General features: G+C 46.1%; 1 protein-coding gene across 2 annotated transcripts; it reads left to right on the forward strand.

The window, feature by feature from the left end:
• Positions 1–14,838: 14,838 nt before the first annotated feature.
• On the forward strand, positions 14,839–46,504 carry LOC132396285 (sialic acid-binding Ig-like lectin 10). 2 transcript variants are annotated; one of them, XM_059973812.1, is made up of 5 exons: positions 14,839–14,943; positions 24,499–24,882; positions 38,221–38,616; positions 42,866–42,968; positions 44,777–46,504. In XM_059973812.1, exons 1-5 carry the CDS (start codon positions 14,883–14,885, stop codon positions 44,790–44,792), a joined length of 960 nt encoding a protein of 319 aa, XP_059829795.1. In that variant the 5' UTR covers positions 14,839–14,882; the 3' UTR covers positions 44,793–46,504. The 2 variants fall into 2 exon arrangements, with proteins under 2 accessions (XP_059829795.1, XP_059829794.1); XM_059973811.1 differs by lacking the exon at positions 14,839–14,943 and adding an exon at positions 15,157–15,275.
• Positions 46,505–72,089: the final 25,585 nt, after the last annotated feature.

The raw sequence follows: 72,089 nt of genomic DNA on the forward strand, positions 1-72,089 counted from the left end.
GTGTTGAATCATTGTGGATAGAACTAAGGAACTGCAAGGTTCAAAACGGCCTGATGGCAGTTGTATACAGACGCCCAAACAAAGGTAAGGACATGGCCTACAAATTACACTGGGAGTTAGAAAATGAATGCCAAAAGGGCAATGTTACAATAGTTATGAGGGAGTTTAATACGCTAATAGAGTGAGAAAATCAGGTTGGTGCTGGATTCCAGGAGGAGGGATTTCCAGGGTGCCTACGAGATGGCTTTTTACATCAGCTTGTCGCTGAGCCCACCAGAGGATCATCTATTCTGGATTAGGTATTGTGCAATGAACCAGAATTGATTGAGAGCTTAAGGTAGAAGAACCCTAAGGTACAAGTGATCATAATATAATCAAATTCACCCTGAAATTTGAGAAGAGGTGGAAGCCAGATGTATCAGTATTCCAGTGGAGCAAAGGGGATTACAGAGTAAAGAGATGGTCAGATTTGATCGGAAGGAGCTTAAGAAGGAAATTAGGAGAGCCAGAAGGGGCCATCAGAAGGCCTTAGCGGGAAGGATTAAGGAAAACCCCAAGGCATTCTACAAGTATGTGGAGAGCAAGAGGATAAGACGTGAAAGAAAAGGACCTATCAAGTGTGACAGTGGGGAATTGTGTATGGATCCAGAGGAAATAGCAGAAATACTTAATGAATACTTCAGTGTTTACTATGGAAAAGGATCTTAGTGATTGTAGTGGTGACATGCAGCAGACTGAAAAGCTTGAGCATGTAGATATTAAGAAAGAGGATGTGCTGGAGCTTTTGGAAAGCATCAAGTTGGATAAGTCGCTGGGACCAGACAAAATGTACCCCAGGCTACTGTGGGAGGCAAGGGAAGTGATTGCTGAGCCTCTGGCGATGATCTTTCAATCATAAATGAGGATGGGAGAGCTTCTAGAGGATTGGAGGGTTGCAGATGTAGTTCCTTTATTCAAGAAAGCGAGCAGAGATACCACAGGAAATTATAGACCAGTGAGTCTTGGATCAGTGGTTGGTAAGCTGATGGAGAAGATCCTGAGAGGCAGTATTTATGAACATTTTTATAAGTGACCTGGATGAGGAAGTGGAGGGGAGGGTTAGTAAATTTGCTGATGACTCAAAGGTTGGGGGTGTTGTGGATAGTATGGAGGGCTGTCAGATGTTACAGTGGGACATTGATAGGATGCAAAACTGGGCTGAAAATGGCAGATGGAATTCAACCCAGATAAGTGTGAGGTGGTTCATTTTGGTAGGTCAAACATGATTGCAGAATTTAGTATTAATGGTAAGACTCTTGGCAGTGTGGAGGATCAGAGGGATCTTGGGGTCCGAGTCCATAGGAAGCTCAAAGCAGCTGCGCAGGCCGACTCTGTTGTTAAGAAGGCGTATGGTGTATTGGCCTTCATCAGTCATGGAAGTGAATTTAGGAGCCGAGAGGTAATTTTGCAGCTATATAGGACCCTGGTCAGACCCCACTTGGAGTACTGTGCTCAGTTCTGGCCGCCTCACTACAGGAAGGATGTGTGTACCATAGAAATGCTGCAGAGGAGATTTACAAGATTCTAACCTGGATTGGGGAGCATGCCTTATGAGAATAGGTTGAGTGAACTCAGCCTTTTCTCCTTGGAGCAACGGAGGATGAGAGGTGACCTGATAGAGGTGTACAAGATGATGAGAGGCATTGATCATGTGGATAGTCAGAGGCTGTTTCCCAGGGCTGAAATGGTCGCCACAAGAGGACACAGGTTTAAGGTGCTGGGGAGTAGGTACCACGGAGATGTCAGGGGTAAGTTTTTTGCTCAGAGAGTGGTGAGTGTGTGGAATGGGCTGCCAGCAACTGTGGTGGAGGCTGATAGGATAGGGTATTTGAAGAGGCTTTTAGATAGGTACAAGGAGCTTAGTAAAATAGAGGGCTATAGGTAAGCCTAGTCATTTCTAAGGTAGGGATATGTTCGGCACAACTTTGTGGGCTGAAGGGCCTGTATTGTGCTGTAGGTTTTCTATGTTTCTATGTTTCTACAATTAGAAAATAAGACCATAAGACATCGGAACAGAATTAGGCCATTCTGCCCATTGCGTCTGCTCCATCATTCAATCATGGTTGATACTTCTTGTTCCCTCTTCAGCACTTCTACCCAGCCTTCACCCAGTAATCTTTCATGTCAAGGCGAATGAAGAACCCACCAATCACCGCCTTAAATACATCCAACATCCTGGTCAGCACAGCTATCTGTGGTTATAAATAACACAAATTCATGATCCTCTGGCTGAAGAAATTTCTCTGCACATCTGCTTTAGATGGACACACATCTATCCTGAGGCTGTGCCCTCTTGTCCTAGACTCCCCCACCATGGGAAACATCCTTTCCACATCTACTCTGTCTAGGGCTTTCAACATTTTAAAGGTTTCGGTGAGATTCCCCTCATCCTTTTTAAATTCCAGCGAATACAAGCCCAGAGTCATCAAATGTTCCTCATATGATAACCACTTCATTCCAAGAATCATCCTTGTGAACCTCCTCTGATGAGTCTCCAATGCCTGCACATCTTTTCTTAGATAGGGAGCCCAGAACTATTCATAATACTCAAGGAGAGGCCTCACCAGTGCCTTATAAAGCCTCAGCATCACATCCCTGCTCTTGTATTTTAGACCTTTTGAAATGAATGCTAACATTGCATTTGCCTTCCTCACCACTGTCTCTACCTGCAGGTTAACCTTTAGGGTGTTCTGCACAATGACTCCCAAGTCTCTTTGCATCTCAGATTTTTGAATTTTCTCTCTGTTTAGAAAATAGTCTGCACATTTATTTCTTTTACCATGCCCATACATTTACCAACATTGTATTTCATTTGCCAATTTCTTGCCAGTTTTCCTAACCTGTCTAAATCCTTCTGCAGCCTTCCTGTTTCCTCAGCACTATCTGTCCCTACACCAATCTTCATATCATCTGCAAATTTGGCAACACAGCTACTATTCCATCATCTAAATCATTTATATACAGCATAAAAGGAAGCAGTCCCAAATCCGACCCCTGTGGAACACCACTAGTCACTGGTAGCCAACAAATAAAGAATCTTTAATTTCCACTCTCTTCCTCCTACCAATCAGCCAATGCTCTAAACATGTCAATAGCTTCCCTGTAATACCATGGCTCTTAACCTGGTAAGCAGTCTCACGAGTGACACCTTGTCAAAGGCCTTCTGAAAACCCAAATATACAACATCTACTGCATCCACTTTATCTATCCTACATCTAATCTCCTCAAAGAATTCCAAAAGATTTGTCAGGCAAGATTTTCCCTGAAGGAAACCATGCTGACTTTGTCCTATCTTGTCCTGTGTCACCAAGTACTCCATAAACTCATCCATAACAATTGACTCCAACATCTTCCCAACCACTGAGGTGACGATAAATTGTCTATTGTTTCCTTTCTGCTGACTCCCTCCTTTCTTAAAGAGTGGAGTGACATTTGCAATTTTACAGTCTTCCAGAAGCATGCCAGAAATATCATTACAAATGCCTCTGCAATCTTTACCATTACCTTTCAGAACCCTTGAGTGCAGTTCATCTGGTCCACGTGACTTATGTATCTTTAGGTCTCTCAGCTTTTTGAGCATCTTCTCCCTGATAATAGTAATTGCACTCACTTCTCTTCCCTCACACTATCCAACACCTGGCTCAATGCTAGTGTCTTCCAAAATACTCATTTAGTTCACCTGCCATCTCCTTACTATCTCTCTGGCCTCATTTTCTAGTGGTCCTGTATCTACTCTCATCTCTCTTTTATGTTTTGTGTACTTGAAAACAGCTTTTTCTATCCACCTTGATACTGTTTGCTAGCTTGCTTTATATTTCATCTTTAACCCCTGATGACTTTTTTAGGTATTTAAAAGCTTCCCAATCCTCTATCTTCCTGCTCATTTTTGCTTTCTTGTATAAGATAACACTTAATTTATCCCAAAGGAAATTATTGTTGCAAGGTTGCTCAGTCAGAAATATAATCTTAAAATACAAAATGTAAGCATTGGGATATTAAAAAATACAAAATGTGCATTAAAAATTAACAGCGGAAAATACAGATGAACAATGCAACCATATACTAATATAGTTAAGGAGCTGGATTTGTAGAGACTTAGAGCCAGAGGGAGAAAGGATCTCCTGTGGCATTCAGTGATTCACCTCGGTGGAATCACTCTGTTACTAAAGGACCTCCTTTCTTTGTCCCATATGTCATGGAGGGGTGAGAGGGATTGTCCATAATGCTCCGTAGCTTCAGCATAATCATCGTCTCAGACAGCCACCAGGGGATCCAGTTCCACCCCCAGAACAGAACCAGCCTTCCTGGCAAGCTTATCAATCTTCTAAGCATCAGCTGCTCTCACCCTGCTGCCCCAGCGACCACAATGCAGAGTAGAATGCTGGCCACCACTGAGTTCTAGAAGATCTGCAGCAGAGTACTGTAGATGTTGAATGACTGGAGCCTCCTCGGGAAGTATAGTCGGCTCTGTCCCTTCTTGTACTGAGCTACTGTAGTTTTAGTCCAGTCCAGTTTATTGTCCATGTGAGTTCCCAGGAATCTGTAGTCTTGGACGACCTCCACACCTGTTCCCCTGATGGAGATGGGAATGCAGGGTGCTTTCACCTTCCTAAACTCCACCACCAACTCGTTTGTCTTGGTGATGTTGAGCTGCAGGTGATCCAGCCCACACCACTCAACAAAGTTGTCCACCATTCCTCTGTACTCAGCCTCTTGCCCTCTCTTTTGCTTTTACATTCGCTTTGACTTCCCTGGTCAACCACAATTGTATATTTTGCCATTTGAGATTTGCTTTGTTTTTGGAATGCATCTACCCTGCACCTTCCTCACTTTGCACTGAAACTCATGTCATTGTTGCTCTGCTGTCATCCCTGCCAGCTTCTCCTTCCAATTTACTTTGGCTAACTTCTCTCTCATACCACAATAATTTCCTTTACACCACTGAAATACTGCTACATCAGACTTTACTTTCTCCCTCTCAGATTTCAAGATGAACTCTCAATCATATTGTGATCACTGTTTCCTCAGGGTTCTTTTACCTTAAGCTCCCTAATCACCTCCAGTTCATTAAATAACACCCAATCCAGTAGAGCTGATTCTCTAGTCGGCTCAATGACAAACTGCTCTAAAAAGCCATCACTCAGGTATTCAACAAACTCACTCTCTTGAGATCCATTACCAAACAGATTTTCCCGATTGACCTGCATGTTAAAATCTCCCATGACTATCATAAAATGGCCTTTTGACATGCTTTTTCTTTCTTCTTTTGTAATCTGTATTCCAAATTCCAACTACTGTTTGGAGGCCTGTATTTAACTGCCATCAGGGTCCTTTTACCTTTGCAGTTTCATAACTAAAGCCACAAGGACTCAATGTCTTCTGAACCAATGTCACATCTTACAACCATATAACCATATAACAATTACAGCATAGAAACAGGCCATCTCAGCCTGTCTAGTCCTTGCTGAATGTTACTCTCACCTTGTCCCATTGACCTGCACTCAGCCCATAACCCTCCATTCCTTTCCTGTCCATATACCTGTCCCATTGTACTTTAAATGACAATATTGAACCTGCCTCTACCTCTTCTACTGGAAGCTCACACAGCTACCACTCAATGAATAAAGAAGTTCCTCCTCGTGTTACCCCTAAACGTTTGCCCACTAACTCTCAGCTCATGTCCTCTTGTTTGAGTCTCCCCTACTCTCAATGGAAAAAGCCTATCCACGTCAACTCTATCTATCCCTCTCATAATTTTAAATACCTCTGTCAAGACCCCCCTCAATCTTCTATGCTCCAAAGAATAAAGACCTAACTTGTTCAACCTTTCTCTGTATCTTAGGTGCTGAAACCCAGGCAACATTCTAGTAAATCTTCTTTGTACTTTCTCTATTTTGTTGACATCTTTCCTATAATTTGGTGACCAGAACTGTACACAGTACTCCAAATTTGGCCTTACCAATGCCTTGTACAATTTTAACATTACATCCCAACTCCTATACTCAATGCTCTGATTTATAAAGGCCAGCATATCAAAAGCTTTCTTCACCACCCTATCCACATGAGATTCCACCTTCAGGGAACTATGCACCATTATTCCTGGATCACTCTATTCTACTGCATTCTTCAATGCCCTACCATTTACCATGTATGTCCTATTTTGACCTGTCCTACAAAAATGTAGAACCTCACACTTATCAGCATTAAACACCATCTGCCATCTTTCAGCCTTCTCTTCTAATTAGCCTAAATCTATCTGCAAGCTTTGAAAACCTACTTCATTATCCACAACACCACCTATCTTAGTATCATCTGCATACTTACTAATCCAATTTACCACCCCATCATCCAGATCATTAATGTAGATGACAAACAACATTGGACCCTGTACAGATCGCTGAGGCACACCACTAGTCACCGGCCTCCAACCTGACAAACAGTTATCCACCACTACTCTCTGGCATCTCCCATCCAGCCACTGTTGAATCCACTTTACTACTTCAATATTAATACCGACTGATTGAACCTTCCTAACTAACTTTCCGTGTGGAATCTTGTCAAAGGCCTTACTGAAGTCCATATAGACAACATCCACTGCTTTACCCTCGTCAACTTTCTTAGTAACCTCTTCAAAAAATTCAATAAGATTTGTCAAACATGACCTTCCACGCACAAATCCATGTTGACTGTTCCTAATCAGACCCTGTCTATCCAGAAAATTATATATACCATCTCTAAGAATATTTTCCATTAATTTACCCACCACTGACATCAAACTTACAGGCCTATAATTGCTAGGTTTACTCTTAGAATCCTTTTGAAACAATGGAACAACATGAGCAATACACCATTCCTCCAGCGCCAAACCCATTTCTAAAGACATGTGAAATATTTCTGTCAGAGCCACTGCAATTTCTACACGAACCTCCCTGAAGGTCCTAGGGAAACATCCTGTCAGGACCTGGAGATTTATCCAATTTTATATTCCTTAAAAACACCAGTACTTCCTCCTCTTTAATCATCATTGTTTCCATAACTCCCCTACTTGTTTCCCTTACCTTACACAATTCAATATCCTTCTCCTTAGTGAATACCGATGAAAAGAAATTGTTCAATTTCGCACACTAGCTGTCCACTGATTCTCTAAGGGACCAATTTTATCCCTCACTATCCTTTTGCTATTAATATAAGTGTAGAAACTTTTTGGATTTATTTTCACCTTATTGTCAAAGCAACCTCGTACCTTCTTTTAGCTGTTCTGATTTGTTTCTTCAGATTCTTTTTACATTCTTTATATTCCTCAAGCACCTCATTTACTCCATGCTGCCTATATTTATTGTAGATATCTCTCTTTTTCCAAAGTTTTCAATATCCCTTAAAAACCATGGCTCTCTCAAACTTTTAACCTAACAAGAACATAAAGATTCTGTACCCTCAGAATTTCACCTTAAATAACCTCCATTTCTCTATTACATCCTTCCCATAAAAATTGTCCCAATCCACTCTTTCTAAATCCTTTTGCATCTCCTCAAAGTTAGCCTTTCTCCAATCAAAAATCTCAACCCTGGGTCCAGTCCTAACCTTCTCCATAATTATATTGAAACTAATGGCATTTTGATCACTGGACCTGAAGTGCTCCCCTACACATACCTCCATCACCTGACCTATCTCATTCCCGAACAGGAGATCCAACACTGCCCCTTCTCTAGTTGGTACTGCTAGGACTAAACTGTCCTGCACACATTTTACAAACTCCAAACCATCCAGCCCTTTTACAGAATGGGCTTCCCAGTCTATGTGTGGAAAATCAAAAGCTCCCACAATCACAACCTCATGCTTACTATAAATATCTGCTATCTCCATACAAATTTGCTCCTCCAATTCTTGCTCCCCATTAGGTGGTCTATAATACACCCCTATGAGTGTTACTACACCTTTCCCATTCCTCAATTCCACCTAAATAGTCTCCTGAGATGAGCCCTCTAATCCATCCTGCCAGAGCACTGCTGTAATATTTTCTCTGACATGCAATGCAACACCTCCCCCTCTTGTCCCTCCGATTCTATCACACCTGAAGCATGAAATTCAGGAATATTTAGTTGCCAATCACACTCCTACTGCAACCATGTTTCACTAATATGTACAACATCATATTTCCAGGTATCAATCCATGCTCTAAGCTCATCCAACTTTCTTACAATGCTCCTAGCATTAAAATAAATACATTTAAGAAATTGTCCACCTCCTCCTCTCTGTTTATCTCTTAAAGTACAATGAACTTTACTGTCTCCTTTTTCTTGCTCTCCCATACATCTGTTCCTACACTTTGGTTCCCCTCCCGCCTCATATCTAGTTTTAATCCACTGGAGCCTCTCTAACAAACCTACCTGCAAGAATATTTGTTACCCTCCAGTTCAGATGTAAACCATCCTGCTGGATCAGTTTCCACCTTCTCTGGAAGACTTCCCAATATCTATAAATCTGAAGCCCTCCCTCTTGCACCATGTCTTCAGCCACGTGTTGATCTGTGCTATCTTACTATTTCTAAACCCGCCTGCACGTGGCACTGGTAGGAATCCTGAGATTGCTATCCTGGAGGTCCTGTCCTTTAACTTGGTGCCTAACTCCCTTGTCACGTAGCCCGTGATGGGTTAAAGAACCAGCAGAAATAGGAAACACTGTGGAGTCTGGTACTGCTACAAACCAATGCTATTTATTAGTAACTACACAATACAGAGATATAAATGCAGATATATCAAACGGGTTAACAATGATTATATATTTTATATTATATTTATATTATATTATATTTTTATCACAGCTTTTCTGCACTGCGAGAGTCACTGATCAATTTCCCCGAATTGACCCTCCAGAAACCCACCTTCCTGTAGGCACAACAAGCTCATCCAGTGTCCAAAACCGTGTGTGTCCGACACCAGCAGCTGACCTGGTATTTATTTCAGCATGCTGAACACCAGCTGTCCATCAAACTGCTCTGCCCTTCTCTCTCTGTCAGAACGTACAAGCAGCCACTGTCCTTGTGGAAATGAAAACAAACTGCCGAGAAACCATAACATCAATCTTCCGAGCACTCTTCACTTCTCTCTCTCTTAATAACAAGGTCTCTGTGTTGGACACCTCTCTCTATCTCTTTCTTTTTAAGAGCATAGTTCATAGGGTCAATTCAGGACCCAGTCACACCCTAAAGTCACCTTTCAGGACTTCCTCACTCTTCCTATCCACATCATTGGTCCCTACATGGACCACAACATCCAGCTGCTCACCCTCCCTCTTGAGAATACTGAGAACTCATTCCGAGATATCGCGGACCATGGCACTCGGGAGGCAACAGACCATCCAGGATTCTCAATCTCTCCCACAGAACCTCTTATCTGTCCCCCTAATTATCATATCCCCTATCACTGCAGCTCTCCTCTTTTCTCTCCTTGCCTTCTGAGCTGAGGGTCCAGTCTCGGTGCCAGAGATGCAACCACTGCAACTTGTCCCTGGTCGGTCATCTCCACCATTTGTATCCAAAATGGTACACTTATTATTGAGGGGAACAGCCACAGGGGTGCTCTACTCATTCTGTCTAACCTTCCCTCTCCTGACAGTTACCCAGCTTCCTGTCTCCTGACTCGGAGGAGTGACGATCTCCCTGTAACTCCTGTTTACTTCTGCCTCTGCCTCCCAAATGATCCGAAGTTCATTCAGCTCCAGCTCCAGTTCCCTAATCTTTCTACTGATTTGATGCCATTCTTTACCAGTAGAGTCACACCACCCCCTCTGCCTACCTTCATATCCCTCTGACACAACATGTAACTTTGGACATTCAGCTTCCAACTGCAATCATCATTCAGTCATGATTCAGTGATGGACACAACATCATACCTGACAATCTGTAATTGTGCAACAAGATCATCCACCTCATTTCTTATTCTCAGTACATTGTGATATAACACTTTGAGTACTGTATTTGCTTTTCAGACAGGTGGGGCTCATCAGCCTTGGACGGCAGCCTGCCGAGGACAAGGAAAACTCTGATTTTAGGCCTTCATTACTTGTGGCCGTACCCATCTATGGGAAAGGCTTCGGGAGTAAACCCTGAGGAAGAAATCCGTAGCCAGGGTCCTTAAAGCAGTTTGATGTTGTTTACAACTTCACTCTGGCAACCCCAGGGATGACACTGGTGCCAGGCTGTATCGGTGTTTGCCCTTCCCTTGGACTCCATCAGTGACGTGGAGATGGGGAACCCGCTGCATGGGAAACAGCTGATTCTTCAAATCTTCCCACCCAGGCTTACACCCCGGAGAAGACACAGTCCACCAGAGGCACAAACCCATCATCCCCTGGGATTGACGGCTGCCTATTGTATTTGCTACCCTTTTTGATTCTGCACCCCTAATGCACTGACACTCACCCTGATGGCTGCCTGCCCTTCCTGACAGTCTGACTGCATGCAATCTTTGCTTTTTTACCATTGTGGTAAACTATGTTATACCTGTCTGGACACGCCCCTCTGCTGACTGCTCCTGTGGCTCCTCCCACAGACCCTTGTATAAAGGATATTGGAGGCACTGCTCCTCCCTCAGTCTCCGAGATGTCGTGGTCATGTTTTCAGCTAATAAAAGCCTATCTTTTGCCTCCCGTCTCCGAGAGTTATTGATGTTGCATCAACCATCCATCCTATCCTGAGTCCCTGAACTCCAGTTCCTATCCCCCTGCCAAATTAGTTTAAACTCTCCCCTACAGCTCTAACAAACATGCCCGTGAGAATATTGATTTCCCTTGAGTTCAGGTGAAACCCGTCACTTTTGAAGTGTCATACCTCCCCCAGAAGAGATCCCAATAACCCAAAACCAAAGCCCTGCCCCCTGCCCCAGCTTCTCAGCCACACATTGATCTACCAAATCATCCTGTTTCTACCATCACTGCCGCGTGGCACAGGCAGCAATCCAGAGATTACTACCCTGGAGGTCCCGCTTCTCAGCTTTCTACCGAGCTGTCTAAATTTTCTCTTTGCTTTTCTTTCCGATGTCATTGGTACCAATATGTATCAAAATGTCTGGCTGCTCTCCCTCCCTCTACATAAAGCTGTGGACGCAATCCGTGATGCCCCTGACTCTGGCATCTGGGAGGCAACATAGCATCTGGGTGTCCTGTTCACATCCACAGAATCTTCTGTTTGTTCCTCTGAATATCGGAAGCAGTTTTGGGCCCCTGATCTAAGAAAGGATGTGCTGAAACTGGAGAGGGTTCAAAGGAGGTTCATGAAAATGATTCCAGGATTAAATGGCTTGTCACATTCAGAGTGTTTAATGTCTCTGGGCCTGTATTCACCAGATTTCATTAGAATGAGGAGTGACCTCATTGAAACCTATCGAATGGTGAAAGGCCTCGGTAGAGTAGATGTGGAGAGGATGTTTCCTATGGTGGAGAGTCTAAGACCAGAGGACACAGCCTCAGAATAGAGGGGCATCCTTTTAGAACAGAGATGAGGAGGAAATTCTTTAGCCAGAGAGTGGTGAATCTGTAGAGTTTGTTGCCGTAGGCAGCTATGGAGGCTGAGTCATTATGTATATTTAAGAGGGGTGTTGTTCCCCCTCTCCAAGCATCTGATGAACCCAAAGGAATGGCAGAGACTGGTACAGTTTGGCACCAGTTGCATCGAGGAGTTGCCAGTCAGTGTTGAACTTAATGTAGATCTGCCTGATGGACTCCAGCTCCAGAATTTCATCTTGGGGGTTTACTCCCGAAGCCTTCCTCATGAGTGAGTACAGTCACAAAGGGTGTGATGCACCATCAATAACTCACACTGAGATGAAAGGCGAGATATCGGCTTTTATTGACTGGAAGAAGGAACCAGGAGTGAGTGTCCATCATACCATGTCCTGGAGACTGAGGCCGAGTGTCAGGCTGCAGATCGCCTTTATACAGGGGCCTGTGGGAGGAGCCACAGGAGCAGTCAGCAGGGGGCGTGTCCAGACAGGCACATAGTTCACCACAGGGTGGAGATTTGAGATCAGAGTTTTCCCTCTCCTAGATGAGCTGCCAACCACGGCTGACAAGCCCCATCTGCCCAAAGCAACTGGTTTTAAAGTGTCTGTAACCCACATATGCCCCTTCACCTGTCATTAGAAACGGTTCCTCTGGGTTTAGTAGCTGAGCCACACGTGAAGGGCAGGAGCTGGAGTTCGTTGTCAGAGGCCATTTGAGGCAGACGCCATTGGGAGCATTTAATAGGTAGTGGGAGCTTGTCCGTATTACCACTCTCAGCTATAACAACAGTAACCCTTTACAACGGGTAGTCAAAACTGCCTTACGCATTGCTGGCAGCAGCCTACCCAGCATCAAACTCATATATACACAGAAATGTGCCAATAAAGACCAGGTAACACCATGAATGATCTCACACCCACCCACCCCTCGCTCATGGACTGTTTGTCCCACTCCCATCAGCACCACACTGGGAAAACCAGACTCTAAAACAGTTACTTTCCCCAAGCAGCAAGTCTGATCAACCCCTCCCCTCTCCACACCCCCACCACCACCTCTTCATTATTTCCTGACATCTCCTTATGTACACACACTCCTATGCCTCGTGTCACTTTATGGACACACAACCGATCTGTGTATAGAAACTATCTTATGCGTTTATACTTATTTTGTGTATTTTTTGTATTATTGTGTTCTTTATCTCAGTGTTTTTTCGTGTTGCTTTGAACCCAGTGTGACAGTTATTTCATTCTCCTTTACACTTGTCTACTGGAAATGATATGAAACAATTTGAATGTTGAATGTTGAATCCGGGGTTCCTGCGGTGCATTTTGTTTCCAGCATCTGCAGTCTCCTGTGCCCCCGTGATGATGGTCACACTGCCTTCGGTGAAACCCTGGACACTAACTCCGCCTGTGTCCAGTTATCTGCAGGACCTCTTCCTCCTGGTCAGTTCTCCCCCTCCAGTCCTTTGCTTTATGGTTTCTTTCCCATTGACCTCACCCACTAATTTCAATTGCCAGATCCATGTATCTTATCCCTGTTCACTCTAGGAATTGGACTGTAAGGTCAGAAGATATAGGAGCAGAATTAGGTCATTCGGTCCATTGAGTCTGTTCCCCCATTCCATTATGTCTGATTTAGTTTCCCCCTCAACCCCATGTTCCTGCCCTCTCTCTGTAACCTTTGATACACTTCCTAATGAAGAAACTATCAGACTCCGTTTCAAATATACGCAGTGACTTGGCTTCCCACAGTCGTCTGTGGCAATGAATTTCACAGAATCACGACTGTCTGGCTGAAGAATGTCTGATACCAGAGGGTGTGTGATTCAGCTGGGAGGGGGTAAGTTCAAAGGGGGTGTGGGGACAAATGTATCTTTACAGAGAGAGTGGTGGGTGTGCAGAACGCACTGCCGGGGTTGGGGGGGCGGGGGGGAGACAGATTCTGTAGAGGCGTTTAAGAGACTCTTGGACTGATGCATGAATTGTGGTTTGGGATATAGACTTGGTGTAGCAGAAGCAGTTAGTTTAGTTAAGCATTCAATTACGAGTTTAAGTAGTTTGTGGACCAAAATGTCTTTTCCCGTGCTATCCTGTTCTATGACTTTCTATCCAGCCTCCTGCAGAATTCTCTGGAAATTCTACAGTTCCGTGCAAAAGTCTTAGACACCTATATATAGCTGGGGTGCCAAAGACTTCTGCAGTTCTGTATTTGTCAACGTGGAGCGGAGAGAGAGTTTGTAAATCTGGTGGAAGCAAAAGCTGTTGGGAATGGTGAGGATGAAGTGTGGGACGGGGGCAGAGAAGGAGTGCTGGGGCAAGGGATGGTGTGGGTGCAGACACCCCCAGACCTGAGACGCCAAGATCATCTGATTCCAAACAACTGTTTTACCGATCACTACACGATGTCTCTCTGGTGTTTCCCGCTCCCTTCCCCTTTTCCCAGCCATGATTGCCCCCTCCCTGTCCCCTTTCCCACTCTCAGTCCACAATCGAGTCCCCTATCAGCATCAGGTTTATCATCACTCACAAATGCCACAGAACAGAGAACATTGAAGAGTACAGTGAAGGGACAGGCCATTCGGCCCATAATGTTCACTGAACCAACTAAAAAGTAAATCAACCCCCCCCCCCCACCACCATCTCTCCACCTTCCTCACACCCATGCACCTACCCAAACGTCTCTTAAAAGCCTCCAATGTATTTGCCTTCACCACCCTACCAGGGAGGGCATTCCAGGCACCCATCACCCTCTGAGTAAAAAACTTACCCCTCACGGCCCCCTTGAGCCTACCCCCCTTTCACCTTCAATGCCCTCTGGTATTGGACACTTCAACCCTCATCTTAACCCTAATGTCGGCAGATCAAGCAGCATCTAGTGACAAGAGCCCAGAGTCAACGTTTCGAGCCGAGTCCCTTCTTCAGGATCGAAATGAAAGGGTCTCAGCCTGAAACATCGACTGTTCACTCCCCTCCTGCCCGACCTGCTGAGTGCCTCCAGCATTTTGTGTGTGTTGCTCTGGACTTGCAGAATCTGGTGTTTGCAAATTACTGCAGGACTGTGCAAAAGTCTTTGGCACCAAGCTATATATATGTAAGTGCCTAAGACTTTCCCACAGCATCGTACTCGCATAAAATTTGCTTCCAGTAAATGCGAAGAGTTTGTAACTACCGTCATGAGAAAGTGCACTGTGTTTGAAATGACTTCCTGCCAGCTACTAACTTCGACAGTGGCTGAGAATTTTTTTGAGGAAGTGAAGCAGCAAATCGAGCAGCTTCTGTATTTCAGCGAGAGAATGAAGAAAGAACTGAAGTGTGAGAGGACTCCACACTGAAGCGCTGGAAATGCTCTCTCTCCGGGTTTGTCTCTGCACCGTCCTGTTGTCCGTCTCAGTCCGGGGATACAGTAGGTGTTTTCCATTGTCCCCTGTCTCCCCGTTGTCTCTCTCCTAAAGGCTCGTTTTACTTTGTGGCGCAGCGCGATCTATTTGGACGTTGGTTCTGCCCGTGGAGGGTTGGCGTTCGGACCCTGTCCTTCCCTGAGTGCTAGGCTGGACTGCCTTCTGGTGACGATGAACCCCAGTACTATTGGGAAGAGACGTCCAAGTTTGATCCCAGTTAAAGGCCGGGCACAATTCCAAGCCTGGGTGGTGATGAATTTGGAGCGAAGCTGTAGTGTGGTGGTTAGCGTGATGCTTTACATTCCCTGTGACCCAGGTTCAATTCTCGCCGCTGTCTGTACGTTCTTCAGTTCTCAATGCTATTTGCTTATTTTTATTGTTTTCACGATCTTTCCCCTTTGCACATTGGCTGTTCGACGGCCTTCAGAATCAGAATCAAGCTTAATATCACCGACATATGTTGTGAAACTTGTTGACTTTGTGGCGGCAGTACGATGCAATTCCTAATAACAGAGAAAAACTGAATCACAGTAAGTGTATATATGTGTATAAAGTAGTTAAATAATAGCACCAAAACAGAAATAAAAAAGTAATGAGGTAGTATTCAGGGTTCATTGTTCATTCAGAAATCGGATGGCAGAGGGAAGAAGCTGTTCCTGAATCACTGAATGTGTGTCTTCAGGCTCCTGTACCTCCTGCCTGGTGGTAGCAACGAGAACAGGGCATGTCCTGGGTGATGGGGGTCCTTAATGATGGATGCTGCCTTTCTGAGGCACCACTCCTCGAAGATGTGTTGGAAACTACGGAGGCTCGAGCCCATGATGGCGCCCAGTTACTTTACAACTCTCTGCAGATTCCTTCCATCTTATGCTGTAGCCCCCCACCCCCCATCCCAGGCGGCGATGCAGCCAGTCAGAATGCTCCCCACCGTACATCTGTAGAGACTATTACATGACATACCAAATCTCCTCAAACTCCTGGTGAAATATAACCGCTGTCGTACCTTCTTTGTAATCACATCGACATGTTGGGACCAGGTTCGGTCCTCCGATGTTTTGAAACACACTGGAATTTGAAACTGCTCACTCTCTCCACTTCTGATCCCTTGATGAGGATTGGTTTGTGTTCCCTCGTCTTACCCTTCTGAAGTCCACGGTCAGCTCTTTGGTCTTACTGACGTTGAGTGCAAGTTCGTTGCTGCGACACCACTCCACTAATCGGCATATCTCACTCCTGTACGCCCTCTCATCACTACCCGAGATTCTACCAACAATGATTGTATTGTCAGCAAATTTATAGATGGTGATTGAGCCACACAGACATGGGTGTAGAGAGACTTGAGCAGTGGCGAAGCACACATCCTTGAGGCGCACCAGTTGATTGTCAGTGAGATGGAGATGTTATTAGCAATCTGCACAGATTGTGACATTCCGGTTAGGAATTCGAGGATCCAGTTGAAGAGGGAAGTACTGAGGCCCAGGTTCTGTAACTTATCTATCAGGACTGTAGCAATGACGGGTTCTTTTGGGTTTCTTTGTTCTGTGGCTGCCTGTCAGGAGACAAATCTCAAAGTTATATAATCTATATATGCATTGAACGCTGAACTCCCTGTGACCTCATGGGTTTCCTCCAGGTGCTCTGGTTTTCTCCCACAATCTACTGGTTGGTGGGTTAACTGGTCTTTGTGAATTGTCCCGTGATTAGGCTCGGGTTGTTAGGCATCACGGCTCAAAAGGCCGGAGGGGGCCTATTCTGCATTGAGTCTCAGTAAATGAATATACTTGGGAGGGGAGCCAGCGGGTGGTGGTGTTCACATCCACCCGATACCCTGATGTGGAGAGGTGGAGGCTGCTGGAATAGCAGGGCGAGTAACTGCGTTGCGTGTTGTAGACGGCGCACACCGCGGCCACTGTGCGCTGGCGGTGGAAGGAGGGAGTACTGACTGGGTGCTCATGTGGTTACTGTTGTCCTGGGTTGTGTGATGTTGTAGTTGTACAAGATGTTGGTGAAGACATATTGAGTACAGAGTTGGGATGTTATATTGACGTTGAAGAAGAATAACATAATAATTTATAATACTAAAGAACACAGTAAGTATTAGTACATTAGACAGCTTATATACGTGGATTGATTGTATATACATAAAGTTCCATATGAATGACAACTTTATCATTTCCTGTCAGTCACCTGAAGTACAGACACTCCTGAGGCTGGAGTCACTTTATGGACATAAAGTCTATCTGTCAATCTATATATCAACCTATGTATAGAAACTATCATATGTACAGTGTTTATATTTATTGTGTTATTATTATTGTGCTCTTTACTTTATTATATTTTTGTGCTGCATTGGATCCAGAGTAACAATGGTTTTGTTCTGCTTCACACTTGTGGCCATCTATTGAATACCAAAAGGATGCAGAGAACACTGGACAGTCCAGCACAGTACAGACCCTTCAGCTCTCAATGTTGCTCCAATCTTTTATCCTGCTCCAAGATCAATCTAACCCTTCCCTCCCACGTAACCCTCCATTTCTCTTTTATCAATGTGTCTATCTAAGTGTCCATAATGTCTCAGCCTCTACTACCACCTGGATGTTCCACACACCCACCACACTCTGTCAAAAACTTATTCCCTATACTTTCTGCCAGTCAACTTAATATTAGACCCTCTCATATTAGTCAGTTCTGCTCTGGGAATGTAAGTAACTCTGTCTTGGTCGACATGGTCATAGTTGGATCCCCATCTCAACCTCCCAATGAAGCCTTGTTGTTTATAGAGTCATAGAGAAGTACAGCACTGAAACAGGCCCTTTGGCCCATTTGGGCCATGCTGAAACCATTTAATCTGCCAACTCCCATAGACCTGCACCGGGACCATAACCCTCCATATTCTTTCAGTGTACCTGTCCAAACTTCTCTTAAATGTTGAAATTGAGCTCTATGCACCACTTATACTGTCAGCTCATTCCAGTCTCACCACCCTCTGAGTTCCTCTTAAAATTTTCACCTTTCACCCTCTACCCGTGACCTCTGTTTGTAGTCCCACCCATCCTCAGTGGAAAAAGCCTGCTTGCATTTACCCTGTCTGTAAAGGATGCAAGATCTCCAGGCGTGCGGTTAGATCTGGGGAAGCTAAACATTGATGTTTGCAAAACTGTCACAGATTCCACTGAAATGCATTGAAACGAGAGGTTTTACTGCTTGATGGCATTGAGCGCTGGTTGTAGCCCTTTTAAAAGGCCATTCTGCCCATTGACCTCAGGCTGGCTCCATGCAAAAGCACAAACAGAAAAGATTTGGCAGATGCTGGAAATCCAGAGCCACATAAAATGCTGGAGAAACAGCAGGTCAGGCAGAATCTATGGAGGGGAATAAACTGTTGAGGTTTGGGCCAAGACCTTTCATCAAGTTCCATCCAAGTCGCTGGCTCTGTAACAGCGTAACACTATCCACTATTACTGTAGCAACTCGAAATTTTAGAAGGATTTATTATCCCTCTTCACTCCATTCTCCTGCCTTCTGCATGTAACCTTTGATGCCTTTAGAAGTCAAAAACCTATTAACCTCTGCATTAAATACACCCAATGACAGCCTCCACAAACTTCTGTGGCAATAAATTCCACAGATTCAACCCCTTCTGGCTAAAGACATCCCTCCTCATCTCCATTCTAAAGGTACGTCCCTCTAAGCTGAAGCTGTGCCCTGTGGAGTAACACACAGGAAATGCTGGAGGAATTCAGCAGATCAGGCATCAACTACTGAGAGGAATATACAGTCATCGATTTGGGCTGGAAAGGACGGGGGCAGTCCACAATATCCTGAAATGGGAGGGTGAGCAGCCAGAGGTCGTGGTACATATTGGTACCAACGACAAAGACAGAAAAAGGGTGGAGGTCCTAAAGACAGAATACAGGGAGATCGGAAGGGAGCTGGGAAGCAGGACCTCAAAGATAGTAATCTCGGGATTGCTGCCTGTGCCACACGACAGTGAGTTTAGGAATAGAATGAGATGGAGGATCGATGTGTGGCTGAAGGATTTTTGGATCTTTGGGACCTGTTCTGGGGCAGGCATGACGTGTACAAAGAGCACGGGTTGCACTTGAATCTGAGGGGGACCAATATCCTGGTGGGGAAGTTTCTTAAAGCTTTTGGGGAGGGTTTCAACTAGAATTGCAGGGGGTTGGGAACCGAAGTGAAGCGGCAGAGGATGGGGAGGTTGGAGCACAAGTAGAGACAGTAGTGAGTTTGTGAGGAGGGATGGGCAGATGTTAGAGCAAAGATGCACTCAGCCTTTTGGTTTGAGATGTGTCTATTTTCATGCAATGAGTATCATAAACAATGCCGATTAACTTAGAGTTTGGATCAATATATTGACGTTGTGGCCCTTACAGAGACTTGGATGCCTCAGGAATAGGAATGGCTGCTGAGTATGCCAGGCTTTGGATGTTTCCAAAAGAACAGAGAGGGAGGCAAAAGAGGTGGGGGCATGACATTGCTAATTAGGGATAGTGTCATGGCTGCAGAAAAGGAGGAAGTCATGGAGGGATGGTCTACGGAGTTAGTGTGGGTGGAGGTCACAAACAGAAAGGGGCAATAACTCTACTGGGTGTTTTTTTCCTTGATTTGTGGATCCAGAAATGGCTTGACCACAGGAGGCAAAGGGTGACGTAGATGGTCCATGTTCTGCATGGAGGTCGGTGGACTGTGGAGTTCCGCCAGGATCTGTACTGGCTCCCGTCCTCGTTGTAATTTTTAAGTGACCTGTATGAAGAAGTAGAAGGATGGGTTAGAAAGTTTGCTGATGACACAAAGGTTGGAGGTGTTGTGGATAGTGTGAAGTGCTTTCAGAGGCTACAGTGGGAAATTGATAGGATGCAGAACTGGGCTGAGAAGAGGCATAAAGACTTCAACCTGGATAAGTGGGAAGTGGTTCATTTTGGTAGGTCAAATATGATGGCAGAATATACTATTAATGGTAATTCTTGGCAGTGTGGAGGATCAAAGAGATCATTGGGTCCGAGTTCATTGGACACTCAAAGCTGCTGTGCAGGTTGATAGTGTTGTTAAGAAGGTATATGGTGTGTTGGCATTTATCAGATGTGGGATTGAGTTCAAGAGCCATGAGGTAATGTTACAGCGTTATAAGACCCTGGTCAGACCCTACTTGGAGTACTGTGCTTAGTTCTGGTCACTTCACTACAGGAAGAATGTGGATAGTATAGAGAGTGGGCAGAGGAGATTTACCAGGATGGTGCCTGGATTGGAGGGTGTACCTTATGAGAATACGTTGAGTGAACTTGGCCTTTTCTCCTTGGAGTGACCGAGGATGAGAAGTGACCTGATAGAGGTGTATAAGATGACGAGGGGCTTTGAACTTGTAGATACCCAGAGGCTTTTGCCCAGGGCTGAAATGGCTAAAACAAGGGGATATAGTTTGAAGGTGCTTGGAAATAGGTACCGAGGTGATGTCAGGAGTAAGTTTTTCACACAGAGAGTGGTGAGTGCGAGGAATGCACTGTTGGTGGCGGTGATGAAAGTGTACAACAGGGTCTTTTAAGAGCCTCTTAGGTAGGTACATGGAGCTTAGAATAATAGAGGACTATGCGCTAGGGAAATTCCAGGCATTGTCTACAGTAGGTTTCAATGGTCGGTACAACATTGTGGTATGAAGAGCCTGTAATGCTCTGTAAATTTCTATGTTCTGTGTTCTAAGACAATATACAAAGGTGAGGGGAGTGGGAGGAGTACAAGATGGTGGTGAGAGGTGAGACCAGGTGAGATAGAAGGAGGGGAACGGAGGTGATAGGCAGGTGAGGAGAAGAGGAGTGACAAGAGAGTAACCAGAATGGGAATGATATCAGAGAGAAGAGAGAAGGGAGGAGTAATTACTGGAACTTGGAGAAATCGATGCTGATGCTGTCAGGATGGAGGCCCCCCCCCCCCCCCGCCGATGGAATCTCAGATGTTCTTCCACCAAATGACTATAGGAAAGATGCTCTTCACATCCACTCTAACTCGGTCTATCAATATTCGAACCGGCTATAAGAACAATCTCCTCCACATCCACTCTCTCTTGGCCTATCAATATTCAAACCGACTACAGGAACAATCCTCTCCATATCCACTCCATCTTGGCCTATCAATATTCAATAGGTTGCAATGAGATCCCCCTCAATGACCATAACCTCTTGATTCTTATTCTCGGTGTCCTTTCCCCTCCTCCACCCAGGCAAAAGTCAATAAGTTATGTTACAACTTTATAAAACTCTAGCTAGGCCACATCTGGAGTATTGTGTACAGTTCTGGTCACCCACTGTAGGAGGCATGTTGAGGCTTTGGAGAGGGTACAGATGAGGTTCACCAGGATGATGCCTGGTTTAGAGGGCGTTTACTGTAATGAGAAGTTCGATAAACTTGGGTTGTTTTCTCTGGAGCGACAGAGTCTGAGGGGAGATTTGATAGAGTTTGTAAGATTATGAGAGGCACAGAGAGAGCAGACAGAGAGTATCTTCCTCCCAGGGTTGAAATGTCTAATACCAAAGGCCTGCGTTGAAGGTGAAAGGGGTTTAGAGGGGATCTGAGGGGTAAATGTTTCACACAGACAGTGCCGGGTGACTGGAATGCTCTGCCTGGGGAGGTGTTACAGGCAGATACATGAGGCGCTTTTAAGAGACATTTAGATCAGCACATGAACAGACTTTGGATATTGAAACGGATGTTGTGCAGGCAGAGGGTTTAGTTTAGTTGGTCACTAATTTAATTGGTTTAGCACAACATTGTGGGCCGTAGGGCCTGTGACTGTGCTCTACTGCTCTGTGTTCTATGTTCTCGTGTTAAATACAGTAAATCTATGATCATCTGCTACTGAGAAATCCCGGTTGTTCCCTCCCTGGCTCACCAGGTGCCTGAGGTTCACGGAGCCATTCTGTTTCCCATTATCAGGTAATAAAAATGAACTTCTGACATCACGATCTACCACAACGTGAGTAACACACAAAATGCTGGAGGATCTCAGCAGCTCAGGCAGCTTCTATGGAGGGGAATAACAGTCAATATTTTGGCCTGGGGCCCTTCACCAGGACTGGAAAGGAAGGTGAAAGATGCCAGAATCTGATGGTGAGGGGAGAGGGACTGGCTGGGTTGTTATTACACAGGGCCAGTATGAACTCAATGGGCTGAATGTCCTCCTGAATGCTGCAACTGTTCCGTCACTCCGAGTTAATTCCAAGAGCTCTCCTCTCCGTAACCGGTGCCCCCGATTCTCCAATCACTTCCCCACCTGAAAATGAAGTGGCAGGATTGTAAAAGCCATCGGCCCCAGGGAACAGACGACAATGACAAACCCCCGAAACCCTGACTCGACCCCAGCCTGTAACGCTCTATATTTCAATAAGAATCTGAGGTGAACTGGTTTGTCACCAGGGACACTGGCAAATTTCTACAGAGATACCTGGGGAGCGTTCTAACTGGCTGCATCACCGTCTGGTCTGGTGGGGCCACTGCTCAGGATCAGAAAGACCAGCAGAAACTTACAAACTCAGTCAGCTCCATCGTGAGCACTGGTGTCCCCAGCACCCAGGACACCTTCAAAATGCAACGCCTCAAAAAGGCGGCATCCATCATTACGGACCCAGCACCCAGGACATGCCCTCTTCTCATTGCCACCATCAGGGAGGAGGAACAGGAGCTTGAAGACACACACTCACCGATTCAGGATCAGTTTCTTCCCCTCCGCCAGTTAGAACACTCAGCAGGTATATCTGTAGAAATTTGCCAGAGTACAGGAGCCTGAAGACACACACTCACCGACTCAGGAACAGCTTCTTCCCCTCCACCATCAGATTTCTGAATGGTCAATGAATCCATGAGCTCTTCCTCAGTATTTTTTTCACTCTTTTTGCCCAACTTGTTTATTTCTTTTCCTTATTTTATATGCAATTTATAGATTTTATTATTATACATTGCCTTGAACTGCTGCTCAAAACAACAAATTTCATGACATATGCCAGTGATGCAATCTCGTTGTCTATTCTATTGTTTCTATATTAAATCTGATTCTGATTCTGACGTAACCCCCACTCCGGTCTCTACAGCACCAACCGCAGCGTGTAGCCCACTCCTGAGTATCCATTATTGCACATATAAACCCCCCAGTCTGGACCCTCCTATGGATCACAGCCTGTTCCCAGTCCTGACTATCCATTACTGATCATTTAGTTGTCAGGCCCTGCTGGTGTATCTGGAAGATCGCTGAAAGCCTGTGTCGATCAACTGTTGGGAAAGATGAAGGATATCTTCAATCCCTCACTGCTGCAGTCAGAGGCCCCCACCTGCTTCAAAAGGGTGACATCAGACCGGTCGGTGCCCAGGCAGAGCAGGGTGAGCTGCCTTAACAACCATCACCCAGTGGCACTCACATCTACTGCCATGAAATGTCTCGAGAGGTTGGTCTTGGCTGGAATCCACTCCTGCCTCAGGAAGAGCCTGGGCCCATGGCAATTTGCCCGTCACCACAACAGGTCCACAGTGGATGCAATCTCACTGGCTTCTCACGTGGCCTTGGCTCACCCGGACAACAGCAAAACCTTTGCACTGCTTATCGAATTGAACTTTTATATATATTTATTGTAAATAATAGTTTTCATTTTATGCTTTGCACTGTACAGCTGTGGCAAAACAACAAATTTCACGACAGATGCCGGTGATATTAAAGCTGATTCTGATTCCCCTCCCCCATGTCAGGGCCCAGTCTGTAACCCACTCCCCTGGTTTGATGGTCGTCAGGCCCACTGACATCTGAAGATCCACTCGTGACTGTAGTGAAACTCCAGGTCTGTTTCTCAGATTTTCACCCACATTCCCCACCTTCCCCACTCTTGACCTGATTCCACCTGCCAGACGCATCTCCCCCAGTGGGTCCCATTCTCATCTCAGAGTATCAGGCTGGAGAGTGAGTCCTTGGTGGCCCTCCCTCAAACAACTGATTACAATCACCTCTCTCCATCTGAATCTCCTTTCCTTCCCTCTTCTCCATCTTTCACCACCTACCACATCTCCCATCCCCCTTCCCCTCCCTACCCAGCACAACCTGCCCTTAACCTTGTACCCCACCTCAATCCTCAATCACCTCAGACTCTTATCTCACCCTCCTCAGTCCATCTCTCACAGTATTCTGTCTCACCCCTTCGCAATCCTCAATCGCCTCAGACTCCTGTCTCACCCCTCTCAACTCCTCTATCAGTCCCGATGCAAACCAACATCTTTAACATCCTTTCACACCCACAGATGCAGCTACACCAGCTGAATTCCTTCAGCAGATTGTTTGTTGTTCAAATCTCTCTATCTCCCTCACTTACATGCACACACTCTCTCTCCCTCTCTCACTCACTCCCTCTCTCTTTCATCCACTGTCTCTCAATTACTCCCTCTCTCTCTCATCCACTGTCTCTCAATTACTCCCTCTCTCTCTCACACACACTCTCTCTCTCTCTCTCATTCACTCACTCACTCACTCACTCACTCACTCACATACACTCTCACTATCTCTCTCTCTGCAGACGATTCGATATATGGTTGGTCAATGTCCGGCGCTGATGTGGTCTCTGCGGAGGAAGGGGCTCCCGCTGTGTTACCGTGTACTTTCACCCACCCACCTCCTGGTGTCGCACTGAACGGCTCCGTGATCTGGTACAGAGGGGAACCAGGTGCTAAAAAACTGGTGTTTAACTGCACATATCCCGGTTCTGGCCGCTCCTGGTGCGATACAACGACACAGGAGGCTGGAGGAGGGCGGTTCGGATTCGTGGGGAACCTCAGTCGGAGAGATGCCTCGATAATGGTGGAGCGACTGAACCGGAGTGACGGTGGTCGGTATTGGTGCCGGGTGGAGCTCAATGTTGGCAAGTTTCGAACGGTGCTTCTAACAAATCTGTCTGTGGGAGGTGAGGATCGATGTTTAAGCATTGAGTTGTAAATCTACACTAATCATTTCACATTTTATCTCCCTGAAAACTTATTTTATTCATAATTTGCAAGTACATTTTGCAGGATAATCATGTCAAATAGATGTGATTGTCATGTGCACTAGCACATAGAACAACAGCACCATACAGACCCTTTAGCCCACAATGTTGTGCTGACCCTTAAACCTGCTCCAAGATCAATCTAACCCTTGCCTCCCACATAGCCCTCCACTTCTATAACATCCATGTACCTGTCTGAGAGTCTCCGTGTCTCTCTACCTCCCTCTCTCTCACGCACACACACTTACTCTTTTTGTCTCCCTCTCTCCCTCCCCCTCTCTCCCCGGTCCGTGACGCTGCTGCCATTTCAGTCAGCAATGAAGGGCCTCCATCTCTGACAGCATTCAGGGCTTCCTTCATCGTGTCAGTAGCTTCCTCTCGGTTTTCACTGCTGTCAGTCATACAATTCCCGAGTGGGACTCAGGAATACCGTCACACTCAGATGTCGAAGGATTCTCCATTGCTGTTTCCATAACAATATTGTTTTACCCGTATTACGTACCCCGTAACAGGTTAAAAAGAACCAGCAGAAACAGATACACCTGGAGTCTGAGACTTTCATTATAAACTCTATTTTATTAGTAATTACGGGAATAAAGTAATACAAAACAAAATAAGGTAAACAGGTTAGCAGAGCGATGCACCATTAATAACTCTCGGAGACAGGAGGCGAACGATAGGCTTTTATTAGCTGCAAGAGACCACGATTAGCAGCAAGAGACAACCACACAACATCCTGGAGACTGAGGGAGGAGCAGTGCCTCCAATCGCCTTTATACAGGGGTCTGTGGGAGGAGCCAGAGGAGCAGTCAGCAGAGGGGTGTGTCCAGACAGGTATATGTAGTTCACCACACAGAGTATATGTGTGTATATATATAAGTAAATAAGGATCCCAAGCTTCCCAGCTCAGGAGATTATATGATACAGTCTTATGGTGGTATGGTAAGTAATCAGTTCAGTTCTGGAATTTGATTTGAGTGGAGTTGGAGAGAGAGATGGAGAGTGGGTTTGTCTTCCAAATGCCGTTGCAGATGCCGATCCTCCACGTCGTCCTCCTGCTCCCGAAACTTACAGTCACCAACTTGTGACCACAGAAAAGGGGAATGTTTCCATGGAAACGCTATCAACCCAGTCGAGGGTTAAACACACCGATAGCGTTCCTTTGTCCACACTGTGAGCAGAAACCCCACCCTCGTCATGAGCACACAAAGCTCACCAGTGTCCTCCTTGCCTCTGGCATCGTGTGTCTCCTGTGTGTCTTGTGTGTCTCATTAAAAAGTCAACTCTGACCTCTGACATCCCCCCAATACTTTCCAGGAAAAGTCTCTGGCTGTCTGCTCGATTATGCCTCTTATCATCTTGTTCACCTCTATCAAGTCGCCTCTCATCTTTCTTCACTCCCAAGAGAAAGTCTCCAGCTCGCTCAACCTTTCCTCATTAAACATCCTCTCTGGTCCAGGCAGCATCCTGGTAGATCTCCTTTACATCCTCTCGAAAGCTTCCTCATCCTTCCTGTAATGAGCGGAGTGGAACTGAACTTACTTGCTGCTGCAGGGACGATTTTCATTGCACGTCTGCCTACGTGTCTGCACAGGTGCAGTGAAAATCCAGTTGCCGTAGCAACACAGGCACAGAGCGTTGCATCAGAAAAGCGGCAATCAAGGTCAAGTTTATTGCCATCTGACTGTATACAGATACAGAACGTCAAGGGTGGTAATCTCGGGACTGCTGCCTGTGCCACGAGACAGAGAGGGTAGGAACAGGAAGTTATGGCAGATGAATGCGTGGCTGAAGAGTTGGTGCAGGGGGCAGGGGTTCTGATTTCTGGATCATTGGGATCTCTTCTGGGGAAGGTCTGACCTGTACAAAAAGGATGGGCTGCACCTGAACTGGAAAGGGACCAATATCCTGGCGGGCAGGTTTGCTGGAGCTATTGGGGAGGGTTTAAACTAGTTTGGCAGGGAGTGGGAATCAGAATGTGAGTGCAGAGATTAGGGTAGAAGTACAAGGGCATGATGCTATGTGTTCTGAGTTGGTGAGGAAGGACAGGCAGGGGACAAAACATAAATGTAGCCAGTTAGAGGGGTTGAGATGTGTCTATTTCAATACTAGGAGTATTAGGAATAAAGGGGATGAACTTCGAGCATGGATCAGTACATGGAACTACGATGTTGTGGCCGTTACTGAAACTTGGCTGGAGGAAGGGCAGGATTGGCTGATGCAGGTACCAGGGTTTAGGTGTTTTAAAAGGAACAGGACGGCAGGTAGAAAGTGGGGGGGGGGGTGGGTCGCATTACTGGTCAGGGACAGTATCACGGCTATAGAGGGGAGGACGCTGCAGAGGGAGTGTCCATTGAGTCGGTGTGGGTGGAAATCAGAAATAGGAAGGGATCAATCACTGTGCTGGGAGTAGTCTATAGGCCCCCAAATGGCCTTTGGGACAATGAGGAGCAGATAAGCAGGCAGATTTCAGAATGGTGCAGGAAATACAGGGTTGTAGTTATGGGTGATTTCAACTTCCCTCATATTGTGGGAATATGTGCGTTGTGCGTCGAGCGCGCACTTTAAAAGGCAGGACATCTTTTCAGAGCGGGCAGCGGAGTCTGTGGAAGCAGAGTCTTGGGCTTTGGCTAAGTGGGCTTCGGCGTAAGGGGACTTCGGTAAGCCTGTGTGATTGTTCGCTGAGGGGAAGAAGGTAAGGTCGCTAGGTGCTTTTTAGACTTATTCTATTAATCCAGTTCAGGTATGGGGGAGTGGTGTGCTCCGAATGCAGTATGTGGGAAGTCAGGGTCAACACAGTTGTCCCTGATGACCACACCTGCAAGAGGTGCGTCCAGCTGCAGCTCCTATCAGCCCGAGTTAGGGAGTTGGAGCGGGAGCTGGATGAACTACGGATCATTCGGGAGGCAGAGGCAGAGATAGATAGGAGTTATCAGGAGGTAGTCACACCAAAAAACCAAGAAGTAGGCAGATGGGTGACGGTCCAGAGAGGCAGGGGGAGCAGGCAGAGAGAGCAGAGCACCCATGCGGCCATTCCCACTAACAATAAGTATACCGTACTGGATACTGTTGATGGGGATGACCTACCAGGAATGAGTTGTAGTGGTCCTGCCTCTGGCACAGAGGTTGAACCCTCAACTAGAAAGGGGAGGAGGGAAGAGAAGAGAGCGATAGTTTTAGGGGATTCTATAGTTAGGGGGACAGATAGGAGATTTTGTGGGGCAGATCTGGAGTCTCGGATGGTATGTTGCCTCCCTGGTGCCAGGGTCCGGGACATCTCAGATCGGGTGCAGGCTATTCTTGAGAACGAGGGCATGAACCCAGATGTAGTGGTCCATGTAGGGACCAACGATATAGGTAAGGTGAGTGAGGGGGTCCTGCTTAGAGAGTTCAGGGAGTTAGGAGTGAAGCTGAAAGGCAGGACCTCCAGGGTGACAATCTCGGGATTGCTACCTGTGCCACGTGCGAGTGAGGCGAAGAATAGAATGATTATGCACATTAATACGAGGCTGAGAGCATGGTGCAGGAAGGAAGGGTTCAGGTTTTTGGATAATTGGTCTTTGTTCCAGGGACATTGGGATCTGTTTCGAAGGGACGGTCTACATCTGAACCGGAGGGGTACTAACATTCTTGCAGGAGTGTTTGCCAGTGCTGCTGGGGGGGGGGGAGGTTTAAACTAGATGTGCAGGGGGCAGGGATCCAGATCAAGAGGGTTGGTCAGAAGGAGCATGGGGTTAAATGTGTAGAAGGTTTGGGTGATCTTGAGAAGGTCATCAAAATTCAGGGTGCAATTAGCCCGATGGAAGTTCAAGGAGCTGGGTTAGGTACAGTAGACAGTGTTTTAAACAAAGAGAGGAGGAATGGGCTAAGAATTCTATACTTGAATGTGCGTAGTGTCAGAAATAAGACAGATGAGCTTGAAGCTCGGATGAAAATGGGGAACTACGATATTGTTGGGATAACGGAGACATGGCTGCAAGGGGATCAGGCCTGGGAATTGAGTGTACCAGGGTATACGTGCTAACGTAGAAACAGAAATATGGGAAGAGAGGGTGGGGTGGCCCTGTTGGTGAGGAATGAGATTCAATCCTTAGCAAGAGGTGACTTGGGAACAGGGGAAGTAGAGTCTGTGTGGATTGAGCTGAGGAACAGTAAGGGTAAAAAGACCCTAATGGGTGTTGTGTACAGGCCCCCAAACAGTAGCATGGATATTGGGTACAAGTTGATTAGGGAGTTAACATTGGCATGTGCTAAAGGTAATGCAGTCGTTATGGGAGATTTCAACATGCAGGTGAACTGGGAGAATCAGGTAGGTGCTGGACCCCAGGATAGGGAGTTTGTGGAGTGTCTAAGGGATGTATTTTTGGAACAGCTTGTGCTTGAGCCAACCAGGAACGAGGCTATTTTGGACTTGGTGATGTGTAATGAACAGGAATTGATAAGTGATCTTGAAGTAAAGGAGCCATTAGGATGTAGTGATCATAACATGATAAGTTTTCATCTACAATTTGAGAGGGATAAGGGCAGATCAGAGGTGTCAGTGTTGCAATTAAATAAAGGAGACTACGGAGCCATGAGGGAAGAGCTGGCCAAAGTTAAATGGGCGGATGCCCTGGCAGGAAAGACAGTGGATCAGCAGTGGCAGATATTCTTGGGCATAATACAAAAGATGCAAAAGCAGTTCATTCCAATGAGAAGGAAGGATTCAAAGAGGGGGAAGGGGCCACAGTGGTTGACAAAGGAAGTCAGAGATTGTATTGCATTAAAGAAAAAGAAGTATGACAGGGCTAAGATGAGTGGGAATACAGATGATTGGGAAAGTTTTAAGGAACAGCAGATCTTAACTAAAAAAGCAATACAGAGAGAAAAAATCAGGTATGAGCTCAGTCTAGCCAGGAATATAAAAGGGGATAGCAAAAGCTTTTTTTAGCTATGTGAAGAGAAAGAAGATAGTTAAGAACAATGTTGGCTCCTTGAAGAATGAATTGGGAGAAATTGTTATGGGAAACAGGGAAATGGCAACAGAATTTAATGCGTACTTTAGATCTGTCTTCACCAGGGAGGACATAAGCAATCTCCCAGATGTATGGATGGGCCAGGGTCATAAGATATCAGAGGAATTGAGACAGATTGACATTCGGAAAGAATCTGTGATGAGTAGACTGGTAGGAATGAAGGCTAATAAATCCCCGGGTCCGTTTGGTCTGCATCCAAGGGTTCTAAAAGAGGTGGCTCAGGAAATTGCGGATGCATTGGTAATCATTTTCCAATGTTCCTTAGATTCAGGATCAGTTCCTGAAGGTTGGAGAGTGGCTAGTGTTATCCCACTTTTCAAGAAGGGAGGGAAGGAGAAAATGGAGATCTATCGCCCTGTTAGCATAACGTCAGTCATGGGGAAGATGCTTGAGTCCATTATTAAGGACGAAACAGTGGCACATCTAGATGGCAGAAATAGGATTAGGCTGAGCCAGCATGGATTTACCAAGGGCAAATCATGCTTGACTAATCTGTTGGAGTTTTTTGAGGTTGTAACAAGGATGTTAGATGAGGGTAAGCCAGTGGATGTTGTATACCTAGATTTCAGAAGGCATTCGATAAGGTGCCACATAGGAGATTGGTGAGTAAAATCAGAGCTCATGGCATTGGGGGCAGGGTTTCAACATGGATAGAAAACTGGTTGGCAGATAGAAAGCAAAGGGTATCAGTGAATGGGTGTTTCTCGGACTGACTGGAGGTGACTAGTGGGGTACCACAGGGCTCTGTATTGGGACCACAGCTCTTTACGATTTATGTCAATGATTTAGATGAGGGCATTGAAAACTATATCAGCAAGTTTGCTGACGATACTAAACTGGGTGGCAGTGTGACATGCGAAGAGGACGTTAGGAGAATACAGGGAGACTTGGATAGGCTGGGTGAGTGGGCAGATACTTGGCAGATGTCATTCAATGTGAATAAATGTGAAGTTATCCACTTTGGAATCAGGAACAAGAGGGCAGAGTATTGTCTGAACGGTGTAGAGTTAGGTAAGGGAGAAATGCAAAGAGACCTAGGAGTCTTAGTTCACCAGTCAATGAAGGTGAATGAGCAAGTGCAACAGGCAGTGAAGAGGGCAAATGGAATGTTGGCCTTTGTTACAAGGGGAATTGAATACAAGAGCAAGGATGTCCTTTTGCATTTGTACAGGGCCCTGGTGAGACCACACCTGGAATATTGTGTACAGTTTTGGTCTCCAGGTTTAAGGAAGGACATTCTGGCAGTTGAGGAAGTGCAGCGTAGATTCACTAGGTTGATTCCTGGGATGGCAGGGCTGTCTTACGCAGAAAGATTGGAGAGATTGGGCTTGTACACGCTGGAATTGAGGAGATTGAGAGGGGATCGGATTGAAACGTTTAAGATAATTAAAGGATTTGATAGGATTGAGGCAGGAAATATGTTCCAGATGTTGGGAGAGACCAGTACCAGAGGGCATGGATTGAGAATAAGAGGTCAGTTATTTAAAACAGAGTTGAGGAAGAGCTTCTTCTCCCAGAGAGTTGTGGAGGTGTGGAATGCACTGCCTCGGAAGACGGTGGAGGCCAATTCTCTGGATGCTTTCAAGAAGGAGCTAGATAGATATCTGATGGATAGGGGAATCAAGGGATATGGGGACAAGGCAGGGACTGGGTATTGATAGTGAATGATCAGCCATGATCTCAGAATGGCGGTGCAGACTCGAGGGGCCGAATGATCTGCTTCTGCACCTATTGTCTATTGTCTATTGTCTATTGACTGGCACCTCCTGACTGCAAGATGGATAGATGGGGCTAAATTTGTCAGGTGTGTTCAAGAAGGATTCCTGACAGAGTATGTGGACCGGCCGATGAGAGGAGAGGCTTAACTGGATCTGGTTCTGGGTAATGAACCTGGTCAGGTGACAGACCTCTTGGTGGGGGAGCATTTTGGTGAGAGTGACCACAACTCCCTTAGCTTCAGCAGAGCTATGGAAAAGGATAAAAACAGACAAAATGGGAAAGTGCTTAACTGGGTAAGGGCTAATAATGAAGGGATGGTGTAGGAACTAGCGAGAGTAAATTGGAAACAGATGTTCAAGGGTGAAAGCACAGAAGTAATGTGGGAGAAGTTTAGGGACCAGTTGTGCTGGGTTCAGGATAGGTTTGTCCCACTGAGACAAGGAAAAAATGGTAGGAAAAGGGAACCGTGGCTGACAAAACACGTGAGGCAACTCGTCTAGAGGAAGAAGGAAGCATATGTTAGATATAAGAAGCAGGAAGCAGGAGGGACTCATGAGAAATATAGGGTAGCCTGGAAGGAGCTTAGGAAAGGACATGGGAGAGCTCGAAGGGGGCATGAGAGGACCTAGGCATGTAGGATTAAGGAGAACCCCAAAGTGTTCTATGCATATGTGAAGAACAGAAGGGTGACAAGAATGAAGGTGGGACCCCTAAAGGATAAAGCAGGCAACATGTGCCTGGACGCGGAGGAGGTTGGGGAGGTCCTAAATGAATACTTTGCTTCAGTATTCACAAGTGAAAAGGACCTTGATCAGGATGAGATCGAAGTAGAGTGGGCCTGTGTGCTGGACAATGTGGAGATTAAGGAAGAAGAAGTATTGGATCTTCTTAAAAACATCAAGATTGATTAGTCCCCAGGGCTGGATGTGATATACCCCAGGTTGCTGAAGGAAGTGAGAGAAGAGATCACAGGAGCATTAGCTATGATCTTTGAATGCTCTTGGCTGCAGGGGAGGTGACGGAGGATTGGAGAATGGCAAATGTAATTCCCTTGTTTAAGAAAGGTAATAGGGATCCACCTAGGGCAACCAACATACTCTTTACCTAAATTAGTGCAATCCTTTGAACAATATAGTCAATTATCAGGATACAAGATCAACATAGATAAAACCCAATTACTTTCATATAACTATAGCCCACTAAGAGAAATTGAAAGTCGATATCCCTGGACATGGCACACAGAGTCTTTCAAATATTTGTACATCATTATGCCAAAAGATTTGGCAAAATTATCAGAATGTAATCATCAGCCTTTAAATAAAAAAAAGTAAGGAAGATGTGGCAAGATGGAACCAGATTCCTTTTTTCAGTTGAAGTTCAAGGATTGAGTCTATTAAAATTAATATACTGCCCAGACTGTTATATCTCTTTAAGACCCTACCAATAGAGATGAATCAAAATCAATTCAATGAACAAGATGTTATCAAGGTATATTTGGCAGAGTAAAAGGCCTAGAGTTAGTCTCAAAACTTTGCAATTAGCAAAGGAAAAGAGGGGATGGGGCCCACCTTCTCTTAAAGATTATTATTTTGCAGCACTGTTGACAGCTGTGATATGTTGGTATAACCCATCGTATGACACTCAATGGAAAAACCATTGAGGAGCGGGCACTTCTGATCCCCATACAAGCAATTTTGGCTGATAACACCCTGCAAAGGTACATAAATACTATTGATAACCCATGGGTGAAATTGATTCTTCAAATATGGAATATAATCTAGAGGATGATATTGCAATTCTTAAATGGTGTGCATATGACTCGGATTTTACACCAAATAAATTGGATGCTAGATTTAAGGGCTGGACAGCTAAAGGAATAACAGTTCTTTGCAACATAATAAAAGAAGGAACACTGTTCAGTTTTGAAATGCTTAAAGAGAAACAGAAAAAACAAGATTTTTATCAGTATTTACAGATGTGACAATATGTTAATAAGATGCTTAAAAATATAACCAAGGCAAGTACATGCTTGATAGAGCTATTTAGAAAAACATATAATTCAGATAATAGTAGTCGAATCATTTCAAGCATGCATAAGGGGTTGTCAAATCTTAAAATACATTCGACTTCATACATTAAAACAAAATGGGAGAAGGAAGGAGGGATAATTATATCTGAGGAAGAATGGACAATATGGAGATATCAATGGAAGTGTTCCAGTTCACAGAAATGGAGGGAGTTTGGATGGAAAAACTTGATAAGATATTTTATTACACCCTCTCAGAAATCCCATTATGATAGTAACCTCCCTGTTTGCTGGAGAAATTGTGGAAATCAAAATGCAAATCATATTTTTTGGGACTGCCCTGTTATCAAAGACTATTGGAGGGGGATACACAATGCCCTTCAAGACACCTTTAAATGTGAAATATCCTTAGAGAGTAAAGATCATATATTTTGGATATATACCTCAAGAATGGTTGAAAAGAGATAAACGTTTAATGAATATACCGTTGGTGGCTGGTAAAAAGACTCTTCCTAGGAAATGGTTATCACAGGAGAGCCCAACTTTAAATGCATGGATGGAAATTACAATGGACATTTACAAAATGGAGAAGATAACAGCATCTGTTAATCATAAGCTGGAACAATTTGATTCATACTGGGAAAAATGGTTTAACTACATAATGCCTCATAGGCCTGATTTTATTCTCACAAATCAATCCGTGTACATACATCTACTGATGCTTCTGGACACATCATCAGTGATGTTCCTGGAATCATCGGGTGTTTCAGGTTTTTCAACATCATACACCCTCCTCCAGGTGACCCAGCCGGGGCTGATCAGACCCCAGCTTGTGTCCAGATGGCTAGCTACACATGACTCCATGGCTCCACTCTCTTGAGCCACAGCCACCTTGAGGTCCTCTCTGCCGCATCGGTGGTACTGTGGATGGCTGTCCACTTCCTCTCTCCCTCGATGCCCAAATTGCCATCGGCTCTGGCTAAGGAATGGGCTGCAAATCCCCTACAACCAACTTCCACTGGGAGACACCTTGCTCTCCATCCAGCCTGCTGGCAGTTGCTGACCAGTCCTGCATACTTAGATAGCTTCCTTTCAAAGGCCTCTTCCAAGTGATCTTCCCATGGGACTGTCAGCTCCAGCATCACCACCAGCTTCGTAGGCTCAGACACAAGGACAATGTCAGGTCACAGGGTGGTGGCAGCAATATGGTTGGGGAAATTCAGCTGCCTTTCGAGGTCCACCAACAGCTGCCAGTCTCTTGCAGAGGTCAGGATACCTGCAGATGTTCTTTTGGCGGCTATTGGCTGCTCTCCAGCTCTTACAAAGGCAATGGTCTGCTTGGAGGGTCAGGACCGCTTTGCCCACTCCACTCCTGTGCTGATGGCTTCAGTGATGGTCTTCATGCCTCCATCGGTACCGTCCCTCACCTAGTGCTCTTGTGCAGCTGCTGAGGATGTGCTCCAGGGTTCCTCGCTTGGAACACAGTGAGCACACTGATGGCTCTGCTTTGCCCCATGTGTGCAGGTTTGATGGGCTTGGAAGCACATCGTACACCGCCTGGATGAAAAATTGGATGCAGTGTGGCTCGGCTTTCCAAAGCTCATGAATATGTTGTAAAAAAAGATCACTCCCTAGTTATACATGGTTTTTTTCCTTTTGCTTGTTTTTTCTTTCCTCTCTTTTCTATAAGGGTATACCTCAGATAAATACTATGTGATTTGTGATATATATGATTATATGATATATATGCACAATGTCTGAAATACATCTTATGGAAATGTTTGTTTGATGATGAACTTCAATAAAAAAATTACAAAAAAATGGTAATAGGGAGAATCCTGGGAACTATAGACTGGTGAGTCTTATGTCAGTGGTCTGAAAACTATTGGAAAGGATTCTTAAGGATAGGATCTACGAGTATTTGGAGAAGTACAGTCTACTCAAGGATAGTGAACATGGCTTTGTGAAGGGAAGGTTGTGCCTCACAAGCCTGATTGAGTTTTTTGAAGAGGTAACAAAAGGAATTGATCAGGGTAGGGCAGTAGATGTGGTCTACATGGATTTTAACAAGGCATTTGACAAGGTCCCCCATGAGAGACTCATCAAGAAAGTCATGAGGCATGGGATCAGTGGAACCTTGGCTGTTTGGATAAAAAATTGGCTTACAAGAAGAAAGCAGAGGGTAGTAGTGGAAGGAAAGTATTCTGCCTGGAGGTCGGTGATAGAGTTCGATCCGGATAAGTGTGAGTTGATGCATTTTGGAAGGACAAACCAGAAGACTGAGTACAGGATTAATGGTCAGTTAATTAAGAATGCGGATGAACAAAGGGACCTTGGGGTTCAAATCCATACATCCCTCAAGGTCGCTGCGCAGGTTGATAGGGTAGTTAAGAAGGCCTATGGGATGCTAGGCTTCATTAATAGGAGGACTGAGTTCAAGAGTAGAGAGGTCATGTTGCAACTCTACAAATCTCTGGTGAGACCACACTTAGAGTATTGTGTTCAGTTCTGGTTACCTCATTATAGGAAGGATGTGGAAGCTATGGAGAGGGTGCAGAGGAGATTTACCAGGATGTTGCCTGGATTGGAACACAAGTCTTATGAGGCAATGTTAGCAGAGCTGGGACTTTTCTCTTTGGAGCTTAGAAGGATGAGAGGGGACTTGATAGAGGTCTAAAGATCATGAGAGGCATAGATAGAGTGGATAGTCAGTACCTGTTTCCCAGGGCACCAATAGCAAACACCAGAGGGCATATGTACAAAGTTAATGGAGGGAAGTTTAGGGGAGACATTGGGGTAAGTTTTTTTTTATTAGAGGGTAGTGGGTGCCTGGAATGACTTGCCAGGGATGGTGGAGGAGGCTAAAACATTTGGGGTATTTAAGAGCCTCTTGGACATGCACATTGATAAAAGAAAAATAGAAGGTTACGGGGTAGTGTGGGTTTAGTACTTTTTTAAAGGAATATATGGGTCGGCACAACATCCAGGGCTGAAGGGCCTGTACTGTGTTGTAGTATTCTAGTGTTCTAGTGAAACCACCTTCTTCCGGATCAAGGTGCACTCACAAAACATAAGAAAGTTGAACATTTTCAGTACATTAAGTATTACACTGGAGAGGATTCACTGTAGAATTCTCTGTCAAACACACCAGCTCAGGTTGTTGAACACTTTCAGTAAGGTAAGTATCACACTGGAGTGGATTCAGTGTAGAAGAGATTCAAGTACAGATGAAGATCATGTTCATTGTCATCTGACTGTACATCTCCACAACAAAATGTAACAGCGTTCCTCTGGAGCACAATGCACCCAGAAAACATCTACGGTATCACATCACACACAGCTCATAATGCAAAATATTCCCACAGCTAAGTTAATAAGTTAATGACTAATGCCATTACACTGGACTGACTGGTGTTGTTATACTGTATTGATCAGTATTATTACTCTGTATTGATTAGGCTGTAACAGTATAGTGACTAGTGTTGTTATACAATACTGACTGGTGTTGTTTCATTGTGGTGATTGTGTTGTCACACTGTACTAATTAGTGTTGTTATACTGCAGTGACTAGTGTTTTTACACTGTACTGAGTAGTGTTATAATTCTGTAGTGACTAGTGCTATGACACTGTTATGCCTAGTGTTATGCTGTTGTGACTAGAGATGTTACTCTGCAGTGAGTAGTGTTATTACACTTTAGTGAATAGAGTGGTCACACTACAGTGACTAGTGTTGTTACAATGTAGTGACTGATGTTCTTACACAGTACTGGTTAATGTTGTTATACTTCAGTCATTAGCATTATTGCACAGTAGTGACTAGTGTTGTTACACTGCACTGATTAGTGTATTCACACTATAGTGATTAGTATTGTTGCACTGTACTGACTAGAGTTGTTACACTGTACTGATTAGTGTTATCACACTGTACTGATTAGTGTTGTTACACTGAAGTGACGTCGTACAGTGACTGTACCTACTGGTGGTGTTACACTGTAATGGCTAGTGTTGTTACACTGTACTGATTGGTGTTATACTGTACTGATCAGTGTTGTTACACTGTACTGATTGGTGTTGTTACAGCGTATTGATCTGTGCTGTTTCACTGTAATGGCCAGTGTTTCACTGTACTGATTGGTGTTGTTAGACTGTACTGATTGGTGTTGTTAGACTGTACTGATTGGTCTTGTTACACTCCACTGATTAGTGATGGTGTCAATTGGTTCAACAACTGAATGTCTGAAGGGAATTAGCTGTTCCTGAACGTGGTGGTGTGAGATTTAGGCTTCTCTGCCTCCAGTCCGATGGGGCTGTTTTATATTCGAAAGAGTTTCCCTAGTTTGAACAGTTTGCAATGAGTGAGACACATGTGGGGGTCTTTTCCTTTGGGTGGTCACGGAGGGGAGTATTTATTGCTTTGTTGGCTGGAAATTTTGTCAGTGGTTAAACATGTTTGGTGGGGGTTAACTGATATATTCAGGCACCTGTCCTTCCCTCAGCTCCCGGCGAGAGTGTTCCAGTGCTGAACGGGACTGAAGGAGCTTCGGCCACGTTACCCTGTGTGTTCACACGGCCCCCGCAGAACCTCACCGCACACACGGTGACGTGGATGAGGAAGGATCCCTACCGACACATCGTCACCTTCAGGCATTATGAAAACGGATCGTGGGCAGTGGAAAACGGAGTGACGCGGTACAAGCTCGTCGGGGACCCAGAGCTGGGAAACGCCTCGACCAGGATAAAGCAGCTGAGAGTGGAGGACAGTCACAGCTACCTGTGTCTGGCTGAGTTCAGGAAAAGCCAGCATGATTATTATCATTGGCCTCGCGGAGACCGCGTCAAACCCCCATATATGCATGTGATCCAGAGTGAGATCCAGCTGCAGGTCACCCCAGGTAAGAAACCACTGACAGATTCTGCAGGGTATGGGGAGGGTGGGGGGAAGCCTGCTACCATTATCCTTTCTCTAATCAATCCCCACCCCCGAGTTTATCTGTCTGTCCCCGAGTGAGATCTGACTGTAGATCAGACCCGGAAAAGAACCCGTCGCCACATTCAAGTTCAAGTTTAATTGTCAATCAGCCACACGTGCATACAGCAAAACAAAACAGTGTTCCTCCAGGACAAAGTGTAAAGCAGAGTAGCAACAGCACACAGTACACATCGTTACGAGGCAGAAAAGCATACAGTCACAAAAAGACATAATATTGCCCAAGTTCCTGAGTGGTCTGGCTTGGAGCTGGATGGTAGATTGGATATTGTCCTGGTCCAGCTTGTCTCTCACTAAGTGAACACTGGGGGCAGCACTGAGCAAAAGAGGAAGGCAGCACCGATGGGAGGGGCCTGTCCCCAACCCACGACGGACTCCAGCACGTCCACAGAGGCCTCTGCTCTCTCCCACACCATCTCGGCATCTTCTGCAGTGTTCAGGGATGGGTCGGAACCTCCAGCATCCATTGTATTCTGTGTCCAGACTCCAGGGATGAATGTTATATCGGCCACTCCCAGCCTCAGCTGGTGATGAGTTCCATTTCCCCACCACAACTCCATCTCAGACGGTCCTTCACACAGGGCGGCCCCCAGAACTTCAATGGACCCCCTGGCGGGGCCTTGCCTGAGCTTGGGAGGAATGAGTGGAGTTCTAACGGAGGATCAGGAAGCTTCCCAGAGAAGATGCACACTCAACGTTTCAGGAAGAGCTTCTTCCTTTCTGCCGTCGGATTTCTGAATGGACAATCAGAAAAGTGAGGACCAGCTCACTTTCTTCCCTATTTTTCCCTCTTTTGTGTTACTTATTTAATTTAAAATTATACATGTAGGTATATATTTCTTATTGAAATTTACAGTTTTTAATTAATATGTATTGCAATGTATAACAGGGTGTCAGGGTGAAGATACGTCTTTACCAAGGGAGGTGTAAGTCACTCCTTCCCTCCACTCATCTTCACTTTACCCTTGGGAGAGGTGTAGCCCCTGCTTCGCCCCCGATCAGGGTCACGTGAACCCATGGGATCAGGTGGTGGATGGTCATACAAGCAGCTGGTGCAGATCACAAATTCTGGTTATGTGACCACTGACACCAGGCAGACAATCTCTGAAGAGTATTGATAATGGCTGGGCTCACCCATCCCGGACAGACACTGCTCAGAAGAAGGTGATGGAAACCACCTCTGCAGAAAAATTGCCAAGAACAATCATGGTCATAAACAGGAAAAAATCTGCCGTTGCTGGAACTCCAGAGCAACACACACAAAATACTGGAGGAACTCAGCAGGCCGGGCAGCGTCTATGGGGAAAGGATCAAAGGTTCATTTTATTGTCAAAGTTTGCATGTAGAATACAACTCTGATATTCACCTTCTCCAGATAACCATGATATCCAGACAAACCATGGGATTTGTTACATGAAAAGACATCAACCCCACCAGACGAAAGAGAAAAGAAAAATCTCTCAAACCTCAAACCCTCCCCGCCTCCCTCCCTCGCAGAAAAGCCAAACAGATCACCCACCTGGAAGACAATCGTCAGAAGATCAAAAGCCCCAAGACCCCAACCCCCTCCCTCTCAAAAAATATAGGGCCGACAACACCAAACCCAACACCCTCTCCCCACACAGATCACCCACACAGAGAAGCCAACAAGAACATCAGACACCAATCCGTAAATGCTCCCTCACACAAAAAACAATACATAATCCCTCTAGAATCCCAACCCACCAATCAGCAACAGGAACATCAATCCCTAACCCCTCCCTCACACAAAGAACAATCCATCAACCCTCTAGAACCCCAACCCACCAATCAGCAACAAGAAAGAAAACAGAAACTGAAGGAGAGCAAAATAAACTACAGCCCAACAGCCACATCAATCTCAGAATTTCAAACATTCCTCCCACCAGAATTGAGTAAACAGTCGATGTTTTGTGCTGAGACTCTGCATCGGAACTCATGAAAGGGCCTGTTCTGCACGGTGTGAGTCCTGATGAAGGGGTCAGCCTGAAACTTCAGCTGTTTACTCTTCTCCAGAGATGCTGCCTGGCCTGTTGAGTTCCTCCACCATTTTGTGTGTGTTCATCATGGTTAAGAGACTGTGATTGCCCACATCACACAACACAGCACATACCGATGATGATGATCGCAATGTACTGCTGCACAAAACACAAGCCGGTGAAATTATCCTAATCCCGATTGCGATTCTGCAGAATGTCAGGGGGAGGAGGCAGACAGGACACGATCACAGGGCTCAACCTGTCACATTGATCCATAAGAAGATAAGAAATAAGAGCAGAATTTGGCCATCCGGCCCATCGATCTTGCCCCGCCATTCAATAAGATCATGGCTGATCTGTCTGTAAACTCAGCTCCATCTCCCTACCTTTCCCCCCAAACCCTTAATTCCCTTATTATGTAAAAACCTATCTAAGTGTTTCTTAAATATATTTAGTGAAGAAGCCTCAAATACTTCACTGGGCAGAGAATTCCACAGATTCACCACTCTCTGGGAAAAACAGTTTCTCCTCATCCCCATCCTAAATCTTCTCTCCGAATGTTGAGGCAATGCCCCCTAGTTCTAGTCTCACCTACCAATGGAAACAACTTTCCTGCTTCTATCATATCTATCCCTTTCAAAATTTTGTATGTTTCTCAATTCGCCTCTCATTCTTCTGAACTCCAGAGAGTATAGTCTTGGGCGACTGAATCTCTCCTCACAGGTTAACCCCTTCATCAAGGCAGAAGCCAGCACCCCACCGTGGATTCTGTCTGCACTTCTCACCATCTCTGTGAAACAGAATGCAAAATCAGAGACCCTCCCATCCACCCTGGACATTCTCTCTTCGGCCCTCTCCCACTGGGCAGAAGATACAACAGCCTGGATGCACGGACCACCAGGCTGAAGGACAGCTTTTATCCTACAGTTATAACTACGGAGTGGTCCCCCAGTACGATAAGATGGACTCTCCACCTCATTATTTATTTGTTTATTCATTTAGAGATACAGCACGGAACAGGCCCTTCCGACCCAACGAGCCACACCACCCAGAAACCCACCTATTGAACCCACGACGATTTACAATGACCAATTAACCGATGAGCCGGTCTGTCCTTAGACTGTGGGAGGAAACCGGAGCACCCGGAGGACACAGCTTCAGGATAGAACAATGTCCCTTTAGAACAGAGTTGGGGGGAAATTATTCAGCCAGACGGTGGTGAATCTGAGGAACTTGTTGCCACAAATGACAGTGAAGGTCAAATCGTGGTCTTTAAGTGGAGGTTGAGAACTTCTTGATTAGAAAGGACATCAAATTTTATGGGAGATGGCAGTAGAATGGAGTTGAGAAGAATAACAGACAGACAGACATACTTTGTTGATCCCGAGGGAAATTGGGTTTTGTTACAGCCGCACCAACCAAGAATAGTGTAGAAATATAGCAATATAAAATCATATATAATTAAATAATAATAAGTTAATCATGCCAAGTGGAAATAATTCCAGGACCAGCCTATTGGCTCAGGGTGTCTGACACTCCAAGGGAGGAGTTGTAAAATTTGATGGCCACCGGTAGGAATGACTTCCTATGACGCTCAGTGTTGCATCTCGGTGGAATGAGTCTCTGGCTGAATGTACTCCTGTGCCTAACCAGTACATTATGGAGTGGATGGGAGTCATTGTCCAAGATGGCATACAACTTGGACAGCATCCTCTTTTCAGACACCACCGTCAGAGAGTCCAGTTCCACCCCCACAACATCACTGGCCTTACGAATGAGTTTGTTGATTCTGTTGGTGTTTGCTACCCTCAGCCTGCTGCCCCAGCACACAACAGCAAACATGATAACAAACTGGACATGATGGAATGGCGGATAAATCTCGATGGACCGAATGGCCCAGACCTGCTCCTGTACCTTATGATCTATGGGCTCACTACAGGTTAAAACTTTTTGTACAAATGTTTAATTCTTGTCACTCTGATCTCTACATTCTTATTAATACCCTTTTTTTATTCCTTCACACACAAGTTATCATCTTTAGTAAAAATCTGCTGAATGATAAATTCATCTGCACAGCGACTGATTTTAATCAGTCCACATTATTGGTCTCTCCCTCTTTGCCCGAGTCTGGATTGACCTCTCTCACTTTCTCTTCAGGGACAGGCGCTTCTGAAACCGTGCTGATGTTGTGTAGCCCACTCGGACTGAAAACTCTCGCCCTTTTAGTGATGGGTGCCGTTCTCTACTGTGACAAACTCAGGTACTGTATGTACTAATGCTGAAGGCTCTTGCCGTGACGTGACTGAAATCCGATTCTCTCAGACAGTCGGTGGACGTTGGGAACTGGCTCAAATACTTGAGTCGACCCAGTCAATACTTGTCGTTTGCTGTTTGTGGGAGCACCGTAGAAAATACTCGTTGCATCATAAGAGAGACTCCTTCAGAAGAGTTTGTAGACTATTTAGCATTCTGAGATTCCTTTCGGATTAAACGTACCCGCTAAACAGCCACCAAATGATAGACAAATTTATGGATATGTAGGAGCAAATGAGAGAAAACCTGCAGATGCTGTAAATTAAAGCAATACACACAAAATGCTGGAGGAACTCAGCAGGCCAGGCAGCATCTATGGAAAAAGTACAATTGACGTTTCGGGCAGAGACCCTTTGGCAGAACTAGAGGAAAGGGTTAGGGCAACTGGCGCCCTTTGTTAGAAAGAATGTGAGCTCTTCCCATGTGCACGTCGGTTTCCCCGGGTGCTCTGGCTTCCTCCCATGGTCCAAAGATGTTCCAGTTATCAGATTAGTTGTTCATTGAGAACCGTCCTGTGATTAGGCTGAGATTACATCCCTGAGTTTCTGGGTGTCGCAACTTGGTGGGCCGTTGTATCTGTAAATAACAAAATGATAAAAAATAGATTGAGCTAAGAGAAGGCTGACAGGTTGGCATAACACCGAGGGCCGAAGGGCCTGTACTGTGCTGGAATGTTCTACATTCTAATTACAAATCTAATGTTGATGTGCACAAAAGGACACTCTGGAACCCAGAAGAAACAACAATACGGGAAAGTTTCGACTCTAGCCATCCCAAGTGCACTTGGGATCAGGTAGTGTAGTCAACCCAGGGTGAATTTGGTCTCTTGGTCTACACAAGACTAGTCCATGAGGCGAAATCCCTCAGAGATTTTGCACTCGACTGAATTTCTGTAGCCATCTCCCTCCACAATAATCCAGTTTAAACTGTTAGTGTATCAACTTCAAACATATTAACACTGAAAAGTATTCAAATGATTTCCATGTCTCTAATATCATTGATAATCAGTTTCCTCCTTAAATTACAGCCTCGATCTGTTACTGTCCCCAACACGTTTCATTTACTTAGTTCCTATGATTTTTGTATCCACTTCCCTCTCTTCCAGGTTCATCCCAAGAAATCTGATATTCAAATACCTGTATCCTAGAAATTGAGTCACAGACAGGATTAAATTCACTCTGCCATTCATAGAGGATTTTACTTTAGAATGGATATTCTGAGGGATTTCCAGAGCCAGAGGATGCTGAATCTGTGGAATTTACAGCCATAAATGCCTGTGGGAATACTTAAAACAGAGATTGATGGGTTCCTGAATAGTAAGGGTGTCAAAGATGATGGGATGAGGACAGGAGAATGGGGTTGTTAGGGATAATAAATCAACCACGATGGGATAGCAGAGCAGAATAGAAGGGCTGGATTTGAAAAGTCTGACGCTATTTCATATGCTCTTACGGTCTGAATCTAAGTACTACACTATTTTATCAATATTATCCTATAGCCGAAGACCATCTTCCTGTCAACAACATGACCTATGTTGTTATGTCACCGTAAAGTTTCCAACTGAATAAATGTTTGGGCTCATCTCCAGTTTTGTTATCAAACACTGATACTGACGACAAAATTTATTCTGTGAGAATACCCATTCACGTCTCGAGCCAAATCCTTTCCAAGGTTATAAGTGAATTGGGGGAGGGAGTTGGATGTGGTGTCATTGTATGATCTAGATTCGTGTTAACCGTTTCGTTCTGTCCACAGAAAGCGACGAGACTGATCCACCGCAGGAGACTGAGAAGACCGGTTTTCCAACCACAAGGTGCAGACGCAACGAGATCCAACGAGAACACCATGTTCCACGTGAAGAAATGTTATTTGTCTTTAATTGGCCTCTTCCTAGATTCACTCTACAACCTGTTTCAGAATTCTGGACTGAACATGCCAAATATGTAGAACCGGAGAACGATCGTAGATAGAGGCCGAATTAAGGCGGTGGTAAATGCTGCACAGACAGCAATCACTATTGGGCTTAAGACAGTGAGAGGGGCGTGTGGCCAATTGGTTAAGGCTTTGGGCTCGCGATCTGAAGGTCATCAGTTCGAGCCCCAGCCATGGCAGCATGCAACGCACTTAGCCCCACACTGCTCCTGCACGTTTATAGCCCAGTGGCAGTGGTTGGTGTAGTATGGACAGGAGAAGACAGTGAGTAGGTGTGAGGTAGACCTGCACTGGTCATCTTTTCTGAGTCTCAGTCTGGAAATTATCCTTGAGGGAATCTTAAACAAGGTCTCCCAAGTCATTTTGCTCCGCTGTATTTTTTTGTATTTTCTCTATTTTCACCCCATTTAAAAAAATAGTTAGCCTTTCATTTATTCTGCCAATGTGTATGACCATACACTTACCGACAATGCATTCCATCTCCACTTGTTTCCCCATTCTCCTAATCTGTCTGGGTCCTTCTGTAGTTGCTCCACTTCCTCAAACCCACCTTGCCTTCCACATATCTTCGTATCATCAGCAAAGTCTGCATCAAAGCCAACAATACTATCATCCAAGTCATTAACATATAATGTAATGGGCTCTGTGCAATATCACGAGTTACCGTCAGCCAACCAGAAAAGGCTCCCTTCATGCCTGAGGATCTCAGTGGGCTAGGCAGCATCTATGGAACAGAGTACGCAGTCGATGTTTCGGGACCCTTCATACCCTGATCTCTTTTATCCATGTTAGGATATTCGATGTAATACCATGGGCGAGTAGTTTGTTACACAGCTCCATGTGTGGCATCTTGTCAAAGGACTTCCAAAAATCCAAGTACACAAGATGAATTAATTTTCCGTTGTCTATCCTGCTCATACTTTCTCCAAAAAAATTCAAATATACTTGTCAGGCAAGATTTTACCTTGAGGAAACTGCTGACTACATGCTATGCTATCATGTGGCCTATAAATTCCTTTCTTCTGCTCTTCTCCTTTTTGAAGAGTGGAGTGATATTTGCAATTTTCCAGTCTTCCGGAATCATTCCAGAACCTGGTGTTTCTTGTGGGATCATTACTAATGACTCAAAGATCTCTTCGGCCACCCCTTTCAAAACTCTGGTGTGTACACCATGTGGTTCAGATGACTTTTCTACCTTCAGACCTTTCGGTTCCCAAGAACCTTCTCATTAACAATGGTAACTTCACATTCTTCATGACCCCTGAAACCTGGTCCACTCTCCTGTCCTATCATATTCCTTCTTCTTCGGCTCTTGACCTTCCCCAGCCATCTGGCTTCACCTCTCAGCTTCCTGCTGGCCCTCCCCTACCCCCACCTTTACACTCTAGCACCTTCCCCCCTTCCTTCTCAGTCCTGAAGAATGCTCATGACATTTTGCCATACTAGTTGGCTTCCTTTCTGATTGGATTTGTACTTGTGGTTTCATTGGAATTGTTCTTCTGGAGTGTAAATTTGCCTCAAACCACTATTGCTTCATCGCTGATAATAAATTTTGTCCTGTAAAATGTTTTCCAGTATTTCCCGTTCCACTAATGAACGATTCACAAACACAGCGGCTGAGCTTAGAATGTGGATCAGTGCTGAGATGTTGTGCCCATTAAAGATACTTCGATGGCTCGGGGCAGGAATGGCTACTTCGAATGCCAGGCTTTAGATGTTTCCGAAAGGACAGGGAAGGAGGAAAAAGAGATGAAGCCATGACACTGCTGATCGGAGATAGTGGCACGGCTGCAGAGAAGGAGGAAGTCATGGAGGGTGTCACAATGTGGGGGCAAGGGTGCTGGGGAAGGACCCAAATGCAGGACAAACACATTTTGTCGGGTTAACTAAATAGAGTTTATTACTACTTACAAGGAGAGCCGTGACGCAAGGATAGAACAGAGAGAAATCAAGGAGAGCAAAGTGGAACTGGGAATAGGTGTAATGAACAAAGACTCTGGCCCTGGACTAGGCTGGGACTCAGGGTCTGGGCTAGGACTTGGAGCTGGGACATCGCAGCCAGATCTCGGATCGCGGACCTTGGAGCCAGGACGTGATACTTAAACACAGGAGATAGAACACTGAGCGGGGTCTGCTCCTTAGACACAAGACATGGAGCCGGAACTCTTGTTCAGGAGGATTTAAACTAATGTGGCAGGGGGATGGGAACAAGTGCAGAGAGACAGAGAGGAGTAAAGTGAGGGTTGAAGCAAAAAGTAGTAAGGTGAAAAGTAAACGTGGCAGACAGGCAAATCCAGGGCAAAAATTAAAAAGGGCCACTTTTCAACATAATTGTATAAGGGCTAAGAATGTGGTAAAAACAAGCCTGAAGGCTTTGTGTGTCAATGCGAGGAGCATTCGTAACAAAGTGGATGAATTGAATGTGCAGATAGTTATTCATGAATATGATATAGTTGGGATCACAGAGACATAGCTCCAGGGTGAACAAGGGATGCGGGATGGTTTTCTGAACCAACATGTTGAGGAACCAACTAGAGACTAGGCCATTCTAGACTGGGCATTGAGCAATGAGGAAGGGTTAGTTAGCAATCTTGTCGTGCGAGACTCCTTGGGTAAGAGAAAAAGCAGCACGTCTGAGCACTGGGAGAAACTCAGAGTCCAGCAGAGGAGGACAAAGGGCTTAATTAGGAAAAGGGAAAAAAGATTATGAGTGAAAGCTGGCAGGGAACATAAAAACTGACTATAAAATCTTTTATTGATATGCGAAAAGAAAAAGATTGGTTAAGACAAATATAGGTCCCTTACAGTCAGAAACAGTCATGGGGAACAAGGACATGGCAGACCAATTGAATAACTACTTTGGTTCTGTCTTCAATAAGGAGGACATAAATAATCTTCCGGAAATAGTAGGGGGCCGAGGGTCTAGTGAGATGGAGGAACTGAGGGAAATACATGTTAGTAGGGAAGTGGTGTTAGGTAAATTGAAGGGATTAAAGGCAGATAAGTCTCTCGGGCCAGATGGTCTTTATCCCAGAGTACTTAAGGAAGTAGCCCAAGAAATAACAGATGCATTACTGATAATTTTTCAAAACCCTTTAGATTCTGGATTAGTTCCAGAGGATTGGAGGGTGGCTAATGTAACCCCACTTTTTAAAAAAGGAGGGAGAGAGAAACTGGGGAATTATAGACCGGTTAGCCTGACATCGGTGTGGGGGGAAAATGCTAGAGTTGGTTATGAAAGATGTGATAACAGCACATTTGGAAAGCAGTGAAATCATCAGACAAAGTCAGCACAGATTTGTGAAAGGTAAATCTTATAGAACCTTTTGAGGATGTAACTAGTAGAGTGGATGGGGAGAACCAGTGGATGTGGTATATTTGGATTTTCAAAAGGCTTTTGACAAGGTCCCACACAGGAGATTAGTGTGCAAACTTAAAGCACACAGTATTGGCGGTATGGCATTGATGTGGATAGAGTATTGGTTGGCAGACAGGAAGCAAACTGTGAGAATAAACAGGACCTTTTCAGAATGGCAGGCAGTGACTAGTGGGGTACCACAAGGCTCAGTGCTGGGACCCCAGTTGTTTACAATATATATTAATGATTTAGACAAGGGAATTAAATGCAGCATCTCCAAGTTTGCAGATGACATGAAGTTGGGTGGCAGTGTTACTTGTGAGCAGGATGCAGGGTGACTTGGATAGGTTAGGTGAGTGGGCAAATTCATGGCAGATGCAATTTAATGTGGATAAATGTGCAGTTATCCACTTTGGTGGCAAGAACAGGAAAACAGATTATTATCTGAATGGTGGCCGATTAGGAAAAGGGGAGGTGCAACGAGACCTGGGTGTCATTGTACACCAGTCATTGAAGGTGGGCATGCAGGTACAGCAGGTGGTGAAAAAGGCAAATGGTATGTTGGCATTCATAGCAAGAGGATTCTACTACAGGAGCAGTGGGGTTCTACTGTAGTTGTACAAGGCCTTGGTGAGACCACACCTGGAGTATTGTGAGCAGTTTTGGTCCCCTAATCTGAGGAAAGACATTCTTGCCATAGAGGGAGTACAGAGGAGGTTCACCAGATTGATTCCTGGGATGGCAGGACTTTCATATGAAGAAAGACTGGATCGACTAGGCTTATACTCACTGGAATTTAGAAGATTGAGAGGGGATCTTATTGAAACATATAATATTCTAAAGGGATTGGACAGGCTAGATGCAGGAAGATTGTTCCTGATGTTGGGGAAGTCCAGAACGAGGGGTCACAGCTTGTGGATAAAGGGGAAGCATTTTAGGACCAAGATGAGGAAAAACTTCTTCATACAGAGAGTGGTGAATCTGCAGAATTCTCTGCCACAGGAAACCGCTGAGGCCAGTTCATTGGCTATATTTAAGAGGGAGTTAGATACGCCCTTGTGGCTAAAGGGATCCAGGGGTATTGAGAGAAAGCAGGTACAGGGTTCTGAGTTGGATGATCAGCCATGATCATACTGAATGGCGGTGCAGGCTCGAAGGGCCGAATGGCCTACTCCTGCACCTATTTTCTCTGTTTCTTATTCACGGGACAGACTCAGACACAGGATAGAAAGCATTGAGCATGGAATCCTCCTTAGGCACTGGACAGAGTCGGGACTCTTCTTGACACAGGGCCAGGACCCCTTTGAAACACAGGACATGGATACGGAGACAACACAGCGATAGACGGTACTAAAACTGGGCACGTTTGCCCCAAGCAGCGGTGAGCTCTTGACTCACCCTGGCGGGTTAACCTTGCCGGACCTGCTCGGGATTGCTGGTACTTCCTTCAGGAGGAGACGTGGCTTGCTCCGGCTGGATGACTTTGACTCACACCAGCTTCGTTAACACTCACTCGCTGAACGGCTGAAGCCGGAAACTTATAAACTGCCGGTTCGGTCGCGAGTAAATTGCCTTTAATCACCAAGCCCAAGGGACACGGGAAAACCAGGAATTAAAGGAAAACAAGGATCCAACGGTCGGATCGTAACACAAACAAGGTAAATTTAAAGTGAACCCAATCCGGACCCTGACAGTATCCACCCCCCCCCCCCCCCAATGGGAGCCTCCAGGCGACCAACAGGTTTGCCCGGATTATCAATGACCCGGGTGGTGAAGAGGGTTTTGGTCGGCGGGCAAAACAGAACAACACCTTGCCCTTATATAACTGACGTATTTACCCCGTGGCTAAAGTGATAACTGGGACTTTGAGTCACTGTCTTGAATTGCACTCTGTGCGGGATTCTGGCTGACGAGAGTTTGAAAAAACAGTGTTTGTGTCTGCTGGGTCCATGTTCGGCGAGAGCGCTCTGTCACAATGTAGGAGCAAGGCTGCTGGGGAAGGACCCTGATGCACCATCAATAACTCTCGGAGACTGGAAGTGAACGATAGGCTTCTATTAGCAGCAAGAGGGAGCACGACATCTCGGAGACTGAGGGAGGAGCAGTGCCCCAATCGCCTTTATACAGGGGTCTGTGGGAGGAGCCACAGGAGCAGTCAGCAGAGGGGCGTGTCCAGATAGGTATGCATAGTTTATCACATTCACTCCCAACCTTTGTTTTAAAAGAGAGTCCCCACGGGGCGAAGTTTCTTACAAGTATATTTACAGGTCAAGTCTATCAGGCGGTCGAGTCTGTCGCTGCGATCTACGGAGCACCGGTGGTGATTGCACCGGAGATGGTGGTTTTGCTGGCTCTGGCCTGACTTGAGGTGCCAGCCCGTTAGGCATCAGTAATCCCTCATGCGTGTGCGTTGCAGCCGGTATGGGAGTGTCGTGAGGAGTCTGTGTAGGGCTTGGGGTGCACGGTCTCTCGTGGGTACGGGGTTCATAGTCACCGTGGAGTGTTCGGGGTAGGGGTCTGGTGCTCCTGTGGGCGCCAGGTCGCGGACAGAGACCATGTCCTCCCGCCCATCAGGTAAGACCATGTAGGCATACTGGGGGTTCGCATGAAGTAGGTGAACCCTCTCGACCATCGGGGAGTACTTATTGCTCCTCACATGTTTCCAGAGCAGCACTGGCCCTGGGGACATCGGCCAAGCCGGTAGGGTGGTCCCAGTGGCAGACTTCCTGGGAAAAGAAAAGAGTCGCTCATGAGGGGTGGCATTGGTGGACGTGCATAACAGGGAGCGGATGGAGTGGAGCGCCTCGGGGAGGACCTCCTGCCATTGAGAGACCGGCAATCCCTTTGACCTAAGGGCTAAGAGTGTGGCCTTCCACACCGTGGCATTTTCCCTCTCCACCTGTCCATTCCCCAGGGGATTATAGCTTGTGGTCCTACCAGTAGCAATACCCCTAGCCAGCAGGTAATGGTGCAGCTCGTCACTTATAAACGAGGACCCTCTATCACTGTGGATATAACAGGGATATCCGAACAGAGTGAAGAACCGGTGCAGGGCTTTTATGACGGACGTGGCAGAGGTATCAGGGCAGGGGATGGCAAAGGGGAACCCCGAGTACTCGTCGATAATATTAAGAAAGTAGACATTGCAGTCGGTGGAGGGAAGGGGGCCCTTAAAGTCAACACTCAGTCGCTCAAAGGGGCGGGTGGCCTTGATAAATTGTGCCTTTTCAGGATGGTAGAAGTGCGGTTTGCACTCAGCGCAGACTTGGCCGTCCCTGGTCATCATCTTGATTTCCTCAAGGGAGTAAGGGAGGTTCCCGGACTACACGAAATGCTAATGTTGGGTTACCTTCGGGTGGCAAAGATCTGCATGGAGGGCGTATAGCCGGTCGAGCTGCGCGCTGGCACATGTGCACTGACCTGATCCCTGTAACGAAGGCGTCTCTTACCAGCAGCTCCGCATGCTGTTCCACCATCAATCCCCTGCAGTCGCAGGCCCGCAAGAGTGTCTGTAGGGCCTGGACAAACTCAGCGCTCGACTCACGGGCCTGCTACCGCCGCATCGCTGAGCAATGTCTTGCATAGACGGTGTTCACCGGCTGCCGGTATTGCCTTTTGAGGGCATCCACCGCACCCCGGTAGTCCGTTTTGTCTCTGATCATGGAGTAGACCCTCATCGTGGCAGGATCGGTCACGTGAATCTCCTCCAGGTACGATTGGAAGCTTGATAGCCAGAGTTCAAAAGTGTCGCCACCTTCCTGGGATGAGGGTCGAGATCCCAATCTGTCTGGTCATAAAATGCTCTCCATGTTTTAAAATTGCTGCTAATAAAATTGATGCACCATCAATAACTCTCGGAGACTGGAAGTGAACGATAGGCTTTTATTAGCAGTAAAAGGGAGCACGACATCTCGGAGTCTGAGGAAGGAGCAGTGCCCCAATCGCCTCTATACAGGGGTCTGTGGGAGAAGCCACAGGAGCAGTCAGCAGAGGGGCGTGTCCAGACAGGTATACATAGCTTACCACAGACCCAAATGCAGCGCACAAACAAAGAATGTTTGCGCGCTCGCGATGTAGATTACAAGTTTTATCGATGCACAATAGAAAGCATTGGATATATAATGCCTTGCTGTGGCAATTACTCTGCACGAAACCATAGGAATCCGTAGACACAGCTCAGCACATCTCAGGAACCAGCTTCCCCTCTGCGGACTTCGGCTCGGTAAAGGGCCAGCAGAACCAAACAGCCCGAATACCCCGGAGGTCCTCTCATCTGTCCTCTCCAGATGCCAGAGCCTGAAATCACCGACCACCAGGCTCAAGGTCAGCTTCGATGGGACATCTCAATGGACCTATTGTGAAATAAGCCTCTTGCCCTGACAACAGTTGAACAGTACAGCACATAAGCGGGCCAATCGGTCCATCTAGTCTATGCTGAACAATTGTGCTGCCTAGTCCCATGGAAATTCAGTGGTACCACAGCCCTTCACACCCCTCACATCCGCATAAGGGGGTGAAATTGACCCCGCATCCGCTACTTACGCTGGCAGTCCATCCACGTTCTCACCACATACTGAGTAAAAAACATTCCCACAAATTCACTCTGAACATTTCACCCTTCACCCGGTATCCTGACGTCTAGTTCTGATCGCGCTCGTCCTCCGGGGGAAAGGCCTCCTTGCATTTACCCTGTCCATAACACTTGGAATTTCACAGATCCTGCAAATCAAAAGCAGCATGCACAAAATGCAGGAGGAACACAGCAGGACAGGCATCGTCCGTGACAATGAACAAACCGTCGGCATTTCGGGACGGGAATGGAAGGCGGAAGGCTCCAGAATGAACATGTGGATTGAGGGGAAGAAGGATAGCTGGAAAGTAATAGGTGAAGCGAGGTGGGTGGGAAAGACAAAGGGCAGGAGAGGAAGATACCTGACAGGAGAGGAGAGTGAACCATAAGAGACAGGGAAGGAGAAAGGGCACCAGGGGTAGGTGATAGATAAGTTGAGAAGAAGTAAGAGTTCCGACTGGGGAATAGAACAGGGGTGGGGGGAATTTTTGTACCAGAAGGAGAAATCAATATTCATGCCTTTAGGTTGGAGACTTCCCAGATGGAATATAATGTGTTGCTCCTCATCTTGAGGGTGGCTTCATTGTGACAGAAAAAGAGGCCATAGACTGAGATGTCAGAACAGGTTGGAAATCAGATTTCAAATGTTGTGTCACTTGGAGGTTCTGCTTTTGGCGGATGGATGGACCTGTTCTATTCCTCTCATAGCTTTGTATCGCTCTATCAAATGTCCTCTTATTCTCCTGCACTTCAGAGAATAAGGTCCTAACGTACTTAACTTTTCCCTGTCGCTCGGGTCCCCAAGACCAACACATTTTTGGGCAATCTTTCAAACTTATTGATATCTTGGCTGCAGGATGGTGACCAGAAATGCACAAATACACTTACATCTGATACAACTTGAACATAACATGCGAATTCTTGTACTCAATACTTTGATTTATGAGGACCAACGTGCCAAAATCTCTTTGGTCTTCAGGGTATATCAATGTGACCTGTTACGCCTGTAGCCCCCTCCTTTGTGAGAATCACAAGATCACTGTTGGGTTGGGTAAAGGGACCCAGGAAAGGGGAAAAGAGACGTGCAGGCTGGCTCGTTTCCCCGGCGATGTAAAGCTACGGGACATGGTCATTGTCTCTTGGTGACCAATTTGTGGATTGAGCTACTATACGATGTGAACGCCCTCAGGCATAGTGGGCTGGTTGAGGGAGGGAGTGCACACCCCCAACCTGATTGACATCGGAGACCCCGTGAGGAAGTATAAAAGAGGGTCTGGGGAACAACCCCTTCAGACGCACCAGAAGAAACGTTAAGCGACCACGTAACAGCAGGAAGTCATCTGAAGGAAGCCACGTGCGTTCGATTCCGTGGCTGGAACCACGGAAAACAGCTTTCAGCTAACAACGGGGAAGCCCGCTCCCCTGACTCAACGGATTGGCATCTTAAAAGACCTGGGGCAAGTTTAAACCGCATCACTTTTAAACCCAATAACGCTGCAGCTTGAACGAACTGATAGTGACTGTTACCTTTCCATCGGACAATACATTAACCCCTAGACAACAATAGAGCTATTACTTATTGGCTATTATTATACCCGCGCTTAGATTTAGTATTGACGATGTATATTATCTGTATGTTTGCATTAATCTTATTTTTGTGCCCTTTATCAATAAGTACTTTTAAAAATAGTACCAGCAGACTTCAACGGACCTCTCTATCTTTGCTGATAAGTGAACCAGTTACGGGAATTCGTAACAAAAGTTGGGGTTCTCGTCTCGAGATTTGACACCAAATTGGGAGGCCAGTGAATCGGGATTGTAAGTCCAAAACTTGGATCTGGTTACGCGGGTAGCCAGACGGGAAACCAGCAAAGATGGACGTGGGTGAACTTATAGAAAACCCGACTCTGGAGGCGCTGGAGGTGGCCTCCAAATCGGACTTGATAAAATTGGCGAAGGAGTTAAACCTCGTAGGGATGAGGTTGTCCATGAAAAAGCGGGAGGTGCGAAGGGCAGTAACTCAGTGTTATATTGGGAAGAATGTGTTTGTAGCTGAGGTATTGGAAAATATCCCTGAAGAGGCACCCGCTAGTGGGACGGCTCAGTTAGAGTTGGAGAAATTAAAGTTGGAACATGCAATTAAGTTAAAGCAGCTGGAGGCAGCTGAGAGAGTGAAAGAGGGAGAGCAAGAGAGGGAAAGGGCCGAGAGAGAGAGAGAGAGAGAGAGAGAGAGAGAGAGAGAGAGAGAGAGAGAGAGAGAGAGAGAGAGAGAGAGCGAACGAAATGAGGTTAATACAGCTGGAAGCAGGTGAAAAAGAGAAACAGAAGAAACATGACTTGGAGATGGAGAAGTTACAGCAGGAGCCACGAGTTCCGGGGTCAGACCGAGAGGAGCGGTTCAATGTTAGTCAAGAGTCGAGGCTAGTACCTCCGTTCGAGGAGATGGATGTGGATAGTTATTTCTTGCTTTTTGAAAAGGTGGCCGTGAATCAGAAGTGGCCCAGAGGTCAGTGGGTGGCGTTGTTACAAAGTGTGTTAAAGGGGAAGGCACAGCGGGCAGATACGGCGTTGGCCATGGAGGAGGAGAGTAATGACAAAGTAAAGGCGGCCATTCTCCGGAGTTATGAGCTAGTAGCTGAGGCGTTTAGACAAAAGTTTAGAAATTTAAGGAAAGGGTGGAATCAGTCGTATACCGAGTTTGCCTATGAGAAGGATGTGCTCTTGGACCGGTGGTGCACCGCTGAGAGAGTGGAAGAGGATTATGGGCGTCTCAGGGAGTTAATTCTGATTGAGGAATTTAAAGGTTGTGTTTCGGAGGATATCCGGACGTATTTGAATGAGAAGCCGAATAAGTCCATCTCAGAATTCGCTAGGTTCACAGATGAATATGCCCTAACCCACAAGACAAAGTTTTCCTCGACTAAAAGTTACCCGAGAGCCCGTGGGAACGGTAGGGAAAGCCCGCCGGCTAAGGGAGAAACTCATCTGGGAGCTAGCGGTAAAATTGAGGAGGACAGGCCAGAAGCCAGGAGGTTTCCTGGCTTGACCTGTTTTAATTGTGGAAAGGTGGGTCACATTGCATCTAGATGCCCCGCTCCGAGGAAGGAGCCAAGAAAAGGGAAAGCAGCCATACCTATAGGCTGTATTGCGTCGATCAGCAAATCGACGAGAGGGCCCCCGGTAGAGGGGGTACAGGAGGGGCGTGAGACGTTTAGTTCAAAAGGAACAGTGTCTGTGAAAGAGTGAGGCACCCCAGTTCCAGTACGGATCTGGAGAGACACGGGGGCTGAGCTGTCATTGATTAGCAGTAAGGTGCTAGATTTTGGTCCTCAGGCGGGAGAGGTAGCCCTGAGAGGCATAGGAAAATGGAGCGACGTGGTGCCATTGCATAGGGTCATTCTGAATTGTGAGCTGGTGTCTGGGCCAGTGGAATTGGGGGTACTGCCGGAGTTGCCGGGGGAAGGCGTGGACGTCCTTCTTGGTAACGACTTGGCGGGTGGAAAGGTGGGTGCAGCCTTGAAGCTGACAAACAAGCCTGTGAGGGTTGAGGCCCCGCCCCCAGATTCCAAGATCTATCCCGCATGCGCGGTCACTCGCAGCATGGCGAAAAAGGCAGCCGAGACAGAGAGCAGTTTAAGTCCGGCCAGTGTCGATTTGGCCGAGACGTTTTTGCCGACTCTGTACCAACGAGGGTCAGAGGAAGGCAAACCGGAGAGTAGGGAGGAAAGAGAGAGAAAAAACGGGGGGAGGTAGACCTACCCTTGGCAAGAAGAGAGTTTGTACGGGAACAGGAAGGTGACGAGGAGCTGGTAGCATTGAGAGAGTCAGTTCTTTCTGAGATTGAGACAGAGCCCAAGGGTTACTACCTGAAAGAGGGTGTGTTGATGAGAAAATGGAGGCCCCCAGCGGTGCCGGTCGATGAGGACTGGGCGGTGGTACATCAGGTAGTAGTCCCGAAAGTGTATCGGGACGAAATTTTGAACTTAGCTCATAAGGGACCCTTGGGTGGGCTTTTGGGAATAACGAAGACAGTGGATCGGGTTATCAGAGAGTTCTATTGGCCAAATCTGAGAAAATATATTACTAAGTATTGTAAAAGGTGTCATACATGTCAGGTGGTGGGTAAGCCGAACCAAGTTATCCCTAAGGCACCCCTCCGACCCATCCCCGCGTGTGAGGAGCCTTTCTCCCGAGTCATTGTGGATTTTGTGGGTCCTTTACCTAAAACTGCGAGTGGGCGGCAGTATATCATAACCCTGATGTGTGCCGCTACGCGATTTCCAGAGGCTGTGCCTCTGGGTAATATTAGGACTTCCGTGGTGGTGAAGGCTCTCATTAAATTCTTTACCACTGTGGGGCTGCCTAAGGAGATACAGTCGGATCAGGGGAGTACATTCACGTCCAGAGCATTTCGGCAGATGATGACCCAGCTGGGGGTCAAACAAATTTTAGCCTCTGCATACCATCCGGAATCCCAAGGAGCGTTGGAAAGATTCCACGCTACACTAAAGACCATGATTAAAACTTTTTGTCAGGAAAACGTTCGGGACTGGGATGATGCTTTACCCCTTCTGTTATTTGCCGTAAGGGATACAGTTCAGGGTTCTCTGGGGTTCAGTCCGTTTGAGCTTGTTTTCGGTCACCGGCCCAGGGGCCCTCTAACCCTCCTGAGAGAAAAGTGGTCCAGCCCGACCGTTCAAGTCAGTGTGATCGACTATGTTCTGAAATTCCGGGAAAGGCTGCATAAAGTATGCGCCTTAGCAAGAGAAAACATTAAAGACTCCCAGGAAAAAAAAATGAGAAAGTGGTATAACCAAGGAACGAGAGAGCAAGAGTTTCACGTGGGCGACAAGGTTTTGGTCCTATTTCCGGTAGTTACCCACCCCCTTCAGGCGAGGTTTCAAGGACCATATACAGTGTATAAGAAAATAGACTCGCTGAATTACGTGATTGATACCCCCGATCGGCGAAAGCCGACCCAGTTAGTTCACGTGAACATGATGAAAGGGTACCATGAAACCACCCCCGCGGTGGTCGGTGCGGTTATGAAAACCAATGAGGTAGAGGGGAGGGGTAAGGACGAACCAGAGCGGTTTGAAAAGGTACGTATAGTACCCACCAGACTGGAGAACTCGGTTATATTAGAAAGCCTTGCGGATAAAGTTAGCCACTTAAAGCTTGAACAGCGGGAGCAGGTAACACAGCTCATTAACCGGCATAAAGACTTATGTCCAGACGTCCCAAGAAGGTGTAGTGGGACGAAACATGATGTGATAGTTACCTCGACACCGCCTATAAAACAGGCCCCTTATCGGATGAATTCCGAAAAGAGCCAGCTAGTAGGAAAGGAGATTGAACATATGCTAGCTGCTGGGATAATCCGCGAATCCTCTTCTGCGTGGCCTTCTCCTTGCGTGGTTGTCCCAAATCCGGACGGTACCATAAGATTCTGTACCGATTACCGAAAGGTAAAAGCTGTCACCCAGACAGACGCTTACCCTATCCCCAGGGTGGATGATTGCATTGATAAACTGGGGAAGGCGAGGTACATCACTAAAATTGACTTGTTAAAGGGGTACTCGTGCGTTCCTTTAACGGACAGGACTCGAGAGATTTCAGCCTTTGTCACCCCATCCGGGTTGTACGAGTACAACATTATGCCGTTTGGGATGAAAAATGCACCAGGGACATTTCAGCGGATGATAGACACTGTGATAAAGGGGCTAAGCCACACCAAGGCTTATCTTGACGATGTGGTAGTTTGGAGTGACACCTGGGGGGGGGGGCACCTGGAGGCGGTAGAAAATCTGTTTAAAAGAATGTCGGCAGCCCAACTTACGGTAAACCTCGCAAAGAGTGAATTTGGTCATGCCATGATCACATACTTGGGGTATGTGGTGGGAGAGGGGCAGTTGGCTCCTGTGCGGGCGAAGGTACAGGCTATTTCTGAGGTCCCTGTACCCTCCAATAAAAGGGCCCTGAGGAGGTTTTTGGGCTTGGTGGATACTATCGGAAATTCTATAAAACTTTCGCGGATATTGCTCTCCCACTTACAAAACTCCTACGGAAGGAGGACAAATTTGAGTGGGGCCGTTCTTATGAGAATGCTTTTGAAAAGTTAAAAGCCATATTGTGCCATTAACCCTTTTTTTAAAAGCACCCGATTTGTTAGCACCCTTCTCCCTGGCGACGGACGCGAGTGATGAGGCTGCCGGAGCAGTCCTCTTACAGCAAGCAGGGGATGGAGTGGAGCACCCGGTAGCATATTTCTCTCGGAAGCTCAATATACACCAGAAGAATTACTCTACCGTGGAAAAAGAATAGTTGGCCCTTGTTTTGGCGATACAATATTTTGAAGTGTACATTTGTCCAGCGCAAAAACCCGTAGTTGTCTATACCGATCACAACCCATTGGTATTCCTGGCCAATATGAAAAATAAAAACAGGAGGTTATTGAGTTGGAGTCTGATGCTGCAAGAGTTCGATATTAAGATACAGCATATTAAAGGAAGTAATAATGTGCTCGCGGATTGTTTATCTAGATGCTGAATTGAGTGTATAACTGCATTACTCTGTAGAAAAAAAACTTTGGTGTTGTGTTAGATTCTAACACACTGTAAGACTCTGTATTAATTCGTTTTTTTCCGATGGTAAAAAATGCACTGAAGAAAGGGGGTGTTACGTCCGTAGCCCCCTCCTTTGTGAGAATCGCAAGATCACTGTTGGGTTGGGTAAAGGGACCCAGGAAAGGGGAAAAGAGACGTGCAGGCTGGCTCGTTTCCCCGGCGATGTAAAGCTACGGGACATGGTCATTGTCTCTTGGTGACCAATTTGTGGATTGAGCTACTATACGACGTGAACGCCCTCAGGCATAGTGGGCTGGTTGAGGGAGGGAGTGCACACCCCCAACCTGATTGACATCGGAGACCCCGTGAGGAAGTATAAAAGAGGGTCTGGGGAACAACCCCTTCAGACGCACCAGAAGAAACGTTAAGCGACCACGTAACAGCAGGAAGTCATCTGAAGGAAGCCACGTGCGTTCGATTCCGTGGCTGGAACCACGGAAAACAGCTTTCAGCTAACAACGGGGAAGCCCGCTCCCCTGACTAAACGGATAAAAGGCCTGGAGCAAGTTTATACCGCATCACTTTTAAACCCAACAACGCTGCAGCTTGAACGAACTGATAGTGACTGTAACCTTTCCACCGGACAATATATTAACCCCTAGACAACAATAGAGTTATTACTTATTGGTTATTATTATACCCGCGCTTAGATTTAGTATTGACGATGTATATTATCTGTATGTTTGCATTAATCTTATTTTTGTGCCCTTTATCAATAAATACTTTTAAAAATAGATTTCAACGGACCTCTCTATCTTTGCTGGTCAGTGATCCAGTTACGGGAATTCGTAACAGACCCCAGCCAGACTTGACACTAATTACCACCATCCATAAACCCCTCAGCCCTGAGGACGAGCAAAGAATTCCGTCAGAGCTGCCTTCACTTAACGACGTTTGTTGGTATTCAGGATTTTGAGTGGCAACACGCGACAGTATTTTTTGCATCTTTGAACAGTGACCGTTCGTGAGATCAGCAGCTTGAAAAGAGGGAATTTCACTCAGGCTCACTAACGGTTAGAAAAGACTACAACCGCGCTAGTTTATTTGCAGCTGTGACCAAATAATTAATTAGGAAAAGCAAATTAAAGGAAGTCAGGGGCAAGCACAGCAGCGATCGTCGGAGTGGACAGAGTCAGAGTGGTGATCCTGAGGCTTTACCTCTTTGAGGCCTCGGTCAGAAAAAGTGAAAAAGAAATGTTTCCTTCACCCCTTCTTTACATTGGCTCAGCTGGGGCAGTAGTGATTCCAGGCAGGGCAGTTGAATGGTCCTCTTCTCTAATGTGGGAAGGCAGGGTGTCCTTCAGTATAACTGCTAAGTTAAAGGGCAGGACCTCCAAGGTTGTGATCCTAGGATTGGTATTCGTGTCACGGGCTAGTGACACCAGAACTAGATGATTATACAGTTTAACCCGTAGGTAAGGAGTTGATGTAGGATTGAAGGCAAAATATTTTTGGATCACTGGGATCTCTTGGAAGGAAAGTGGACTGGTATAGAAGGGAGGGTTAGCACCTAAACTGGTGTGGAACTAACATCCTAGCCGGAAGGATTGTTAATGGTGCACAGTGGTGTTTAAACTAGAGTTGCAGTAGAATGGAAAATAGTCTGCCAGAACAATTAGTGGAGAGGTTGTGGAAACAGATGATGAAAAACCTCAAAGTCGGGAATCAAAAAGTTCAGCATGGTGTGACTATGTCCTGAGCGGCGTATATTTCAATGCAAGAAGTATCATAATATAGGTGGATGAGTTCAGGCTATGGATCAGATCCTGGAATTATGACATTGTAGCCACGAGAGAAACTTCGTTGCAGGAGGAGCAGAACTGGCACCCGAATATTCAGGGGTTTTGTTGTTTTTTGTTGTTTTAGATGTAACAGAGCAGGAAGGGTTAAAGGAGGAAGCGTGGAGTTACTAGTCATAGCAAGTGTCGCGGCAGTGGGACGTCAGGATAGACTGGTGAACTCGTCTGGAGAGGCGCTATGGGTGGAACTGAGAGATAAGAAAGTATGACCACGTTAATGGGGCGATATTACAGACCATCTGACAGTCTGTGGGATTTAGATGTAAAGAGATCGCAGACTGTTGCAATAAACATAAGGTTGGTATTGGAGGTGATTTTGCCTTTCCACTTATTGACTGGGGATCCCATGCGATAAAAGGACTAGATGGGATAAAGTTTGTGTTCAAGTAAGTTACCTTCATCAGTAGGTGGAAGTCCCAATGAGAGCGTGTGATAGGATCTGCTGTTAGGGAATGAGATAGGGCAGGTGACAGAAGTTTCTGTAGGGGAACACTGCATTTAGCGACCTTAAAGCCATTAGCTTGTTTCAAAGTATATATGCATAAAGATGGGTCTAGTTTGCGGATTGAGATTCTAAATTAGAGTAAGCCCAATTTTGATTGGATCAGAAATTATCTGGCAAGTCTGGATTGGGACAGGGTATTTTTTAGGAAATGTGCATGTGGTAAGTGAGAGGTGGAAGGAGGGCTCAAAAGCGAACTTTTGAGAGCACAAAGCCTGAATGTATCAGTCAGAATAAAAGGTAAAGAGAACACATGTATAGAATCTTGGTTTTGAAGGGATAATGAGACCCGGGTTAAGAGAAAGAAAGAAGGTGCATAGCAGGTAAAGGCAGGAATGTCACGGTCCGGTCCGAAGTCCACATACCAGTTCACGGTCCGGTCCGCAGACTCCGGACTCCGGGTCCTCCGGCTATCCTTTGTTTTGGTTGGACTTAACCATCAGCACCTGATGCTCATCTTGGGGATGGGTATTTCAGTGGCCCTGGGATTGAGTGTGGTTGGGGGGTTGTCTTGTCAAGATTCCCTGGGAGCAAATGGCTGGTGGAATGCTAGAACAGCTACTTGCCAGCTTTAGGCCGCGTTGGAGAACCATGGCTTCTTGGAGTCTTGCTGTCAGTAGTTGGAGCTGTCATTGTGGTTTGGATTCAGCTGTTTCCCGGGCTAGTTGGGTGGCCGTCAGCCTCTCCGAGCTAGGTGGGGATCCGGTTGTTTCTGTAGCCAGCCGAGGTTGATGGCCGTAACTGGGACTTGGAGCATCCCTGATGCAGAGATGGAACTGTCTGTCATTCTTCGATGTTTGTCTCTTCCTGTCTTCACCCTGTGGGGTCAGTCAGGCTGTTCTGCCATTACCCTGTGGGATGATCTGTCTTGTTCTCTCCTCTGTGGGGAAAGTCAGGCCATTCTGCCGTTGCCCTGCCGGATGACCTGTCCTGTCTTGTCCTCTCCTCTGTGGGTTAAGTCAGGCTGTTCTGCTGTTGCCCTGCAGGGGGAATCAGTCTTGCCTTGTCCTTGCCTCCGTCGGGTAAGTCCGGCAGTTCTGCCGTTATCTGATGGGTGGACCTGTCCCACCTTGGTGTGGAGTGAAAGTTGAGTCCTGGCTTGTCGAAGGTCAAGTCCCGGCTCTGTGTCTATGTACTGTCCAATCTCATGATCGTGTCTTGTTAAAGAGGAGTCCCGGCTTGTCGATGGATAAGCCCTGGCTTTATGTTGATGTACGGTTCCTAGTCTGCCTTCAAGACCACAGCCTCAAGCTCCAAGATCCCAGGCCTCCTTACGTCTTCACCTGGTTTGTGGTCCAAGCCCAAGTCAAGACCCAGGTTCTGGGTCCTTGTCCAGTCTCAGGCTTGGAGTCCATGCCCAGGCTCTTTGTTCCCAGTCCCTCGTCCTGGTCCTGCTTCCCTAGCCTAGTCTGCGCCCTGTCCTGTCCTTTAATTTTGTCCCATCCTGTTCCTAGTACTTCAGTGTCTGTGTCCTGCATTTGGGTCCATTCCCAAAGCCCCCCCGTATGACAAGGAAGGAACAATGAGAAGTTTATGGAGTAGAAGTAATGCAAGAGACACATAAGCAAGTAATCAGGGAGGCTAAAAGAAGGCATGACGTTACTCTAGCAGGAACAGAGAAGCAAAATCCTAGGGGTTTCAGCAATATATTAAAAGCAAAAGGATTACAATGTACAAAATATCCTCTGGAGGGCCAGATTGCTAATCAGTCTGTGGAGCAAAAACAAATGGTGGAGATTTTAATTATTTTTTGCATCGGCATTTACTTGAGATGTGGACACAGATTCTATAGAAGTGCAGCAAAACACATTAACTTCATGGGTCCTGTACAGATTGCAGAGTCGGTGTTTGCTATCCTGAGGCAAATCAGGGTGGATAAATCCCCAGAGCTTTACAAGGTATTCCCTCGGACCCTAAGGGATGCAAACGCAGAAATTGCCGGAGACCTAGCGGAGATATTTACATCATCATTAGTGTCAGGAAAGGTACCGGACGATTGGAGGATAGTCTATGTTGTTCCACTGTTTAAAAAAAAGGCTCCAAATATTAACCAGCAGATTGTAGTCCAGTGAGTCTGACATCAGTTGTGGGAAAGCTAAAGGAGGGTATTCTAGGGGGGCCAGACATGTAAGTATTTTGATAGACATGGACTGATTAAGGTTAGTCAGCAGGGGCTTGTGCATGGTAGGTTATGTCTAATCAATTTGGTCGAGTTTTTTGAGGAAGCTACCAAAAAATTTGAAGAAGGCAAGGCAGTGGATGTTGTCTACATTGACTTCAGTAAAACCTTTGACAAAGTCCCACATGGGAGACTGGTCAAAATGGTAGAGATGATGTCCATCCAAGATGATGTAGTAAATTGGATTTGAGACAGATGCCAGAGAGCTGTAGTAGATGGTTCGCTCTCTGACTGGAGGTCTGTAGCTAGTGGAGTGCCGCAGTGTTCAGTGCCTGGCCCTTTGTTGTGTCAGTGATCTGGATGGTATTGTGGTTAACTGGATCAGCAAATTTGTGGATGATACCAAGAACAGGGTTGTAGTGGACAGTGGGGAAAGTTATCAGGGCTTGCAAAAAAAAAGCCTTTGAAAAAAGATTCTGGGAATATTGGTCCATAATTCATTGAAAGTGTCACAGGTATAAAGGCTGTAAATAAGACTTCTGCTACATTGGCCTTCGTACATAAATGTATTGAGTACACGAGATGGAATGTTATGTTGAGGTTGTATAAGTATTTTCTAAAGCCTAATTAGGCATACTGTGTGCAGTTTTGGTCAACTACTTACAAGAGAGACGTAAATGAAGTTGAAAGAATACAGAGAAAATTTACAAAGGTATCGTCGGGTCTGGAGGACCTGGTTTATAAGGAAACATCGAACAGGTTACTTTATTACTTAGAACGTAGAAGATTGAGAGGAGGCTTGATAGAGGTATACAACATTTTGAGGGTATAGACAGGGTTAATGTAAGCAGGCTTTTCCCACTGAGGTTTGGTGGGGCTACAACCACAGATCAAGGATTAAGGGTGAAAGGTGAATAGTTTAAGGGGTATATGAGGGGAAACTTCTTCACTCAGAGGGCCGTGAGTGTGTGGAATGAGCTGCCAGTACAAGTGGTGCATGCAACCGCGATTTCAATGTTTCAGAGAGAAGTTTAGATGGGTACATGGATGCTGATGGCCCCGGTGCAACTCGAAAGGAATTAACAGTTAAAATGGTTTCAGTATGCACTAGATGGGCCAAAGGGCCTGTTTCTGTGCTGTACTTCTCTATGACTCCGTAACTCTAATGGAGTAAAGATCCCTTACTATAGTTATATGAGGGATTGATTGTCAAGTGTTCATCTGGGGTATAATGTTCCCCCTCGTGTGCATGTGTCCACGCACACACATCTTCTGCTACTGACACACAGAGGAATTTAAACTGCGCTCAGAAGGTTGTCACCCTCTCCCTTGCTGGCATGTTAAGTATATTCCTCGATCATACACGGTCACATTTCCTTTTCCAGTTTCTCCGGACGGAGTTGACAACGTGGGGTTTGCAATTATTTATCTCCAGATTTTAGAACGGGCTTAGTTATACTATTTTTATTGACAAAATTATTCACTGCGCATAGGTTGTTGTCACGGGCCAAAGAAAAAATTTCCACACACTGGTCATTACAAATCAAAGGGAACTTTACCCAGTGGGGTAATATGCAGAAGATCCGAAAGTCAGTCAGAATATGGTAGAGCAGAAAGACAATAATTTGTCATGGTTTTACATAAGGGAGTGTTTGAAAACTGGAGTACAGTATATACTATATATATCTATATATCTCCAGGGGCATTTCAGGAGAATGATTCCTGGAATGAAAGGGTTAATGTATGAGGAGCATCTGACGGCTCTGGGCCTGCCGCTGGAGTTTAGAAAAATGGGGGTGGGGGGGGAGGGATCCCATTGAAACTTATCGAATGTGGAAAGGCCTGCATAGAATGGATGTGGAGAGTGTTCATATAGCGGGGGAGTCAAGAACCAAAGGGAACAGCCTCAGAAACCAGGACGTCCCTTAGAATGGAGGAATTTATTTAGCCAGATGGTGGTGGATATGCGGAATACATTGACGTAGATGACTGCGAAGGTTTACGGCGAGATGACGGGAGAATGTGGTTGAGAGGGATAACTAACCAGCCATAATGGAATGGGGAGCAGACGCGTTGGGCCGAATGGACAGGTTTGCTCCTATATCTTTTAATCTATGATCTGACTCCAGGCTAAACTTCCTGTTTTAATGTTTAATTCCTGTCACTGTGATCTCCACATTCTTAGTAATATCCTTTTCTTATTCCTTCACAGACACGTTATCTTCCGTAGCTCCGTCAGGGTAAATCATTATATACATTATATGTATGTCTCGACACCTACAGATTTCAGTCAGTCTCTCCCCCTTTCCCTGAGTCTGGATTGACTTGTCTCACTTTCTCTTCAGGGACAGACGCTTGTGCCGTGCTGACGTTGTGTATCCCACTCGGACTGAAAACCCTCGGCTTTTGATTGATGGGCGCCGTTCTCTACTGTGATCTACTCGGATACTGTATGTAATAATGCTGAAGGCTCAGGCCGTGACGTGACTCTAATCCGATTCACTGGGACAGTCGGTGGGCGCTGGGACGTGATTCAAACACTTGAGGCGTCCCAGTCTTTAGTTGTCAACAAAAACTCGCTTCCCGATCGCTGTTTGTTGGAGCTCCGCAGAAATGCTCATCAGAGTGACTAGTACATCATAAGAGTGACTGCTTCAGAAGTGTTTGTAAGCTGCTTAGCGTTTTGAGATACCTTTTGGATTGAATGTACCCGCTAAATACCTACTGAATGAGAGACAAATGTGAGGATCTGCAGGAGGGATGGGTTAGGACGCCACAGTAGCGCAGCGGTTAGCACGATGCGATTACACATTGGGCGTCAGTTCCAAGTTCATTTCTGGCGTCCTTTGTTAGGAACTGTGTACGTTCTTCCTGTGTGCGGGTGGGTTTCCTCCAGTTGCTACGGTTTTCTCCCACAACCTAAAGACGTCAGCAGGTTAATTGTTAATTTTAAATCATCCTGTGGTTCGTCTGGGATTACATCGGTGAGGTGCTAGGTGTCACGGCTCGGTGGGCTGGTAGGGACTGCTCAGCCCTGTGTCTGTAAACCATCACATAATAAATAATAGCTTGAGCTTAGAGAAGGCTGACGTGGGCCGAAGGGCCTGAACTCTGCTGTAATGTTTTATGTTCTAACTACAAATCTAATCTCTGATGTGCACAAAATGTCACCCCGGACCTCCGCGGAAAAAGCAATACAGGAAAGTCTCGACTCCCGCCATCCCACGTGCACTGGGATCAGGGCAATCAGTCAACCCGGGGTGATTCTGCTCTTCTCATTCTCCACAAAGCTCGCCCACGAGGCAAATCTCTCAGAGATCTGGCTCCTGACTGAATCTCTGCCATATCTCCCTTCACCGTAATCCAGTTTAAACTGTCGTCATAACCGTTTCAAACATATTAGCAATCGAAAAGTGATTCAAGTCATGTAACTTTTTCTTATATTACTGAGAATCAGGTTCCTCCTTAATTTACAGCCTTGATCCATTACAGAATACGTTGCATTTACGTAGCACCCAGGATTTTTGTACCCACTTCCGTCTGTTGCCGAATAATCCTCGGAAACCCAACACTCAATGTCTATGTCCTAGAAATTGCATCACAGCCAGAATTACTTCACTCTGCCATTCATACAAAGACGTCCCCCTAGATCAGAGATTACGAGAAATTTCCTTACACCACAGGTGGCTGAGTCTGTGAAACTTACTGTAATGAAACCCAATTTCCCTCGGGATCAATAAAGTATGTCTGTCTGTCTGGGTATACGTAAGGCGGAGAATCATACGGGATGAGGGCAGGAGAGTGTGGTTGATAGGTATAGTAAATTAACCACAGTCGAATGTCAGAGCAGAATAGAATGGCTGAATCTTCTATTTCTGCTCCTTTGTTTTATGGTCTTAATCTAAGAACCATACTATTCGATCAATACTATCCTATAACCTAAGGCCATTCGGCTTCCGATCAACACCACTACCTCTATTCCTGCGTTACTGTAAAGCTTCCAATTTGATGTGTACATGGGCTGAAAACCATATCTGTGTCGAACCCTGACACCGACGATAAAATCTACCCTTTGGGAATTCCGTTCATGTCTCGATCCTATTCCCTTCCAAAATTATAAGTGAAGAGGGATGCCGGATTTGGTCTCATTGTACAACTGCCGTGGATCACGCTAATTGATCTTATTCTGTCCACAGAGGTGGACGAGACCGATCCACCAAGGGAGGCTGAGAAGACCAGTTTTCCAAACCGGTTCAGCAGACCCGGCCTCCTCGCTCCATATGTTTACCACCAGCCGGGTGTAGACATTTCTGTTCCTACTTCCAAATAGCTTTCTGATTTCCCAGTGTCTGTGTTTTCCGGTTCCATGCTCTCCGATATTTATCCTGTCCTGTTAGAATCTTACAAGGTTCTATGAGTTCTTAGACATTCCTCTCAACTCCAGTGTCTATGGGGCCAACTAATTCACTCTCTCATCAGGCATTATTCCTGCTCCCTCTGGTTTCTTCATACACCTTCACTACATTCGCTCTCTGATAAATCATCCCAACAAAGACAAACTCCAAACTGCACAAACTTCAGATAGGTTCTCTCTAAGGCCCTGTACAGCTGCAGCAACATTCTGTCTTCTGTTCTCAAATCACCTTGCAATGAAGTTCAAAGTAACATTTGCTTCCAAACTGTCACTGCTGAACTCCTGCTTTTAGCGTACAGAGACGTCCTGGCCTTCTCTCCGTTTCACCCTTCTGAAACAATCTGCATTCCCATAAGAATGTAAACATAGCATCAGAATTACGCCATTCTGCTCATCGAGTCGGCTCCGCCATTCCATCATGGCTAATCCCACTCTGCCCCATACACCTGCCTTCTCACCATATCCTTTGATGCCCTGACCGATCAGGATACTATCAACTTCACCTTGTCTTGTCCAACCGCCACCACTGGTGGTTTGGAACATGCAGGAGCAGTGTGTGGTTAAGTCCCTTGCTCAAGGACACACGCTTACATTCCTTCTTGATCTTTCCTGCCTATTGCCTCGGCTGAGGCTCGAACTAATGACCTTCAGATCGCTAGCCCAAAGCCTTAACCACTTCGCCACACACCTACACAAATATATGCACGGACTTGGCCTCTACAGCAGTCAGTTACAGAGAATTCCACAAATCCACTGATCTCTGATTAAAAAAATTCCTCCTTACCTCAGTCCTAAAATGTCACTCCTCAGTTTTGAGGCTGTGCCCTCAAGTTCTGCGAGAATGAGGAATTTTGCAGGAATGTGGCAAGTGTGCATTCAGTGGATTGATGCAACACGTACCACACTTGGGAGGAACTCAGCAGGTTGGACAGAATCCGTGGAAACAAGCATCAACGTTTCGGGCCAAGACCCTTCATCAGGAATGAAGAGGGAGGGGGCAGGGGCCCTATAGAGAAGGTGAGGGGAGGGTGGGAAGGAGAAGGCTGTAGGTGCCGGTGAAAATCCAGTAAGAGGAAAGGACGAAGGGCGGGGGAGGGGAAGCAGAGGCAATAGGCAGGAAAGGTGAAGAAGGAACGTAATGGGAAAGCTCTATGGGTAGTAGAAGGAGGCGGAACCATGAGGGAGGTGATAGGCAGCTGGAAGAGGAGTCAGAGTGAAAGTGGGATGGGGGAAGGGAGAGGGAGGGATTTACCGGAAGTTCGAGAATTCAATGTTCATGCCAAGGGGCTGGAAACTACCCAGACGGTATATGAGGTGTTGCTCCTCCAACCTGAGTTTGGCCTCATCATGGTAGTAGACGTGGCCATGTATGGACATATCCGAATGGGAATGTGAAGCAGAGTTGAAGTGGGTGGCAACCGGGAGATCCTGTTTCTTGTGGCAGATGGAACGAGGGTGCGCAATGAAGCAGTCCCCCAATCTGCGTCGGGTCTCTCCGATGTAGAGGAGGCCGTACCGGGAGCACCGAATGCAATAGATGACCCCAACAGACACAGCAGTGAAGAGTTGCCTCACCTGGAAGGACTGTTTGGGGCCTTGAATGGTAGTAAGAGAGGAGATGTAAGGACAGGTGTAGCACTTACGCTTGCAGGGATAAGTGCCAGGTGGGAGATCTGTGGAGAGGGATGAGTGGACCAGGGAGTCGTGGAGGGAACGATCCCTGCAGAAAGCAGAGAGGGGTAGAGAGGGAAAGATGTGCTTAATGGTGGGGTCCTGTTGAAATTGGCGGAAGTGGCGGAGGATAATGTGCTGGATCTGTAGACTGGTGAGGTGGTAGGTGAGGACAAGGGGAACTCGGTCCCTGTTGTGGTGACAGGTGGATGGGGTAAGGGCTGAAGTTCGGGAAAGGAAGGAGATGTGGGTGAGGGCACCATTGATGACGGCAGAAGGGAAACCACTATCCTTAAAGAAAGAGGACATCTGAGATGTCCTGGAACAGAAAGCCTCAACCTGGGACCAGATGCGGAGGAGACGAAGGAACTGGAAATAAGGAATAGCATTTTTGCATTTGGCAGGATGGGAAGAGGGATAGTCGAGGTAGTTATGAGAGTCCTTCAGTTTATAGAAGATGTCAGTGGACAGTCTGTCTCCAGAGATTGAGAAAGGGGAGAGAAGTGTCAGAGCTGGACCAAGTGAATTTGAGGGCTGGGTGGAAGTGAGAGGCAAAGTCGATGAAATTGATGAGCTCAGCATGGGTGCAGGAAGCAGCACCAATGTAGTTGTCAATGTATTGAAAGAAAAGTTGGGGAGCAGCACCAGTATAGATTTGGAGCATAGACTCTTCCACATAACCAACAAAGAGGCAGGCATAGCTGGGGCCCATGCGAGTGCCCATAGCTACACCCTTGGTCTGAAGAAAGTGTGAAGAGCCAAAAGAGAAGTTATTAAGTGTGAGTACCAGTTCTGCCAACCGGAGGAGTGTGGTGGTGTTGGGGAACTGGTGAGGTCTGTTGTCCAGAAAGTAGTGGAGGGGGTTGAGGCCTTCTAGATGAGGAATTGAAGTGTATAAGGATTGGACATCCATTGTGAAAATAAAGTGGTCGGGACCGGGGAACTGGAAGTTATTGAAGTGGTGGAGGGCATGGGATTTATTCTGGATGTAGGTGGGGAGGGACTGAACTATGAGTGACAAAATGACAAAATGTGATGCTGAAGCTTTATAAGGCACTGGAAGGGTGGAGCAAAATGAAGATGGCGCCAAATGGTGATTCTTTTGCTTGCATCTTCCAAAACAGCTCTATTTCTATCTTTGATATGTCTTTTTTCGCTTTTGAAGGATCTTTTTAAGACCCTGACCCAGAGTTACACTCTGACTTTGGTTCTTTGTGGGAATGGTACCCGCTCTCAGGGCCACACGACCGGCGCTTTTTGATTCCCCAAGGACGAGGCCTGCAAGCTCGCTGTCAGGGTGCCGGATTTTCGAGGTTCTGGAGACGGGAAATTCAAGGCCGGTGCCCCTGACTGAGGCATTGCGGGAGAACATGGAACATCAGGAGCAGTGGGTTAGCTGCCTGTTGTGTTCCAGAACCAGAGGCCACAGTTTAAGAATAAGGGGTAGGCCATTTAGAACAGAGTTGAGTAAAAACCTTTTCACCCAGAGAGTTGTGGATCTATGGAATGCTCTGCCTCAGAAGGCAGTGGAGGCCAATTCTCTGGATGCTTTCAAGAAAGAGTTAGGTAAAGTTCTTAAAGATAGCTGAGTCAAGGGATATGGAAAGAAGGCAGGAATGGGGTATTGATTATGGATGATCAACCTTGATCACATTGAATGGTGGTGCTGACTCGAAGGGCCAAACGGCCTACTCCTGCACCTATTGTCTATTGTGTGTCCAGGACTTGAGCCTCGGGGCCGATTCTCTGGGCGCAGAGCTCGGAAAATGCAACGCAGCAAACTTTTAAGATCATAAATCAGTTTTTCATTATGCATCCCCTCTCGCTGAGATATGGGAACATCTCTTTTTCCCTTATAAGTGGGAGAGGGAACCTGTGGTATGTCGAATTGCCAGGGGAACGGATAGTCTTTGGGGTACTGCAAGTCTGTGTCTTTATTGATGCTTTGCTGGGGGAGGGGGGCTTTGCCATGCTGCTGCTTGTGCGAGGGAGCGGGGTGCTGGGGAGGGCTTTGGGTTCTAATGTTTAACTGTCATTCATGCTTTGGGGCACTCGTCTGTTTTCATGGATGTTAGTG

The sequence above is a fragment of the Hypanus sabinus genome, chromosome 7, assembly GCF_030144855.1.
Source record: "Hypanus sabinus isolate sHypSab1 chromosome 7, sHypSab1.hap1, whole genome shotgun sequence".
NCBI classification, from domain to species: domain Eukaryota; kingdom Metazoa; phylum Chordata; class Chondrichthyes; order Myliobatiformes; family Dasyatidae; genus Hypanus; species Hypanus sabinus.

Bases quoted from the DNA above. Each gene is read 5' to 3' on its own strand.
- LOC132396285 (XM_059973811.1), top strand. From the start codon at position 15,191: ATGAATTTGGAGCGAAGCTGTAGTGTGGTGGTTAGCGTGATGCTTTAC. The intron at 15,276-24,498 runs GTACGTTCTTCA...CTCTCTCTGCAG, and splicing joins TTCAATTCTCGCCGCTGTCT to ACGATTCGATATATGGTTGG. The intron at 24,883-38,220 runs GTGAGGATCGAT...TCCTTCCCTCAG, and splicing joins AACAAATCTGTCTGTGGGAG to CTCCCGGCGAGAGTGTTCCA.